Consider the following 60147-nt stretch of genomic DNA (forward strand, 5'->3'; position numbering starts at 1 on the left):
GTTTTATATAACCAAAAGATAATATAAAAAAACTTTTAAGCATGTTCATATTCAGAATTTCTGAAGAATATGCTTTTGAATTTTGGTAATGTAATTAATGTTAATTTTAACATAATATATACATAAAATTAATTTTTCCATCTGATTATAGCTATATATTTGAGTTTCCTGTAGATCCAACTAATGTTACAAACTTTTTGCAGGCTTTGTTTAGGTCCACACTAAACCAAACTTGTTGCTGTTGAGTCGATTCCAACTCATAGCGACCCTATAGGACAGAGTAGAACTGCCCCATAAGGTTTCCAAGGAGCGGCTGGTGGATTCGAACTGACAACTTTTGGTTAGCAACCGTACCACTTAACCACTGTGCCACCAGGGCTCTTTCTTTAGGTCAGGATGACCAGTTATTTAGAGTGCTGTGTAATCTTAAATTCTGAGTCACTAACAATTTTTTTTAAGGCAATTGCTATTGAGAAGAGTATAGTTAGAAAATTGGCTTACTGCATTTAAGTTTTTATTTTTAAACTTAATGTATATATGACTAGAATAATTTGAAAAGAAGAAAAATATTTGTCATTTAATAGAGTAAATAATGTATTTATATTTGGATACCAGTTTTAGTAGCTTCTAAGAAAGTATGTTATCTATTAACAATTTTATAGTTGTTGATGAAAGGACTATTTTTTACACAATTATATCTGTTGCTGTTTTTTCCCAATTACAGGAAGTTGGATCGACTTGAGAAGAAAAAGAAAAGAGATAGAAAAAAGAAAAAGCTTCAGAAGAGCAGAAGTAAACACAAAAAACATAAAAGCAAATCCTCCTCATCCTCCTCCTCCTCCTCCTCCTCGTCCTCCTCCTCTTCTTCCTCCATCGAGACTTCAGAAAGCAGCAGTGAGAGTGACGACAAACAAAAAAAAATACAAAAGCAGAAAAGAAAGAAAAACAAGTGTTCGGGGTATAACAGCAGTGATTTTGAAGAGAAAGACAAATCTAAGAAGAGAAAACTTTATGAAGAACTTTCTAGCAGTCATAGTAACAAGGAAAAAGACAGGGAAAAGCCTAGGTTTTTAAAACGAGAGAGTTCTGGGAAGAACAGCAAATGGAGCCATTCGAATTCTGACAGAAAGTCCAAAAGCCGTAACTATAGCCCAAAGAAGAGAGGATCTGAAAGAAATGAGAGAAGCAGCAGAAGCCAGAGCAGGGATGAGAAGGGTAGGAGAAGTCGAAGCAGAAGTCACAGTAGTTACAAGCAGAGGGAGATTAGAAAATGGACACAGTGCAGCCCCAGTGAAGAGCAGAACAGAAATGACACCAGAAGCCGTGGCACAGATACACACAGAGGAGAAAAAATGCACAGAGAGAACTCAGGAGATAAGCATACTAAAGTGACACAAAGAGAACGAAGCAGAAGTAGAGAGAAAATAAAGAGAGACTATATGTGATATTACCAGGAATAAAAATATCTCTACTTTCTTATTGAATACCTTCAGTAAGGGCTAAATTATATACTATTGTCTTTCTGATAAAAAAAAAACTCCAATTTTCCATCTCTGTAAACTGCCATTTAAGTACAAAACTACATGAATACCATAAGAATTAATTTTGCAAGTATTTGTGAGTAATCTGTTTTGAAGCTGTAGAAATATTTTCTGTTGGTAAATCTTTCTTGTGCCCTATACTAGATAAAAACCCCATATAAGTGTGTGATATTTTCTTTGTTCTGAAATATCATTAAAAGAATGACAGTACATTGAATGGCTATAATTGAATTTTTGTTTTTTTAATTCAAATTTGTTATTTTAAAATTTAAATTTGCTTGAAGCCAGGTGTAATCATTTGAAATTCACTAGTGTGAATTAAACAAAGAATTGATCAATATTCCCTTAAGACTTAAATTCCCTTCAGGTGTTTTGATCTACAGGGTAAAGTGTTAGTTTTCTATTGCTGCTGTAACAATCTTAGTAACTTAAAGCAGCGTAAGTTTATGAGCTTACAGTTCTGGAGATCAAAAGACTGAAATGTTTCTCACTGGGCTAAAATCAAAGTGTTGGCAGGGCTATGTTCTTTCAGGAGGTTCCAGGGGAAAATCTGTTTCCTTACCTATTCCACCTTCCAGAGGCTGCCCACATTTCTTGGTTCCTGACCCCCTTCCTCCATCTTCAAAGCTAACAAACAGTCAAGTCCTCTTCCCATCTCATCACTCTGACACTCTGACCTGCATTCCTCTTCCATTTGTAAGGACCTTGTGATTGATTATATTAGGTCCACCCAGAGAATACAAGGTAATCTCTCTGTTTTAAGATCAACTTAAATTCTATCTGCAACCTTAATTCCCCTTTGCCATGTAATGTAACATATTTACAAGTTCCAGGGATAAGGATGTGGACATCTCTGAGGGACCATTACTTTGCCTACCACAGATGGCCTTTCTAGTACTGGCATATAGCTATTAAGATTTTACTTCTGAAGGTTAAACATTTATATAATGTCATAAATGGAATCATGCACACTATTTAAATATATTTCATAAGTATAGGTACATCAGACCCCTAGTGGTGCACTGGTTAAGAGCTCCACTGCTAACTAAAAGGTCAGCAGTTCGAATCCACCAGCTGGTCTTTGGAAACCCTGTGGGGCAGTTTTCTAGTGTATAGGGTCACTATGAGTCAAAATCGATGGCAAGGGATTCGTTTTTTTTTTTTAAATATAGGTATATAAAGCATATTTAAATGTGGCTGCAAATTTTCCTTCGTGTTTCAAAGGCTATGGTAACGAAAAACTATAGAAAAAAATAATGCCAATCAAAAGTAACACGCAATTCCAAAAAAAAATATACACCTTCTCACCGTCTCCAACATTTTGCATTTATGACAGTAGTAAAAAAGCTGTTATCTATTTTGTGCATTAACGACATACATCTGGCATCTGGCAGTAACGAACACCAAGGTGCAAGGCAAGAGTAACGCTGGCTGTAATGGTTAAAGTCATCTGTCCACTTGGCTGGGCCATGATTCTCAGTGATTTGGCAGTTACATAATGATATAATTTGGCAGTTATGTAATGATGTAGTCATCCTCCATTTTGCGATCTGATGTAGTCATCCTTGATTTTCACATAATGCTGATTTTGCATAATGACCTGGTCTTTGAAGTGTAACCACATCCCACGTCAGTAAGTGAGGAGAGGGTGTACTTCACATCATGGACGTAACTATTTTTGTTATCAGGGTTCCACATTTTAAAAACATCTGTTATTTAATACAGTACAAATATTCGTTAGATGGTTTTTAGGGTTGGAAGTCATAATTTTGTAAGTTCTACAAGAACAATAAATATGAAAGAGGAGTTAAGTGAAATCACTCCATGTTGTCTATGCACACACACAAAACAAATGTCCCACAGTTTAGAATGAGCTAACTAAAGGCCTAAGCAACCCTTTTCATTTAGATTTTTTAATGGGGGGATGGAGGTGGCAGAGAAGGGAACTTGAATTCCTTCTATAGTGTTTTTTAATAACTTAGAGTGCTCCTCAAAGATCCCTTTCCTTTCCTTAAAAAAAATCATGCATTTGAAATTGATAAAGGCTGCTAATTTACACCTTGAGTTCATCAGTGTTGCAGTGATTATTTTCTACCTCATGCCTTTTTAGACTTTATAATTTTTCTAATGTCAAAACCTATGCAATACTTACTACCTTAAAAGGCTTCTGAACCAATACAGTGTTCATGAAGAGAAATGCTGAAATGCATCCTGTAATTTAAAATGAATTAGAGAAATAGATTACCATTTCTCACACATTTCTCATTTGACTGTCACAAAAGTGTAGTCCACCTTTAATTTTTTATGTTGCCTTTAAGAATTTTAGATGTCTGCTTTGATTTTCCTTCATTTTAAAACTGAGAAACTATAAAAGTGCTAACAGAAACCAATATGCTTACCCATCCAATTGTGAGAAAATCCTCATGTAGTTATGGAAGATGTTGATTTACTGTTTGGCTTTCAGCCTTGGTCACCCAAGGGAGCTAGACATCCTAAAGATCAGAGCAGGGCTGGGATCACTTCCATTCCTACTCTCCAAGGGAGGCATTTTCACAAACAATCATGACATGGTAAGAAAGTTTTAAAGAGGCTCACCTTGTTCCACATATCCTAATAATTTTTATTTATAAAAATGTTAGACTTTTAATTCTTTTGTTTGTGAAATCTAAAATGGAAGAGATGAAGCTCATAATAAAAAGGATGTCTAGCTATGTGTAGAGATTCTGTTAAATATTGAGAGCCAAAGAAGAATCCTCCAAGCTTAATGAATCTAAGATTCAAGAACCCAAAAAAGTCCTCAACAGTGACAATTTGTAGAAAACTACAGAAAAAAAGTCTGATGACATTTGTCATCCCTCTTTCCCTTAGTAGAGAAGGTCTTTTTAAAAATCTAGATATACCTAATGACGGTTCTTATTTGCTCGTGGGCCTAGAACTGCACTGGGAGGCATAGGAGACTTTTTTTTTTTTTTTTTAAACGCCTCCTTCCCTTCCCCCCGCCCCCCCATCCCGGGCCTAATGTTTGACATAATTTAACACTAGCAAATTAATTCCTGTAGGAGGTGCTGTCGATTTACAAATGTCAGAAAGATCAGGTTGCTAGGTTAGAACTTGTTTATTTATCTGAATGTCTATGGGATAAGTCAGCCCTAACTCCATTTAATAAATGTGCCAAAACAGGCAGAGGTTGATGCGGCCTGCCCGCAGGTCGTCTTACCTTACAAAAGGAAATGCCGATCTTATTTTGAATCATAGGGTTGTAATCCGAAGAAAGCTTTTTATCTGAAAGCGTTGAAGAGACATTTCTTGCTGTTCTTCCGTAAGACCGTTACCTGGCATTGAATCAAATCAGCCCACGCTGCTAGGAGCACGGCGTTTCCCAGTTTTAATCACCCAGTGCTTAGTATGCTTTAGCATTGAAGCTCAAAGGTTTCAAAATCCACCTGAGCCATTTCATTCTGCTCCTTACCTAATGACCACTGGGCCAAGACGCTGGCGAAGGCCGCTCAGTAAGCCGCATCCCAGATCTCCACATCCTATGCTTAAGACCATGGAGACAGCTGCATTTTAGCTTCAGTAACTGAAGGATATGAACAAGAAAGCTTTTTTTAGGTTTTCTGAAAAGAAAACCTTTGTTATAGTTACCATTTCTTGAAACGAGATAAAGAAATGCATGCAATAGCTGCAGGCCTTGGGAATGTTTTCAGATCGAAAAGGAGAAAAAAAATTTTTTTTTAAATAGCGAGGAATAAATAATACTGAGGGAACGCTAAGGTTGGAGAAATGCGATAGCAACTGACAGAGCTCCCCTAACTGACGGAGACCCCGAAAACCCGGTTCCTACTGACAGAAAAGGAAGGAAGCACATACTTTTCACCACCTTCCCCTTTCTCCTCCCCTTATGCCACACTTAACATCACCCCCAGAATGTAACTATAATAAGGAAGCGAGGTGGGGATGAAACGCGAGGAGCTGCTAATAACGGAAAGAAACGCACACTGGCCCAAATTGCCGGTGAGCCGCTTTTCGAAAACCCACTCGTAGACACAGAAATACCCAGTTCCTCCGGCTCCAAGAGTTTCCCGAGGAAGTGGGCAACAAGTGGAGGTTCGAGGGCTCCTGTGATGACCAGAGCGGGGCTTCCAAAACCAAATGGAAAGTCTGAGAATTAGGGGGCGCAAACCCCTCCTATAAGGTGCGCCTCCTGAGCGAGGAGGCCACTTGACTCTCCACCCCGAAGGTGTAATGGAGAAAGAGTCTGGGTTAGCTCGCTGCACGGGCTTTCTCCCCAGTTGCCCTAACCCACCCAGAAGAAATTCCGGGGCCCCTCCATGAGGCTGCCGGCCGCGGGAGCTGCGCCCTGGGGAGCCATGTGCCGGGGCCGCGGCGCGCCCTCGCCTGCCATTTCCCGTCTAAGCTCGCCAGGACTTCCCGCTCGTTCCTCCTGCGCAGGTCGCAGGGCGGACTTGTCTCCAGTAGTCACGAAAGCAAGCGAATTTCTTTTCTTGTCCCTCAGGCTCCACAGGTGAAGGGGGCATTTTATTAAGCCGTTGTTAATTTCACGTTCCTGGGACAAAAATGAAAATGTCAACTCTCGCCAGTAATCTGCAAGCAGAAAACGGACTGGGGAAGACAGCCTATGACTTTGTATTTCTTTTATATATTAATCACACAGAAATGGTTAGATGCTTGCAAAACAATGCAAAATCTCCAGTATGAGTGTTTCAAAGGAAGAGAGTGCAAGGGTGTTGGAAAACCTAAGTCTTAGGTGCTTTGCTTTCCCGGGTCCCTAAGAACAAGCCCTGGCAGCATATGTCCCCACGGACATTCTGAAACCTTCCCCTTAACTGGAGCTGCAAACACACTGTATGTATTTATATCAATAATATATGGGGGAGGCATCTCTGTATGTATTTACCTCATACATATTTCTATAAACTCCAACGTCTGCAAAGGGTGGGGGGTAAATAACACTGAACGTTTAAAATTATGGAGAAGGGATAATAACTGATTACTAATTTGAAAGTAAATAAACAGGTGACTTTTTCAGATCAAATTCCTCCTTGGATCGTTACAATAAATATCTCTGAAGGAAGCTCTCTATTTATGTTGTCATTGATTAATTCTTCACTACCTCATTTGATTTCGATTTAGAACGATTTGATTCTAATTTAATTAGCATGTAATTTGGATGTACATAATTACTGTAATTATGACATTCAGGTAAGGCAGCTTTAGGCTGAAAGGCAATTTCAAATTTTCTAGCAACCTACTTTGTACTGGGAAATGGACAAGGACTTTGCGCCCCGCTATCCAAGTAGTAATTAGCACATCTTTGAAATAGGCAGTGCGGCGGGGTTTGTATTAAAACAGCAAATACAAACCCAGCCGAGTTACCCGCTGCAAAGGTGTCTCAGAGTTCCCGGAAATGCGCGGCGTTTTCCCGGCGCAAGATCCGGGAGCCCGGCGCCCCAGCGCCTCAGTCGGGCTCCTTAGGTTGCAGCAGGAGACTGCACCTCCGCCGCCTCGGGCACGGCCTGTGGAGGTGTCACTTTTAAAATTAAACTATAATAAGCCCTGGGGGGTGGGGAGCAAGAGAGGAAGGGGAGGAAGTCACTGCACAACGACTGAGAACAGAGGGTGGAATGGGGTAGTGGACGAGGAAGTGGAAGGAAAGGGGAGACAGGGGGAGGGCGCGGCACGCAGAGAGAAAATTGGCCAACGTCCCCAACTGTTACCCAATTTTCGATATGAGCTTCAAAGGGGAAAAGTGGGGACAAACCGGGTGGGATTTGCGCCGGGAAGAAGTGCGGACTCTTTGGGAGGGCTGAGGCAAGGAGTTTGGGACTTCTCGCCACCCTCGGGGGCCCTGCCCTCCCCGGCCCTGCCTAGCCGTCCTTGGCGCCCGACTCAGGCTGGGAAGGCCGCCTGGAGGAGGGCGGTGAGGGCAGGAGGCTGCTTCGGCCGCCGCCGGCGCGGGGCTGGCGAAAGCCGCGGATCCCTCTCTCTCCTCCCCCTCCAAGAGGGTCTGGGATGTGAGACGGTCTGGTCGCCTTGTTTATTCAGCAGGGTCCCAGCCGGTCCTGGGTAGTCTACGCGGGCCTCATCGGCCAGGAGCCCTCGAATCCAGGGTCGTTGGGGGAAGAGCGCAGAGGGCTGCACCCGCTGCCGGGCACTAACCCCGGGGTCCACGTCGCCGTCGACAGCGCTCAGCTTTCTCAACTCTGAACTGGAAGACCCTGAAGTTGCCTTAAAAAAGATGTTAAATACGACAATCCTAAGACTAGGAATAAGCGGGGCGTTATTTTGTTTGGATTTTCAGATAGCCCGTTCCAGAAACAACTCGCTTCCCTGGGAGCAGTAATAGCGGCCATGGCCATTGCTAAGCAGTGGTCCCGGGTAGTGAGGCTTGTTTCTCGCTGGAACACAAAACCTCGATTTTCTTTGCTTACTCCCTGGGTTACTGCAGTCAGCGGCAAAAGCCGGTCTCCCGGCGCTTATAGTCAGGACTTGGGCAAACAGCGCGGCCTTACCGGCCAGGAGCTCTAGATGGCGCCAGCGAGCCGCGCTCGCCAACCTCCTCTTAAGTGAATCAAGAGCGACTGTCAAACATAAAAGCAAATCAGAGTTTTCAGTTTTTTTTAATGTGTTAAGAATGTTATTCCTTAAGAAAATTTGTAGCTAAATTATTCTCACTTAAAATAAACACTTAGTATACCAATTACACAAATGGGCGGGATTTATGTGAGATTTACTTCATCTGCATTTTTGTAGTGGGAGAGTGCGTTGGTGAATACAGATAATAGATGCAAATAAGATTAGAGTTAAAATAAATAAAGTTTCCATCTGAATAACAAGAAATTCAATTTTACACGATTTATAACGATTTGACAAAATGTCCAGATATGCCATTCAGGTGCACAATCTAATCTCGTCAGATTAATGTTTTCCCTCCTTCAGGAAAGAAAATCTTTCTCTTCTTTTTTTTTTTTTTTCCTGTTCAGGTAGGATCCAACTCATTCCAAGAGAAAAATACAGTAGTGTCAGAAAAGGAAACTGCCAGGGGAGGGTGTGGATTGAGGCTGGGTGGGCGCTGGGCAGAGGAAAACTTGGTCTTCTCTCTTTTACTGCTCAGGAAGCTACAGGACAGGAAACGCTGCGAGAAACCGGGTGACACGAAATCACATTTTCCCTCACCCGGGCCCGAGAGAGAGTCTCAGGGCCTCGCCTGCACCCCTGGCCTCCTGGCCGCAGTCTCCCACCCCACACGGGCCTCCAGGCCGCAGCCCTCGCCTGCTCTGGGGCCCCGGCCGCGGCCTCCCACTCCCTGGAGCCAAAGTAGACCAGGTTGCCGGGCTGCCGAGGTGGCCCTGGGGAGGCACAGCCCCACCTCAGTTGGGGACCGAGCTCGTCTCAGAGCTCGTGGGCTCTCCCCTCCCAAGCAGGCTCTCTCCAATTTGCTCTGCCTCAGCCAAGCGCCACCCGCTCGGGTCAAGGTTTCCCCGCGCCCCTGAAGACCCCTAGGGCTGAGGGGCAAGCAAGGGGGCTGGAGTCTTTTCGCCTGTTGGTATCGGCCGGGGGCCTCCGGGCTCAGTTTCCACGCGCTCTGGTCTCCCGGCTGGAACGCTCCGGCCGGGGCCGCCGCCTGCAGTTCCTGGGAGCCTCGGTGATGGACGTCCGCTGACCCGCGGGGGCAGAGGCAGCGCTCAGAGGCCTTGATCACTGGGCTGCGGAGGGAGCTGCGCGGCCAGCGGGACCTGCACCGCCAGACCCTTTGATCTGCCTTATTATCAAGGAAAAACAAAGCTGCCAGAGCCCGACGCCCGGGCGCCCTCATTCCTCAGGAAATCCCACCACACCTTCACCTCCACGCCGCCGGCCCCAGCCCCTAAACGCGTCGGCCACCTTCTCGGCCTCGGCCCAAAGCCCCCAGAGTACACGCACCCATGCCAGCTTTTCCAGAAGACCAGACCAGAACCAGAAGGCGCGGTGGGTGGGGGTGTTGGGGAGGTCTCGTTTATGAACAGTTTGAGAGGGAAGAGAAAATGGCCAAAGGAAAAGAAAAACTCTAGGAAAAGAGCAGGGCAGCCGAGGCTGCGGGGACTGCAAGAAGGCGGAGAGGAAAGACGCCACCGAACCTCACGCTGAAAACGCCCGGCTGGAGACCTTCGCCTCTGTTTTATCACTACTTGCTACTTGGCTTTTCAGAGCAGAGTTTTGCGGGAAAGCATTTTGTTGATTGTTAATAACAATGATTTATTCTTTCTTCCCTAAGAACCAAAATCTTCATTCAAGTTTCCAAGACTGGCAGTAATCAAAAAAGGGGGAAAAAATTCCGTTGGGGCGGATTTTGCTTGTATTTCCTATTGTATGGAAAGTCTTTTAGAAATATTTTTATTCGTAAATATGTATTTTATTTTCTAAATTAACATTTTTTTTTTTGAATTGCGAAATTATCTCATTTACCAATTTTCTTTTCGTCTCTCCCTCTCTTCTCTCTTTTAAACTGGGGCTGTTAAGTTGGTGGTCAGAAGACAAAGAGAGTGAAAATAATTTTCATTTCAATAATTGCCTTCTGGTCAATTTAACTGTGCCTTATTTTGAAAGAGACTGTCTAAATGAGATTCCTGTCCCAAATGTGTTCCCAGGCCTGATCCCAGCCTTTAATTATTCCTGAGTTTTTTTCTTCAGAATAAGACGCCGCACTGAGTAATCACAAAGAAGTCAGAGAGCATCCTTGAACCTTTTCAGAAGCAGCGCCACTGATATTCAAATAACCTGCGAGGGCCATTTGACGGCGCAGGGACCTAGGCATTTCCAATTTACTATTTGCATAGATCAGCCGTCTTTGAAAAGGAAAGGAGCAGTTGTCTTCCATAACATTAAAAAGCCTAGTTATCAAATCAAGTGCTTAGTTTGGGAGCTTTTAAAACGTTTACATTTTATCTCAGGTTGCCCTTTACCGTTTGACATGCAAATTTGGTGCAGTTAATTTAGACAATTAAAAAGATCTTCAAGGGAGCTTTGTCACGGAGACTATTTGGAGTTTTCCCCGTGGACCAGCTGAGATAAAGTTGGCCAGAACAAATGATGTCTAGGAGATTAATTAGATATTTGATAAGACATGAATCCCTAATAAGGGAATACAAGGCACAGGGGGCTGCTGTGTGCTCTAAGTCAAAATTAATAACATTTAACAAGATTTTCATTTGGGCATGAAATGTCTTTTCCGGCGTATTGACTCTAGCGATTTATTCCCCTGAGTTGCCTTCCAATGTAGACCGCCTTGGGACCTAAAAGACTTTTTTTTTTTTTTTTTTTTTTAAAGCTTTTTCTTTTCACCGATTGTTTTTAAATCGCTTTTCAAAAACCAACAAACTCACCGGCGTTTTTTCTGACCTGGGTTAGTTCCCTCACCGGTGTATAAGAGACTCCCCTGCTAAAGTTGCCAAGAGCCTTTCAGTTATTTTTTTTAGGCGCTCCAGAGTTTTAAAATGTCACCTTTTGAGAGCTTTCCCATTAGGTAATACAACTACACGTTCTTATAACCCAATTTAATTTACACCATGGATACACAAATAAATAATCTTGACTTCTCAAAAATGTATATGTATTATGGCTTTTATAACCCACATAAACCTTACATTACCTACAACTAACATTAAGGGAATTTTTTTTTTCCCCAACGAAAAAAAGAGTCGACCCACATAAGGCTTATTAAGGAGGGAACAGGATTAAAAAAAAAGGAAGTGTATTGTTCAGAGTCCTTTAATAATACCAAAATGAAAATATGATGTCCAGATTTTCTTCATACAGATAAACGCATTTAATTTCTTTAGATGACCTTAACTTACGTGTTTGTGAGTGAAATGATAACTCAACATTTTAAATATCTTTTACATATATACTGACTTTCACAAAGTGCATCAGAAAATTTAAAAAAAAAACTCCCTGAATTTCAGGAATTCACAAAAAAAACTCTATTCGAATGAACATTTACAAGAAAATAAAAGAGAACACAATCTTTTGAATCTTATTTATACAGATGTTATGAAATACAGAGAAACTCGCTGGACTTCCCGTTTAATTTCTCACCTTAAGCCTTTTTTGATGCTTCCTTTTTTTTTTTTTAAGGGAAAAAAGTCTCGTAAGTAGGTATCAAGCAGGACTTGGAGCATTTTGTATATTATATAATCCACACAAAGGGTCTGTTTTTTAAGGGTCCCGTTTGTTTTCAAATGTTCTGACAGTCCTTTGCTGGGTGGTGGCTGTTTCTGAGAAAGGGAAAGAGAAGCGGGTGTAGGGGTTGGGCGGTGGGGGAGGAGGGAGCATTTCTGTGTATCGCTCTTCGTTCGAGAAGTTTGTGTGAGTGGTTTGTATATGTGTATGCGCGCGCGCGCGCGCGGAAGTGTGCGTGCTTGTGTATGTAGGTCTCTGATGTGTGTTTGTGTGTCTGTGTGTGCAGTTTTAAAAAGTGTTTTCTGTGTCGGAGAATGGTTCGCTTTTGTTCCCAGACTACTGATTCGATTCTCGTCTGGCGCAGACAGCAAAGGGGAGCTCCTGGCGCGGTCGGTGGGCCGCGGCCGGGAAGCACCGCGCGGTTCCACTTAGCGCCCAGCCCGGGCCCGGGGGCGTCACCCGAGCCCCCGCCCGCCGGTTTCCGCTTGCTCGCTCTCCGAAACCTCTCGCTCGCCTTCGCTCTCCCTCGCCTTGGTGTCTCTACTCGCTCGCTCTCTCGCGCTCTTGCCCGGCCTCTAAGACTCGTTGGGGCCGGACGCCGCTTCCTTGCCTCCTGCCGCGGCGGCCGCCGCCGCCGCAGCAGCAGCCGCCGCTCGGGCAGCGCTGACGCCGGAGTCGTGCAGGATGAGGTCAGGGGACTCGGAGCGGGGCGTCTCCAGGTTGCTGGCGTCCGTGTCACTGTCGCTGCCCTTTTTGCCCCCGCCACCCCCGTTGTGCGTCTTAATGTGTTTGCTCAGGTGGTCGCTGCGCATGAAGCGCTTGTTGCACACTGGACAGGCGAAGCGCTTCTCGCCCGTGTGAGTCCGCAGGTGCCGCTGCAGCTCGTCCGAGCGCGTGAAGCGCTTGCCGCAGAAGAGCCAGTTGCACACGAAGGGTCGCTCGCCCGTGTGCCAGCGCAGGTGCGCCTTCAGGTGCGAGGTCTTGCCGTACACTTTGCCGCAGCCCGGGATGTGGCAGCTGTGCAGGCCCTTACGCCGCAGGCTCGCCCCGGCCGGGCCCAGCCGCTCCGCCTCCTGGCAGTTGGGGCAGTCGCAGGTGGCACGGCCGGAGTAACGGCGGGCGGAGCGTGCCGAGCTCCCCCCGGCGGCGGCGGCCGCGGCGCCCGAGATCATGGCGCTAGCGGCGGCGGCTGCCACCGCGGCGCTCGAGTCCGAGTAGGAGGGCAGCACCGGCTTGAAGCCGTCCTGGGCTAGCAGGTGCTGGCTGGTGGAGAGCAGGTGCGAGGCGGCGGCGGCCGAGGAGCCGAGGCCCGTGGAGCTGAAGGCCGAGTGCGTGAGCGAGCTGAAGTCGGGGTTGTAGGTGCCGAGCTGCGAGTGCAGCGAGGCCTGGGGGGCGCCCGAGTGCAGCGAGCTCTGGAGCCCCCCAGCGGGGTTCTGCACCTCCAGCCACGAGCCCGGGCTGCTGTGCACGTCCCACCATGACGACGCCGCACCGTTGGTCACCTCGCCCGCCGCCAGCGTCGAGTGGAAGCCTGACTTGTACCACGACTCATAGGGGTGCGCCATGCCCACGCGCGGGTACAGGCCGTCGGCTGCCGTCGTGTGCACCTTGGAGATGAAGGCCGACTGGCCGCCCGCTTCCTGCGGGGACACCCCGGCCGCCGCCGCAGCCGCCGCGGAGTTGGAGAAGAGGCCGCCGTAGTCGCTGCTGAAGGCGGAAGACGTGGGCGACGTGGAGGCCAAGCAAAAGGCGCTGTTGGCTGCGCCCGAGCCACCCGCCAGGCCGCCGGAGCCGCGACCGCCCGTGGTCACGGCGAAGCCGGAGAGGCTGGAGCCGAGGTTGCAACTAGACGAGGAGCGCTTCCAGGGGTGGAAGCCGCCCTTGGCGAAGGCGCTCGACTCCGGGAGGGTCGTCAGCGGGCTGGTGTTGCCGATCTTGTTGCAGGTCGCCGCCAGCATGGCCAACGGGGTCGTTCCGAAGCGTGGCTCTTCCTAGAGTGGGTAGGGTGGGGGAGGGAGCAAGGAGGAGGAGGGCAGGAGGAAGTTGGGGAGGGGAGACACAAAGTGCGCCCGTGAGCAGCCTCGTCCCCCCGCGGCTGGTCCCGGGGGGCCGTGGCTCCCCGGCTCGCGCTTCCTCCCAGCGCCGGGCAGAGGCGATCACAGGGCAAGGGTCCTGGCGCTGGAAAGTTGTTCTTCAGTGGAGCTACAAATCAAGATGCCTGCGTCTCCCCGCCTCCGTCGCTGCAACCCCTGCCTGGAACTGGATCGGGTTGCTCGCTTTCCGCTCTCAGTGAGCCAGCTTTCTCACCGAATCCGCCAAATCACCCTTCGGGGTGAAGCGCGAAGGTAAACGCATTGACAACAAACATCGGGTGAGGGCGGAGGCGGACGAAACAGCGGCCCAGGGGCGGGGAAAACTTGGGGTACTGAGCTATAAATCTCCTCCCAAGGGTGGCTACGACTTGCTCTTTTCTTTTTTAATAGAAAACGTTTTTAATGTTTACACAAAAGAACTCCGATTATGAAAACAATAATCCGAAGAGAAGCGACCCAGCGACTGATTTGAAAGTCAAGGGCAAGCTGCGGAGCCGCGGAAATGTAAATGTTTGTTAACGACTACACGGACTTCAAAACGATTAGGGCTGTTTTCTGGAAACATTACTGTCGCGTAATTGCAACAATCCCCGAAGCAAGGGGGGATGGGGTATAATCAAGAGGAGAAGAAAAAAAAACTTACAGGTTTTTTAAAAAACCAAATAAAAAGAGACTTGCTTAAGAAATCATTTTCTTGCAAAGGCATCGCCAGGGTTCCAATAACGTGGAAAGAATCTGTCCTGGAAATGTGGAAAGTGCTAAGGAAGCCGAAGCTGCAGTGCGGCAGCAACAGTTTCTTGGAGCCGCGCTCTCCGAGAAGCCATAACGAAAAACCATTCCAGTTAAAACGCGCAAATGCGTTGCCGCGGTACGGACTTACCCCGAGTATAGACGTGGCCATAGCAGGTCCCTGGGCGGCGTGGCGGGGCCGGGAGTGGGACTGAGCCTGACGGCTGCTCGGAAAACTACTCGGGTACCCGAGGCTCCCGCGTCCCCGCGCTCGCGCCGAGCGGACTCCGGGCTCTTGCCGGCTAAACTCAGCCTAAGAGAGGGGAGCACCCGCTTTGAAGTGCCGCTGGCTGCGCCTCTCGCCCAATGAAGGCGCAGGCAGAGCAGACGGGAGCTGCCCTGCAGCCAATCAGACGCGCAGAGGGGCCCGAGCCCGGGTTCCCGGCGCGTGCCCGTCAAGGCGGCTGGGGGTGGGGGGTGGGGGTGTCGGGCTGGGGACTGAAGAAATTACAGTGCAATTAAAAATTTACACACACTCACACACCAAGCCAGGTTAAGTAGCGTTGAGACAAAGCCACAAACCGCCGAAGCACCCCGAGATGTTGCCAGTAAGGGCTGACAGTTTTACTCCACTGCCCACGTGTGGGAAAGGAGACAGGAGGGGAGGGGGCGCTGAGGCAGAGGCCGTACCGCAGGGCCCAAGTGGAGACGGAAATGTCAACGCTCACTTTGTGTGTTCAGGCTCTCGCCTGCAGGAGCACAACTCCAGCTTGTACACATCTTTCTTGCGCGAAAATTTATCGTTGTCGTTTACCTTCTAGCCAGTTCCTCCCCCCCACCCCGCCCCAGGATTTAGTTTTACTCACTCTCAGAGTCACATTGAGGAGGGGTCAAGAGCTGAGAGTTCCAGGGAGGAGAGACAAATACACCTCTCGGTACAGGTTGACACCCACAGACTTGTTGGGAGGGCCTGGAGCCTGCTGCATCACACCATTTCCCCCCAGCGGTCTAAGTGACTTCCTAATTGTCGATCTGGCCTCTGACCTGGGGGTAATAGAAGTGCCACTCACACCAGAAGCTTCTGGTGGTAATTGAGGGCACCCTTTGTACCGTTTCACCAGCGCCTAGATACCAGGTTAACCCAGTTGTCAAATATGACTAAACAGTGGGATGTGCTGATTATCTGCCGGGTTTCGCCGGGGGCTGGCGTGGGGGTGGGAGGCATCAGCCCATACAACAAGCTGCACGAAGCCGCTTATTTTCACATTGTAACAACTTTGGAAACCGAGACCAGCGCAAGCCGTGTCCGCCCCCACCGCCACCCCCGCTGAAGCTGCAGCTTGTTCGGCTGTTTGTTTAACCCGGTAAAGATTTGCATGTCACGTTTCAGCCTGAAGTCGAGTTTTCTAGCCCCAGCTCCAAACCACCCCAACCCCAGACCGCCTGGGCCTAGAAACTCCTCTGTAGGGTGAGGGTGTCTTGTTAAAAGGTGGATTCCTCCCTAGCGCCCCTCTCTTCGCAGACTTGCCCGGGGAGCCTCTTGGAGACCTCCACCCTAGAGTGTGGAGGGCGAGGCCACACGTGGGCGCCTGCACATCTTGCAGGCTGGAAGCATCCTGAAGGACTGCCCAATCCTCCCTGGACATTGTTAGTGTGAAAAGAGATGTCTTCAGACGGGCAACTGGGCGTCCTTGAGTCCCTCTGCAAACGCTGAGCTGTTTGTGCTTTTCTTCTTTCCAGGTCCCGCTTTCTCTTTCTCCTCCAGGTCAGCCAGGGGCTGCTTTTGAACCAGAAATACCAGAGCTCTCGGGCAGACCTGGGTACTGGCTTTAAATGTACCACGTCCCCCTCCAAGCCCGCATCCCGCCTTCCTGCCCAAGTACGCTTTAATTTTTAAACCACCGTCCTCAAATGCTCTGTTGAAAACACGGGATGTTGTGGAGGGAGAGCAAGTGAGGAGGACATGGAGCTGTGCCCTCAGTGTTTTCGCTCCTCTTATGCAAGAACTCTTGGCCCAAAAGCGTGACCACCGTGGCGCTTCTCTCGGCCCTAAGCTGGAGCCTGCAAGCATCTTGGGTGCACTCTACGGATAGGGAGGACTTTGTGGTTCTTTCTTTTCGTTAAAATACTTTTGCTCAGATTTGTTTTTTTAAGGTGGCAAAGCACCAAGGAAATTATAACAGAGAAAGAGAAGGGAGCAAGAAGACCTGCGTGGCTCTAATGAAGCGCTGTGCCCTGGGGGACTGGTCGTGGAAATCGTGGAGAGGTTGTGAAAAGCCCCCGTGAGACGCGGGGTGCAGAGGGAAAACAAGCAGCCTGGAAAAACCGGAGAGCCCGGCAGGGGGACCCAGGAGCCGTTCCCAACAGGTGACTTCTGCCCTGGAAGGGGAGACCGGTGCTCGGCTTCCTATAGAGTCTCCGCGTCGATTTACTAATAGAGGGATTGTTAAGTGACAGCGAGGCGTTTCCGACTCACCCTGTGCAGCCCCGGGAGGAGTAGCGCTGAGGTATCCCCCACCCACCTCCTCCCCCACCCCCAAACACACTTTCTCCTTAAGGAAACCTGACAAAGTAATAAATAAGACAATCCGAAAAGCCACTTAGCACTGGTGACATTTTCAAGCCAACCATTTAAAACAGTGCACGCAGGCACCTCGGGCTCCGGGCGTCTCGTTGCCTTCTCCTCCTACTCCCCTCCCTCCCCCTCCCACCGTTTTCAATGTACTTCCAGCTGTCAGACTCTCTCCACTAGCGCTCGAATATTCCTTTAGATACAAGCGTTCGGATCACAATAAAAGTTAGGGAAATCTTCCAAACGAACGCAGGCAAACACCCGGGTCGCTTTAACTCTAAGGTGGGGCCCTAAGGAAATCTTTCGGAGGAAGTCCAGTGATTTTTTTTTTTTTTTTTTTTTGTCTGACAGATTTTTTTTCATCCTCTAAAAAATCTAGTTTTTAAACAAAGATCAATGTGTTATGCTAAAGTGTTGAGCTGACTGTTAAAACATTTGGGGAAATAATGACAATGTAACAAAGGCCTGGTTTGGAATGAATCATCACCCTTTTAAAAGTTAAAGCAATTTTCAGGAGAATAGCTTTCAGCAAACGCTTTACATTATTCAAAACGGCCAAATAATGCTCTATTATAGCGCCTGAATGCTGCCAGTCAGCCCCTAAGTGCAATTTGTGCAAAGGCCCCGGTGCCTTATCTCCACTTCTTTATAAAGAGGTGAATATAAAACAATTTCTTCCAGACCCAGACAGAGAGCACGAAAATTGCTTCCCTTTCTGCAATCAGGGCAATTTAACTGGAGTGCAATTAGCACTATTAAATGTCGATTCTGCATAAACAAATCTGACTGAGCAGCGAAAGTGGGGTGAGAACCTCATATACACTGAAACTGATTTTTTAAAATTATGTATCCGGGTCCTTTACAATTGATCTGTGACGTTTTCATCTTGGAATATATTTACATCGTAAATACACTAAAAAAATACAATAGAAATCCTAATAAAGAAGAATAATTAAAGGGAAGAGTTCACTTCCTTTGAACAAATATTGTTTCCCCCATCTTGCTTCTCCCGAGAGCTTTGATCTGAGCAACTGCTCAAGTTGCTGTGTTTAGGAGGCAAAGCCTGGGAAACAATTCCGTCATTAGCGCTGATCCGAAGGATTGGGGCTCCTGCGCCACAGCCAAATGCCTCTCCCTGGTGCACAGGAAGCAAAACGGGGATGGGAGAACCAGTTATTTTCTGCATAACTCGATACAATAGCTGGTCAAATATTAGGTAGCTGCCCAGCCTCTCGGGAGCTTTGGTCAGGCACATACTTTAGCAGCGAATATACAGTGCAGAGGGTGGGGGTGAAGTTGGGGAGACTCGAAGATGTGGGCGGGAAGAGAGAGGCATTGGGGGAGCAGGAACTCAAGGTTCTGGCTTTGGCTGGGCCGACTGCACCCAAAGCCTCGGCCAACAGAACCGGGATGCGCTGGGGCGAGTCCATAAAAAGCATTTATCTAACCTGTCCTTTATTTATTTATTTATTTTCTAAGCCAAAGCGCCCCCTTTCTGAATCATTTGCGCAATTAATTACGCCTTTCATTTGCATGATCTACACTAGAACAGTGATTATCAGGTCAGCACGGTGTGGGAGTTGGGGAGATACATCAATAATTTGAGTTAAAGAAAAAAGAAGAAAAACAGAGACCTGCCCTGTGTACCATCGTCGCCCGACATGAACGGAGGCGAAGGGAGCCGGTACAGACTGTAGCGCCTGTTGAGTCGGATGAATCCTATCTGCAGTGGAGTTTTTCAGTTGTGGATGAAGATGAAATGCTGCTTTTGATTAGAAGGGAATCCTCTATAGTTAATGTATATTTATATTTTTTAAAAGCACCAGCGTTGAGATCAAATAGATCAAGGAAATTAATTGAAAATGGAGGAAGTGTCCCACAATTTCCGTTGAGCTTTCATTTAATATTTGTTCTATAACGCCCTCATTCTAGCCCTACCCTTGCAAATAAGAGAGCCAGGAAGGACCAGTAGGTCAATAGGGCTTTCTGTCTTTTCTCTGTCTCAGAGGTGTCACTGCTATTTAGCAGGAAATGCAAGTTTTTCTTGAGCCTGTGAGGTCTGCTGGAGAAATTTGAAAACCCCTCCTCTATTAAGTACACTCCAAACGTTTGCCTACACAACTCATTTTCTGCTGCTAGATGTATGTGGGCCATATATTTTAAGCCTGCCTTGATATGTTTATCTGAGCCAAAATCGCACTAACAATTAAAGGAAAGACTCTGGTATGTCAAAGGAAGAAAGGTGACTGTAGACTGTGATGATTTTAATGACTGCAATTATTGGAAGATTATTCAACAAGCATCATAGATTTGTTTACTGCATTACTTGGAAACTATGGGGGGTCTATTCGGCTTGAGGTTTTCCCTTCCTCCCTCACTGGCCAATCACCACAGAGGGGGCTTGGCAAATGTGACATTCAGTGCTGGCTTTCTTTTTAAGGGCATCTCTACCAAAATGAAGCACATTGGTTGTCTAGCCAACTCTAATAGAACCATCTTTGGAGACATTAAAAGGGCCTTTTCACATAGACCCTGAACTAATGTCAAGAAAAGCTAGAGGCATGAGGAATGTGGTCATTGCCCGCTTCTCCCAGCCAAGACACCACTTTCCTCAGTTTACCCTTTCATAGGTAGCCTTTGAGGAGGCTTCCATATCTTTCCTCTTTCATCCAGGGCTTAGAGGAGGCACAAATGCAAGATGTTAAACAGGAGTTTAGGCAAGTCTCCAGGACTCCTTATTGAGAAAGTGTTACTTTTCCTTCTTTCCCTTTAACATAATCCTCCCCCATATTAATTCCTATCACAACTGCTGATATTGCCGTTAGAAATAAGTAAATAAAAGACAAGATATGACTAACAGCATATGAGTTTGTGAGGATAGAAGTTTTTACTGTACCAGGGCCTCAAAATACAGGCACAGGGAAATTAAGAAAGTTTCTTGTCTCATATTAACAAAACAATCCTCAGTCCACAATGACCAATAAATTGCAGCGTGGGCTTTGCTCATTAATAAATTACTGATTTGGAAGTGAGATTTGGAAAAAAAACCCACAAAGAATAGCAAATACTTCCAGTGCCCTCCCCTTTCCTCCCTTCCCTAGACTAAGCCCTGAGACCAGAATGGCGGGCCATCAGTGCTGCTGTTCCTGGATTCTGTAATCACTGAGTTTCAAACATAAGGTGAATTTAGTGCTGGAATTGAGAACTTTCCCTGTTCAAATGCGAGCCTGCAGGACTCTGCAAGAGGCAATTAGGAGCCTATTACAAGCCATTAGATTGATCAATGTACCTTAAACAATGCGAATGATTTATATGGCTGATTTATATGGCGAAGAAAAAGAAGGGGTGTGGGAGGGACGTCTCCAAATCCTTTCCAGCCGTCGCACCGTTCTGCAGAAGAACCGGGACCAGCCTCTGTCCATCATAGCCTAGAACCAAGAGAGCGATTTATTTAGAAAACTTCACGCAACGACCCAGGCTCTCCTGGCTCGACTTGTGGGTGGCGAGATGCACATTCTTTGCCCCTCTCTCCTCTTCCTAAGGAAGAGCTTTTAAAGACCAAGGCCTTGAGGAGCAGCCGAGGGTCACAGCGACACCATTCCCCTAACTGAGGGCACCCTGGCGAGGGCCGGACGGCTGAAGCGGTCTCAGCTGCCTCCCTTCGCCTGCTCCGTCGCCGGGGAGGGGGAGGGTGACTTACAAATTTGTTTAAGGGAGTGTTGGGGAGCAGTGTGGCCTCCTAATTGCGGCTGGAACACAAAACCATTAGCTCTTGAGTATCAGCGATGCTCTGGGAGGAGCGGCGACCCCGCTCCCGGCGAGCAGAAGACGCGGGGGAGTAGGGAGGGAGCGGACTCGGCGGACGCAACTCCTTGCTAGGGCTATTTTGGCTAATCTATCTGGCAAAGACACAATTACAACAGAGCTGAAGCGATCAAAGCTAGCCCCCGCCACTCCCTCCTCCTGCCCTCCTTCCTGGCCCAAAGTCTGTTCGTAGTTGTCTCTTCGGCTGCAGACACTCGTCGGTCTTCTCACAAGGAAATTCCTGCCAGTTTTTCCAGAGCCTGGAAGGAGAGCACAGACGCACTTGACACTTCCCAGAGGAGGAGAATTCCCTTTGTCTTACCTCTCCCATCCCCCATCCGCCTTCAGAGATGGGGGAGGGGGAGCAGGGAATAGAAAGACCCTGGGCTGGGGGTGAGAGGGCGGTTATAACGGAACCCTACGTCGAACTCGGCCCCTGCTCGTCCCTCCTCTTCCTCCTCCCTCTTCTGTTTCCCAACCTTCATTTATTCCCTTCCTTTCTCCCTCTCGTCTTCCTTCCGATCCTCAGGATGCTCTTACCACCCGTGTCCTCTCCCAGCCTCCCGCGCCCAGAGCCTGGGCATGCGCTGTTTATTTCCCGACTTTAGTGGTTTGGCGGGAAAGGGCTTCGTCTTGCCTTGTACATGGGTGTCTGGAACGAATCCTTTCGTTTGTGTCTGAATGTGGAAGGGGTAGCATTCCGGGTTGATAATGGGGCGCACAGGGAAGGAGCAGCGAATCAACACTAAGCATTTGGAGAGTTGCTACCAGTGTCTTCTGCAGCTAATGTGCGGTGGAAGTCCAGGATTTGGACAATCTTCCTGGTAGATCATGATCTCACATTCCCTCCAACTACTCTCATCTGTTCTTTATCCCCGCCCCCCCCCATTCCCACTCTTCTGAATTCTTCTCTGAGTTAGTTGCTTTCAAGCTCATGCTTCCTAAGACCTCTTATCAAGTCCGTTCATCTCAGTGAGAGGCTGAGAAAGAAGGTCTGTTATAAAATTTTCCCCAAGGGCCCAGGCACCCGTGTGACATCTCCGGGAACGGTCTGCGCTCCTTCGACACTTTCCTGCTTTCTCGATTGCAGGCACTCTAGACCCCAACCTTACGTGAGCTGGCCTCCGCTGTCATATCTATTAATGGCCGACCTTGAGTCTGGCTTTTCGAGAGGCCAAATGGACACCCTCTACTTTGACCCGCTTCTTGGAGTATCGAAAGGCGAGTATACAGAGGGGCAGAGAGAGGCTCCGCACAATTCAGACACGTGCGCCTCCGCTCCCCTCCCCCCCCCGTCGCCGCATGCAGTGTACACCGATGACACAGACACACCCAGGCACAAGTCAGCGGCGTCCATCCTCCTTCCCAGTCAGACAGAGCAGGAAAGACCGCCTTGAGGCCGGGAATAGCGCCGCCGGGAGGCAGGCTCCGCGCTCCAGATGCCTCCCCGGGGGCGGGCGTATTCGGGTTCGCCAAAGTCAGCTGCCGGCCTCTGCAGCGCAATGCAGGCGGCCTGGACGCCGCTGGACCTCCCTTTGCCTCCAGCTGCGTCTCGGCGCCGCCTTCTGCTCTGCGCCCAGCTCCGCAGCTCCGCAGCCTCAGTCCCCCAGTGCCCCTCTTCGAGAAACTCCCGCCCGTCCGCCCGCCTTCCATAGGCTCCTTTACATCTGGGATGCATTGCCCCTTAATTGTCAACCCCATTATTGTGATCAAGTGAACGTTGCTAATCTCTGCATTTATTGTTTAGGTAAATAGAGGCTGCGTTTAATCAATACGCAGGGCCCCAGTCCTCGCAGCGCCGAGTAACTTAAGTCAACGGTGAAGATTTCAGTGTGTGCGTAATTATAGAGCTCACGGAATATTCACTTCAGCCTAACTCTACATCTCTTCTCCGACCCGCGGAAGCGGGAGGAGGGACCGTGAGGAATCTCCAGCCTCCAAGAGGTCGAGGGCCGGCTCCCTTAGGGAAAGAAAAGGACTTGGTAGCGGTAACACCTCGCGACCCGCCCGCGCCCTCGCGGGAGCGCGCTGCTGACGCCGGGGCCTGGGGCCGGCCTGGGGACCGCCCAGGGCTTCCGAGCGGCTGAATCCCGCGCTCGGCGCCCCCTCCCTTCCGGTTCTGGACCACCCGGGCCCCCAAATCTGCCGCAGTGTAGGGGGTGTGGCGAGGGCGGCTCTGCACTCGGCGGGTCCCAGCTCAGCGGGAAGGCTGCGGGCGGGGCTAGGGAGGCGGGTTTGCCTCGCGCTCGGGACGCCTGGGTCCTTGCAAGCTGGCTCCTTTTCCTGTCCGGCTCCTCGGATCTGCTGGAGCCTTCCCGGAGGGAACTTCCGGGAATGCCACGTTTGGGGGCGCAAAGCGCGGGTTAATTGTGCCTCTTTTTTAAACAGCTGTTTTTTCCTAATTAAGAGTACCTTAAGTAAGAGCCCATCCCAAGGGAGAGGACCCGGGTTTCCCGGCAGAGGGTGGACAGATCTGAGGATGTAAGCGGTCAGCTCCGTGAAGGGGTACTATCCACTTCTTACAGCTTCTCGGCTGCTAGAGGGGCTTTAAAGCGAGGGCCTCTGGGCCTTGGTCCGGAAAGGGTTAGCTGGGAACCTTCCCGGTGACTGCGGAAAGAACCGGACCCCTCCTGACGCTCTGGAGTGGGCCCAGCAAGCAGCACCCTCCATCCGGAGGCACTAACACTTTCTCCTTGGGCAACTCTGTAACTGGGAGTTTCTGTTTCTCCTGGTGTCTCGCGGAGACCTCTACTCCATCCCCTGGCACGTTCCATATAAACAACTCCTGTTGTAACCAGGAACCCGCCATGCATGGAATTATCCCGCTTTAAATAAGCAGTATTCTAAAGTTAAAGTCAGCTCCTCATGGTGTCAGCCCAACCACCGAACTGAACTACAGCTGGAGCTTGAATTAGGGCCCACAGTGTTGGATGGCAGCTGGCTGTTTTTAATTTTTGGAATTGAACTCTTCTCCTATAAGGTATCTCTCCCTGCTTTCTCCTTCCCTTAGAAGTTGAATAGCTTGTGGAATAAGAGGGAAATTACACACAAATATCAGTGCAATCTCAAAAAACTTTTCCCCCCTATTGCCCATTCTTAAGCGTCCCCTCATCTAAGCTTCTACCCAAGCCTGTGATTCCCCTTAATGGATATTCTGATCTTTTACCACCTTTGGAAAACAGCACTCTCAGTCTACAAGACAGAGGAGTATGGTTTTAGGCTCTTTCTATTAGAGATGTTAACTTTTTCTGGGCTGTGGTTGTTTTTAAGCTAGGACGAGGAAAAAGAGGCAAGGGAGATGATAGCCATAGCTCCTGGACAGGCACAAGTCCTTCAGAGACCTCAGGAGCTTGGTTCCGGTTGTGCTTGGTTGCCATGGAGTCAGTTTCCAGTCAGCAGAGTAGAACTGCTCCATAGGGTTTTCAAGGCTGTGACCTTTGGCCTGTGTTCCCAGACACCTCCGGGTGGGGTTCAAACTGCCACCGTTTAGGCTAGTACTAGCAGTCAAGTGAGCGGCTAACCATTTGCACCACCCAGAGACTCCTGGGTTTGAGTTAAGGTCCACCAATTAATGATGCTGTGACCTTTGGCAGGCCACAAAACTTCTCAACTTCTTCATTTCTAAAATGGAGCTGATAATTTCTACTTCTCAGGATTGCTATGAAGGTAAATAAAATAATGTATGGGGGAGATTCTCCACAATGTGCCCAATACTTACTAATCGTTGGGTTTTTTAAAGCTGTCTTCTGTTTTCCACTGAAATTGCATTCTCTCTGTGGAACTAAAGGCAAAGCCAATGGCCACTATAAAAACAGAATTTTAGTGCGTATATGAGAAATAGGAAACCCTGGTGGCATAGTGGTTAAGAGGTACAGCTGCTAACCAAAAGGTCGGCAGTTCAAATCCACCAGGCGCTCCTTGGAAACCCTATGAGGCAGTTCTACTCTGTCCTTTAGGGTCGCTATGAGTCAGAATCGACTCGATGGCAACGGGTTTGAGGTTTCTTTTTTAATATAGGAAACACAGGGCCTAGTACAGAATCCGGCTGGATGAGCATGAATACAACAGCTAGCAGCTACCTGTTTTGGAAGTAGTAAAGTTAGCTGCTCCGATCAGCAACATGTTTCATGGTCTGGCCTTTACAGGTCTGTGCTTGAGAAGGAGTAGGTGTTGTCTCTAATAGTAATAGCTAACATTTATTGAGCACACATTACATGCTGGGCACTCTGCCAAATGCCTTATACGCGGCATCTCATTTAATCCACACAATAATCTTATTAAGTGAATGTTATTGATATCTCTCTTTTTAAACTTTTATTATGGAAATTTTCAAATATATATTTAAAAGTAGAGAGAATACTACAATGAGCCCCTCTGTGTCCATCATCCAGCATCAACAATTGTCAATTTATGGCCAAACTTGTTTCATCTATACCTATCCATTTCACCCTCCCTTATTTTGAAGCAAATCCCAGACATCATATCTTTTTTTTTTGGTAAATGTTCCAGAATGTATTCCTAAAAGATAACTCTTTGAAAACGCAAAATACCATGTTATAATCACACCACCTAACTGAATTTGAGATAACCCTTAATATTTTCAAATATCTTATCAGTTGTCTCATAAATGATTTTTTACAATTGGTTATTTCAAACCAGATGTAAGCAATACCCAAACATGACATTGGTAAGTCTCTTTCTCTTTCATTACAATTTATTTTTTGAAGTAACCAAGTCATTTGTCCTGTAGACTGATACCCTTTTTAGAAATAAGCTGAGGCTCAGAGAGTTAAAGGAATTTAGTAAGGGTTAGAAAAGGAATTCAGTCCTAGCTATGTTCGACTCCACAGTCCAAGCTCCTAATGGCTCTATTACATTCTCTTTAAATCAAGTTATGAAAAGCAAGACACAGGAAAAATACAATCACCCATAAAACATATCAGAACGCACGTGACTCCCCTAAGTAACCAGCTTCTTTACCAACGGTCTGCAGAAAACCATCCACTTAAAACGCAGGCAGGGTTTGAAATGCAGGAAGAAAAATTGGAAACAGGATAACTCAGTATCCCCCTTATGTTTTGAATCTGACTAAACAATTCCTGCATGCAAATGTATCTGTGACACGAATGGATTTTCATTTCTAACAAATATTTAGCAAAAGAATTTCTTAAAAGAATCTACCAGTTTCCTTTTTCTTCTCCTTCTGCTCTCCCCTTTCCTCTGTTCTCTAAGTATAGCTAGATAAGGAGAAAACATTTCTTTCAAGTAGTTATTTTAAAATACCAGTCAGATTAACAATTTGGTAGTTTGATATGTGATATCTGGCTTTTGTTACTGTAGTTTTGAAACCACAGTTACCTTAGCAACTGAATACATTTTTTTCTTTAAAAATTTTTTTAGCCGTCTGGAGGAGAAAGAAGAAAAAGAAAACTTCTTGCCAGAATTTTCCCATAATAGCTTCCATTAACTGCAGTGACTTCTATTGGTGAGGCCAGCACTGCTGTCTCCTGCTGTCACCAGTCATTCACTGATCTAGCAGATGTTTTGTTTGATAAGGCCAATTCGAGCTTTATAAAACATTTATTTTTTTTCACCTCCGAGGAGCAAATACCAGTAAGGAAGCGACCCAGCATTGGTCACTGGATACCATACAAGGGCCTCAGCCTACCAGTGGAGGTTCTAGGTGAGAAGAAACACTAAAATAAATCTAAAGGCTTGGTTTATTTAAAAAAAAAAAAAAGAAAGAAAGAAAGAAAGAAGGAGGATGATTAAAGGGCATTAGATCAATCCCTAGAGACTTAGCAAAAGGTAAAAAGGGAGTAGATGAACTGACAGTCTGCTATGAAATCATTCTGCTATGGTAAGTGTGCAGTTGTCACAGAGGGCAATGATGCTAGTTGGTGGGATAAAGGAATAAGAGAGGGGGTGATGTAAATTTGGTTGAGTTTTATAGATTTAATAAACCATGTGTTGGCATTCAAGGAGGTGAAGTAGACTCAGCAAGGAAAAATGGTGCACATTAGGTCTTCTTGGAGCAACTAGACTCTGAATGTTTGAAAGAATATTTACACTCTCCCCCACACACTCATGCCCCTAATGCACATAGCTCTAAGAAGTTCCTCTTCTTTAGACAAACCAACCAACCTAGTTTTTATAAAATTGCAAATATCCAACTCTTTTGTTTTTGAGACCTGGGGCTATGGTGTGGGTAAATCAAAAGATGCAAAAGAAGTGCTAGGTGGCTCAGCTCCTGTTAGAAACATGCCTTCTTTTATGGGTCTCCTGGGGATTGTTTATGTAGGCATTCTGCAGGGGGAAAAAACAATTCTGGAACAGGAGGTCTCCTTTGTAATATAATGGCTCAAGAAAGTTTGAAAGAATAGCTTCTGGTCCTTAGGATTTTATTTTAGAATTGTCCTACCTAGGGATAATATTTTGACTTGAGAAATTACATTTGTGCCGGGATAAGAGCTAGAGATAGAAAAAGCGAAAGAGAGAGAAAATCAGCTCGTATTTACAGAAAATGTAATTTTTGTACAATAAACTCACCCTAAATAATATTTTCATTGGCTATGTACACGTTTCTGTCTTAGGCAAAATAGAAAAACAAGAGCAGACTCTACGAACCACTGATATCCGTTATGGCTTTTTTTTTTTAAACCACTGGAACCATTAAGGAAACCCTGGTGGGTGTAGTGGTTAAGTGCCACGGCTGTTAATCAAAAGGTCGGCAGTTTGAATCCACCAGGCACTCCTTGGAAACTCTATGGGGCAGTTCTACTCTGTCCTATAGGGTCGCTATGAGTCGGAATCAACTCAACGGCAGCGAGTTTGGTTTTTTGAACCGTTAAAGGGATCTACTGCTTCTTAATTGACCATCTGTGAAACGCTATATGTGGGTTACATTTCTATCCCTGGACCCAGGGAATGGAGTGAATCCTACTCTTACAGAAGATCTGAAATTGGAGAAGAGTGATTCTCCTAAGGAAAATTCTGGCACTGTTTGTTAGCAGAAGGAGGAGGGAATGGACATTGGGAAGACAAAAAAAAAAAAAAAAAATAGACATTCATTACAGATGGCATAAAGTAAGACACAATAATAACTGATTTCAGTTTTTGTTTCCAGTCTTTCTCCCTTTTCTTTTTTTTAAGAAATTTTTTTGAAATAATTTCAAGCTTATAGAAAAGTTGCAAGAATCATACAAAGATACACTACTGTATATCCTTTACCAGATTTGCCAGATTTTAATATTTTGCATTATTTGTTTCATCATTCTCTCAGAAGATTCAGATTTGCAAAGAAGACAATAGGTTTGATTTGAGGCGTACTAAGTTTGAGATAATGGTGAGATATCCAAGTAGAAAAGCTCAGCAGGCATTTGTAGTCAAGGGCCTAGAACTTAGGAGAGTGATCGCCAATAAAGAGAAAAATTTGAAGAAAGAAATAACTGAGACTAATTTAGCTTAGGGTATGGATTTCGGGGAAAAGTCTAGTATTGGAAGACAGAAGATCTTAGTTCTTGCCAAGGAAAAGGCATGTGATGTTCTTTTCCATGTCCTAGTCTCCTCTGGTGGGCCAAATGCTCTTAATCCCTATTTCATATTTGAAGAATACTCTGAAAATACATGAAATTTATTATATGGGTTTGTTGGGGGAGATTTTATGTAAGTGGAAGTTTCATCATTATTAACATGGCTTATAGGTAACACACATGTTCCAGTTCCTGTTGTTGAGTAACAAACCACCCCAAAATGTAGCGGCATAAAACGACATTTTATTATGAGTACAGGTTTGGTGGTCAGGAGTTCAGTTAGGATACAGTGAAGACGAATAACTTGTGTCTCCTACATCATACCTGAAGTCTCCCTGGGAAGACTCAAAGGCTGGAGGTGATTCAGTTGAGGGCTGAAATCATCTAGGCACATCTTCACTCACATGTCTGGCGGTTGATGCTGTTCGTCAGCCAGAATACCTTCACGTGGTTTCTCTATGTGGTCTCTTAGCCGTGGGCCTGTTGGGCTTCTTCACAGCTTGACAGCTGGGTTTGCATAGTGAGCGTCTCAAGAGAGCAAGGTGAAACACAGGCATTTTTGTCATCTAGTCCTAGAATTCAAATACAGTCACTTCAGCAGTACTCTCTTGGTGGAGGCAGTCACAAGTGTCTGCCCAGTTTCAAAGAGAAAGGACATAAGCTCTACTTCTCAAGGGGAGGAGTGTTAAGGTCACATTGTAAAATAAACTCTTGGGATACGAGATACTGGTGCATACTATGTGCAATAATACATGTACATACACGTAAAGGGAGCCTCCTAACAGAGTGCGGGCAGTTGACATCTGAGAGCTATTTTTCTGATGTCTATGGTACTTGAAAATCGAAGTCTTTCCTCCAAGACTGAGATGTAAAGCAAGATTTCACATATTCCCTAAGGCTTCTTTATTAGGACATTTTCTTGAGAATATAAGATTTGTAGTTTTAACATTTTGCTCTCACAATTTAGTTTAGTAATTGCATTACAGTTCTTTAAACTTCTCATCCGCAGATAAACAGCAGCAAGTCCAGAATTACAATATCTACAGGAACTCCTCTTTTGACTCAAAACACTGCTGTGAGGGGATTGATGGAAATATTTGATCATTCACATCTGTTTAAAATAAAATCTGATGGACTGTTTCAACAGAGAATTATTGATAATAGTAAAAATAATGTCCAATATCTGTTGTGCGTTCCTTTTTATTAGCTCCTGTTGGATTGCATAATCCAAAAGTTTGTGATATTGGAAATCAGCCTGCATATTTGAAAGAAACTTTAATACTTTTCTTTCTCACTGCAGGTTCCCTCCCTTTCCCCTCACCCCCAATATGAAAAGAGACTGAGGAAATGTCCTAACGTTTGGTTAACAAATTAAAAACCCATGTTTAAATGCTTTGATATCCTGGTCCTATTTCACTGTGTCATCAGGGGTTTATTTACCAGCTATAAAATTACATAAGAAACCTTTTAAAATGGAGAACTGTTGACAGTATCTGAACTTCTGTACATATACTGTGATCTTCTGATAATCACTACATCAATTGCAACAGCCCACTGTAGCTTGCCCAGAGCATCTCTGAAATCAGTGATGCATTTTAAAAGTTCTGAGACAGGTCAGGAGCCTAGGCTTCGTTTCAGTATTCAATGCATGTTACTTTTTCCATAGTTCAGGCTTTTTCCACCCTTCTCGAAATCCTTTTTTGTAAAATTAAAAAAAAAAAAAAAGAAGTCTTTTAAGGACCAAACAACTGGTATATTTGGGTTGTTGTTGTTGTTAGGTGCTGTCAAGTCGGTTCCAACTCATAGAGACCCTGTGCACAACAGAACAAAACGCTGCCTGGTCCTGCGCGATCCTCGCAATCGTTGCTATGTTTGAGCCTATTGTTACAGCCACTGTGTCAATCCATCTCATTGAGGGTCTTCCCCTTTTTCGCTGACCCTGTACTTTACTAAGCATGATGTCCTTCTCCAGGGACTGGTCCCTCCTGATAACATGTCCAAAGAACGTAAGATGAAGTCTCACCATCCTTGCTTCTAAGGAGTATTCCGGCTATAGTTCTTCCAAGACAGACTTGTTCGTTCTTCTGACAGTCAATGGTATCCATGGTATAGCCAATATTCTTTGCCATCACCATAATTCAAAGGCATCCATTCTTCTTCAGTCTTCCTTATTCATTGTCCAACATTCACAGGCACATGAGACAGTTGAAAATACCATGGCTTGGGTCAGATGCTCCTTACTCCTCAAAGTGACATCTTTGCTTTTTAACACTTTAAAAAAGCCTTTTGCAGCAGATTTGCCCAGTGCAGTACATTATTTGATTTCTTTCTTTCTTTTTTTTTATTGTACTTCAGGTGAAGATTTAAAGAACAAACAGTCAGTACACATATTGTTTTACAACATTGGTTAACAACCCTACGTGATGTCAACCCTCTCCCTGCTTGACCTGTTTTTTTTTTTTTTGGTGAAAATATGCATAGCCAAAGATACACCATTTCAAAAATTTCTACATGCACAGTTCAGTGACATCAATTACGTTCTTTCAATGTGCTGCTATTCTCACTTTAGATGAAGGTTTACAGAACAAAATAGTTGCTCATTAAACAGTTAGTACATGTGTTGCCCTATGACAATGGTTAACAACCCCACTACATGTCAATACTGTCCTTACTCAACCCCTTGGGTTCCCTATCACCAGCTTTCCTGTCCCTTTCTGCCTTCTAGTCCTTGTCCCTTGACTGCTGTGCCTCATTAGTTCTGTTTTATTTTATGGGGCTGTCCAGTCCCCAGCTGAATGCTAAACCTCGGAACTGACTTCACCACTGAGCTAAAAGGGTGTCTGAGGGCCATACTCTCGGGGTTTCTCCAGTTATTTGATTTCTTGATTGCTGCTTCCATGGGTGTTGATTGTGAATCCAAGTAAAATGAAATCCTTGACAACTTCAATATTTTCTCCCTTTATCATGATGTTGTTTATTGGGCCAGTTGTGAGGATCTTTGTTTTCTTTATGCTGAGGTGTAATCCATACTAAAGGCTGTAGTCTTTGATCTTCATCAGTAAGTACTTTAAGTCCTCCTCACTTTCAGCAAGCAAGGTTGTGTCATCTGCATATCAAGAGTTGTTAATGAGTCTTCCTCCAATCCCGAGGCCACATTCTTCTTCATGTAGTCCAGCTTCTCAGGTTATTTGCTCAGCATAGAGATTGAATAAGTATGGCAAAAGGATACACCTCTAACGCACACCTTTCCTGATTTTAAACCACACAGTATCTCCTTGTTCTATTCGAACGACTGCCTCCTTCCTGGTCTATGTACAGGTTCTGCATGAGCACAATTAAGTGTTCTGGAATTCCCATTCTTCGCAATGTTATCTATAATTTGCTATGATCCACATAGTTGAATGCCTTTGCATAGTCAATAAAACACAGGTAAAAATCTTTCTGGGATTCTCTGCTTTCAGCCAAGATCAGGCAAGTTATCTAGTAAGAAAGGTACGCACAGGCTTAATTGTGTTTACTTACTAATCTGTAGTGCACAATTTAACATGGGTTTCACCACTTCAAAGATGTGATGAAAAATAGGTGAAATTGTGCACAGTTGTGCCCTACAGATTAGTAAATAAGCACAAGTAAGCCAGTGCGTACCTTGCTTATTGAGTAATTCGTCGTTGCCCAAGATCCATTTGACATCAGCAGTGATATCCCTTGTTCCATGTCCTCTTCTGAATCTGACTTGAATTTCTGGCAGTTTCCTGTAGATGTACTGCTGCAACCATTTTTGTATTATCTTCAGCAAAATTTTACTTGTGTATGACATTAATGATATTGTTCTATAATTTCCGAATTCAGTTGGTTCACCTTTCTTTGGAATGGGCACAGATCGGGATCTCTTCCAGTCAGTTGGCCAAGTAGCTGTCTTCCAAATTTCTTGGCATAGTGAGCACCTCCAGTGCTGCATCCATTTGTTGAAACAACTCAATTTATATTCTGTTAATTCCTGAAGCCTTGTTTTTCACCAGTGCCTTTAGTGCAGCTTGGATTTCTTCCTTCAGTAACACCAGTTCTTGGTAATATGCTACCTCCTAAAATGGTTGACCATTGACCAATTCTTTTTGGTACAGTGACTCTGTGAATTCCTTCCATCTTCATTTGATGCTTCCTGCATCGTTTAATATTTTGCCGATAGCTTATCAATTAAAATGGGAGAAAAGATGTTTATTATAGAGGAAGTACAGAACCAAGGGAAAAGTTTCGGAGATTGATAATTTGTCATTTTAAAACATTAAATTGAGTGCTTGTTTTGACAGCACATATACTAAAATTTGAATGATACAGAGAAGATTAGCATGACCCTTGTGCAAGGATGACACAAAAATTTGTGAAGCATTCCATATTTTTGAGATATTATAAAAAGAACAGGAGCCATAGTGTATGTTCTAGTTGGTGAAGAACTGCTGGGTCATGTAGTTGATGCCGTTGGTAATGCCGTTGATGGAAAGGGTCCAATTGGTTCCAAGACCTGTAGGGAAGTTGGGCTAAAAACCCCTGGAGTCATTCCTCGAATTTCTGTGCATGAACCAATATAAACTGGCATTAAAGCTGTGGTTAGTTTGGTGCCGACTGGTCGTGGTCGTCGTGAGCTGATTATTGGTGACTGAAAGCCCGGCAAAACATCAATTGCTATTGACACAATCATTAACCAGAAACACTTCAATGGTGGAACTAATGAGAAGAAGAAGCTATACTGTATCTACATTGCTGTTGGTCAAGAGATCCACTGTTGCCCAGTTGGTGAAGAGACTTACAGATGCAGATGCCATAAAGTACACCACTGTGGTTTCAGCTACTGCTGTTGATGCTGCTCCACTTCAGTACCTGGCTCCTTATTCTGGCTTTCTATGGGAGAATATTTTAGGGATAATGGCAAGCATGCTTTGATCATCTACTTTCCAAATAGGCTGTGGCTTGCTGCCAGATAACTCTGTTACTCTGCCAGCCCTCTGGTTGTGAGGCCTATTCTGGTGATGTGTTCTATCTATATTCCCCTCTGTGGGAGAGAGCAGCCAAAATGAACGATTCTTTTGGTGGTGGCACCTTTATTGCTTTACCAGTCATAGAAACGCAAGCTGGTGATGTGTCTGCTTATATTCCAGTGAATGTCATTTCCGTTACTGATGGACAGATCTTCTTGGAAACAGAATTGTTCTTCAAAGGTACCCTCCCACCAGCAGTATATGAGAGTTCTAGATCCTTCACGTCCTCACCAACACATGGAATTAGCAATCTTTTTAATTTTAGCCATCCCAGTGGGTGTGCAGTGGTATCTCATCGAGATGTTAATTTACATTTTGTAAGGACATTATTCTTAACATTACTGTGCAAACGAGCACCATGAAGCAGGTGGCAGGTACCATAAAGCTGGAGTTGGCCCAGTACCATGAGGTGGCTGCTTTTGCCCAGTTCGGTTCTGACCTTGATGCTACTTCTCAACAACTCTTGAGTCTTGGTATGTGTCTGATGTCTGACGGAGTTTTTGAAACAGGAACAGTATTCTCCCACGACTATTGAAGAACCAGTGGCGGTCATCTATGCTGGTGTAAGAGGCTATTTTAATAAACTAGAGCTCAGCAAGATCACAAAGTTTGGGAATGCTTTCTTGTCTTATGTTATCAGCCAACACCAGGCCTTGTTGGGCAATATCAGGGCTGATAGAAAGATTTCGGAACAGTCAGATGCAAACTGAAAGAGATTGTAACAAACTTCTTGACTAGATTTGAAGCTTGAACTCCTATGGATTCATATCAAATACCAATTTGGTTTTGTCATTGTTTCTTTTAGTAATCAGTTTTATTTGTAAAAGAATTACTCATGTTCCTGATGTACAGAAATCATGTTAGAAATAAAGGTTGCATAGGGCTTGGAAAAAAACAACAACATTAAATTGAATATAATACATCTCAATAATTAGATGAGGTGATATTAACTCAGAGATAACATATTTTTCTGTGTGCCTAGTTTGACTATAATTGAGGAATGGGGGAGGAAGTATACAGAAATTTGTATTAGTTAGGATTTGTCTGGGTACATGTGTCAAAACAAACAGAAACCAAGGTAAATAACAGTAGCTTAAAGTTCAGAAGATAGAAGTTTATTTCTCAACTGCTGTCATGGATTGAATTGTGTCTCCCAAAAATGTGTGTCAACTTGGCTAGTCCATGATTCCCAATATTGTGTGATTGTCCATCATTTTGTCATCTGATATGATTTTTCTATGTGTTGTATAGCCTACCTCTATGATGTTAAGGAGGTGGGATTAGAGGCAGTTACATTAATGGGGCGGGACTCAAACTACAAGATTAGGCTGTATCTTAAGCCAATCTCTTTTGAGATATAAAAGAGAGAAGTGAGCAGAGAGACATGGGACCTCATACCACCAAGGAAGTGGTGCCAGGAGAAGAGTGCATCCTTTGGACCTTGGGTCCCTGCACGAAGAAGCTCCTAGACCAGGGGAAGATTGATGGTAAGGACCTTCCTCCAGAGCCAATAGAGAGAGAAAGCCTTCCCTTGGAGCTGGCACCTTGAATTCAGACTTCTAGCCTCCTAGACTGTGAGAGAATAAATTTCTCTTGATTAAAGTCATCCACTTGTAGTATTTCTGTTATAGCAGCACTAGATGACTAAGACAACTGCTATGGTGTCTTCTTGATCATTAGGGATCTGACTCCTTCTCTCTTGCTGATTTGCCACCTTATACATAGCTTCATAGGTCAAGATGCTTGAGTTCCATTTACTGATTCTATAGCCTAGTCTAGAAGGAGAAAAAGCATGCTTTCTCCCCTTAAGGACTAAAGCTAAGCACGATATTTTAGTTAGTACTAGAATTTACTCACCTAGCCTCATCTAGCTGCAAGGAAGGCTGGGGAATATGGTCATGTCTCTAGCTAAAAATTCTGTAACTAAGGGGAAAAGAAAGGCGATCAGACATTGGAGGGCAAACAGTATTCCCTACCACAAAATAAGTATTTTTTGGAAGGAGAGATAATCTAGAACCAATAAACTGTTGTGCTGAGATAAATTTATACTATGTTCGTCTAGTCAGTATGTGACTGGATAGCAAAATTATTCCTAAGCTTCATTATATCCAAATAAACATCAAGAATTATATCTAAATGAGACCAATGTCCTTATCAATGTTATTAAATGTCAGAGTAGGACTGTGGTCATATTAAGAATTATGCCCTTACTTTTTAAAGATTCATATTGAGTATGAAGGAATGAAATGGCATAATATCTGGGATTTGCTCAAAATTCTTCTGCAAAGGAGGAAGAAAGGGGAGGAAATGAAGGCAATATGATCAAAATATTGATATCTTTTAAATTTGGGTTACGGGGTTTATTATGCTATTCTCTCTCTTTTTATTTTTTAGTACATTTGAAAAGTTTCATAATAAGAAAACATTTTTTAAATAATCAGGGTCAAAAATTCAAAAGCCTAAGCAGTAATAGAACTTTCATGATTAGCCTCAGTTTCTTCACACATAAAAGGCAGATGATAGTACTTATCCTAACAATTAACAGCACTGCAGTGAAGGTCAAATGTAAAATTCCCTGTGAAAGTGTTTTGGAGCCCATAATGTAGTATGGGTGTCAGCTGTCATTGTTGATGATGTGTTTGTCATTTTTGTTATCATTATTGAGGTGAGGGCAGAGGCCATATCTTTTTATTCTCTATCGTATCTCCAGTGTCTAGTAAAATGCCTGATGCATCACAGACATAAATACATGTTTGATGAGTGAAAACAAACATTTTTAAGAAAAAAATTTGTCGTTGAAATTGACAGGGACTCATCAGGTAAGAAGAGACTGAGAAATCATCCAATAACCTCATGTATGTATGAAGAAACTAAAGCTCAGAGAAATTAAAAGGTCAACCTAAAACAACACAGCTTGGTAGAGTTTCAGTACAGTAGAAGAGGGAAAGGCATGGAGATCCTCAAAATCACAAGTGAAACACCAGGAACCCAGACAGAATGTTACTCCCTTTTAAGCTACATGTGGGAAAATATGCCATAATGTAATCACATGTCACTTCTTGTTACAGCCCCAAGGAACAGTACATTCTTTAGCAATACTCACATTTCATTCTATTATCTATTGTTTCCAAACAGGAGGCTAACTAGCGGGGACTCAAAAATCTTTTTGTTGTGCCAACATTTTGGTTTTAACGGTCCCTGTTAGAAGAATTGGAGCCCTGGTGGCGCAGTGGTTAAGAGCTTGGCTGTTAACCAAAGTCAGCAGTTTGAATTCACCAGCCACTCCTTGGAAACTCTGTGGGGCAGTTCTACTCTGTCCCATAGGGTCACTATGACTCGATGGCAACTGATTTGGTTTTTGGTTATAGAAGTTAGTCCATATGCAGATGGAACAACAACTATTTCGAATCTTTCCTTTAAAAGTTTTCATAATACTATTAAATAATCTTTATTGTTGACAGCTGTGAATTCTGCCCAAATAGTTCATGGGAAATGTTCTACTTGAGTATGCATCTGGATCAATCATGTCAGCAATGTCACTGACACAACAGGGACTGAGGTACAACCAAATTTTCAGATGAACACTCTATTTTGATGTGTGGGATATGTATGCACAACACTCCCCCAAGTAAACAGTAGATAACAGACATTTCACTAGGCATTTATTTATTTATTTATTATCTATTTATTTATACTGGCATACAACAATAAATAACTTGTTTTTGCTCATGAGTCTAGAGATTGGCTAAGGAAGTTCTGCTGGTCTGGTCTAGGCCTGGCTGATCTCAGTTGGGTACACTGGTGGGTCACCAGGGAGCTGGTTGGACTAGAATGGCCATGACTGGATTGACTCATCTCTGTACTTTTGTCCTCCAGCAGGCTATCCCATGCTTGCTATCATGGTAGAGGTAGCGTTCCAAAAGAGCAAGCAGAAGCATGCAAGGCCTCTTGACCTGGCACATTCACCTCTGCTGCATTCTATTGGTTAACCAACTAACAAGTCCAGTAGAAGTTCAAGGGTAGGAGAAACGGAATCTCCTCTTGATAGGAGAAGCTGTGAAGTCACATCGTAACGGCCATGGAGACAAGAGGGAAAAAATTGTGGCTATTTTTGCAATCGGTCTACCTCAATAAGGATGAGGCTTTGCTAGGGATACTTATGTGAGGTTTCCCCTTGGAGTATTTCCAACCAACCAGACATATAGCCTGCAGAGTGCTTTACCTTTTGAGTTGGGGGAAGAAGAAAAACCTTATTGGAGAGTGGAGAGAAACTTAAAGTCAGGCAGGCTGGCAACAGATACTAGATTTTATCTAAAGTTTGCAAAATCAAGCATAGATGTTACTTTTCTGTGTTTTCCAAAGCTTGCCCTTGCCCGGTAGCGACACGGATTTCTATGTTCTAGGTATTAAGTGCTTTACATATAGTCGTTCATTTAATCCTCATAACCACTATATGAGATATCATTATCCCTATTTTATGGATGAGGTAACTGAAGCTTAGGAAGTTTTAAACATCCTGGTCAAGGTCTCCCAACTATAACTGTGAAAGCCTGGATTCAAACCTACCCCACTCTGACTTCAAAGCCAGTGGGAGATATTAAACACTGTACTATTCGGTTTCCCAAAATGCAGAAGCTCCCTCTATCTCTGCAAATGGCACTGTACATCCATTTAGAGGTTCAGAAAAACCAAACAATCTCAATTTTAATAATGAATAGAATTTGCATTTGCAGCTACTATGCTAAAGCAGGTTGGTGTCATCATAAAGCAAGGGTCAGGAAACTTTTTCTATAAAGGGCTAGATAGTAAACATTTTAGGCTTGTGACTAATACGGTCTGTATTGCAATTCGCAACTCTGCTTTGTAGCACAAAAGCAGCCAGAGACAATAAGTAAAAGAATGAGGTGGCCAGCAAGATTTGTTATAGAGGACTTTGATACCAAGCCAGGGCTTAGCAAAAATGCACTCTTTTCCAAAGGCTGGTATGAAATGTTCTCCAGATTCTCTCCAACATGCTGGCTAAATACACTTATGTACTCTTTGCACATTATAATAATTCATGTGTGTCTCATTTAGCTAGTGTTACTGTAACAGAAATACCACAAGTGGGTAGATTTAAAGAACAGAAATTCATTTCCTCACAGTTCTGGATGCTGAAAGTCCAAATCAGGGTCTGGGCTGTGTTGATTCCTACCTTGCAGGTAGTCCTGGGCTTCGCTTGGTTCCTTAGCTTGTAGAGGATTCTCACATGGCATCTGTCTTCCCTAGTTTGTCTGGTCTTTTTATAACTCAGGAGTGATTAGGTTTAGGACACACCCTATTCTGATATGGCCTAATTAACATAACAAGGAAAACCCTGTTTCAAAACAGGATTATATCCACAGGTATAGGGGTTAGGGTTCCAATACATAGTTTTGGAGGACACAGTTCAATCCATAACAAAAATAAGGCAAAATCATGACTGTCATAAAAATATAAAAATAAACATGTCAGAGATTAATTAATGAGGGAAGCAGTATGGTGTTAAAACCAGTTCGAAGGAAACTCCAAAAAACAAACACATACAGAGGCAGTGAGGAATGCTGAAATAATTTTGCTAATAGATGCAAAACTTCAATATTTACAAGGAGCAAAACTAATTTTTGGAACCATCTCTTCCACAGGGGGGTAGTTAATTTCATCATTTCTAGATATATATTATCATCTCTATGGATAGGAATTATTTGTATTACTATCCATTTTCTGCAATTTACAGAGTTGCATGTAATATCACTCACTCAAAGACAATGAAAACCACAGATCTCTGTATGGTCAGACAACCCCAAAGGATTACCTAGACAACATCCATTGAAAGGGTACCCAGTAATTTTCATCCATTCAGAATTTTCCCTGGCAATCTATCACAATATTTCCTAAAACTATGCTTTAATCCAAAGTTTTCCAAAGGGGGAATAGACGTACCACCATCTGTGATACTGGTGATAATTTTAGGTGGCAGAGACAAATATTTTTTATCTTAATACTTATATATTTAAAATTAAATTTAGTCTATCAAATTCATGATTTCACAATATTAACTTTTAAAAACCCTAGACAGAGCAGTGTGAAATCTCTGAGCACCATAGAAAAAGAGATGATTCTAAAAGCCTCTAGAAAGACAAAAAGGTTTTTTACAAAGGAACGACAATCACATACACATCGGACTTCCCGTCATCAACACTGGATGCTTGAAAATAAAGAAAAAATGCCTTCAAAGCTTGGAGTGGAAATTATTAAAGCATAGAATTCTATTTTCCTTCAAACTTTTCAATCAAGAGTGAGAGCAAGGTAAAGTTATTCTCAGAAATTCAATAACTCACCAAGTGTAACTCCCATATAAATTCCAGGTAAATTAAAAACGTAAGTGTTGCACAGACTTGTTTCTAGCCAAGATGGAGTAACAGAGACCAGATTTACCCTCCTGCCTGAAACAACTACAAAATCAGACAAAATATATGAAACATCGCTTTCAAGACATTGGAACATGAGGCAATGAAGGACACTGATCCCTCAGACATGGGAAATGAATCAAGAGAGCCCAACGACTGTGCCAGCTTAGTTCCTAGAGAAAGTTTCCAGGCTACAATGCAGGAGACGGAACCCAAATACAACCTAGTGATCTCCCTGAACCGATGAGATGGAGCTGGGGGTCTGGAGAGCCCGAGGCAGCTAGCATGTGCAGGGCAAAGTACCAAGAGGAGAAAGCTGCTCAGAGAACCAAAAAATATATTTAAAGGAGGAAACTACACCGGATCGTGGAAAGAACTACCCAAACAGAGCCCACACAGGGCCAGGAATAGTGCCAATTCCCCCCAGCCAGACTGGAAAACTTTATAATTCATGGGGCATTGGATGGAGTACCCAGATGGGACTTGCTTCGGTAGGAAAACAAAAACAAAAACAAAAACTCATTGCCGTCAAGTCAATTCCAACTCATAGCGACCCTATGGGACAGAGTAGAACTGCCCCATAGAGTTTCCAAGGAGCAGCTGTTGGATTCAAACTGCCGACCTTTTGGTTAGCAGCCAAGCTCTTAACCACTGTGCCAGCAGGGGCAAAATTAGCTCTAGATTAAATGCTATTCTGGTTCCACCTAATGAATCTTAGCGGCAAGTCCTGCCAGGATCAAACTTTTCCCAGGTAACTTAATTGCGTCCCAGAACAAAGCTCAAGAATATTATAGGAATATAAAAATATCCAGCACCCAACAAAATAAAATTCACAATTTTCTAGGCATTGTTTGCTTCTGTTTAAAAATATGGAAAGTATGATAAAGGAACTGATATAACTCTAATGAAATAGGATATTAACAATAAACAGGAAACTCCGAATCTTCTGATTTCTAGGTTCATGTTCAAGCTACATTGATTTTCACCTAAGGGGAACCACTAAATCCCTTTTACTGAACTTTGTAATCATTTGAACATCATAAATTCGTAAACCTCTCTGAAATATCAGCTGTCTCTTACAGGGCATTTTCAGAGAGCTAACTGCTTGAGCTGACTCTGAATTTTTCAGTTGATAATTGGCATTCTGAACATGAAGCAAGCATAGTTTTTAACCAATAGTGAACAGTATATTTTATATGTCTTATTTTAGCATTACTTTCTCTCCATATTTTTATAGCAAGGATTGGATAGCCAATATTTTCAGCTTTACACTCTTATTTCATGGCTCTTATTGACTTGGCTTTAGTCAACTGTAGCTGTTAGATTTGAATACTCTTCTTTTATCACCCATAATGCTCCCTTGTCTGTTTGTAACTAGATGTGTGGAGTTATTTTATTCAGAAGGGGTCAGTGAAATTACTCATCCCAACAGACAAAATATCTCAAATTAGGAAAGTCTGGCTTCATCTACCTCATTTGTGAAAGTAGTGCAGTTTCCAGCTTACTATTCCTGGTCCAGGAGATATTGGTCACCTTTGAACCTGTTAAAAGGAAAACAACAACCACCAGACACAACATTGCACCTTTGTTGTTCAAAGACGTTCAGACTTAAGGCTGTTCTCCAACCCGGCTGCCGTGGAACCGGTATTCTGACAGGCAAATGCTGGAAGAAAGAATGTGAATTATTAATGCATGATACCATTGTCACCAACAGACCACAAAATCTACTTTAAAAATTCTTGTACGTACATGGCACAGATTCTGCTGTGGCACTGCGTGCTCCAAAGGCTGCAGATACGTTTTAGAAAATACTGATGAAGCCATTACTGCTCCATCCATTTGTTCATAGTATATACCATTATTCAAGAAAGTTTAAGAACCGTAATGATGAAAAATCACACAGAAAGAAAAGAAAAGGAACATGGACTCTGTCAGAAACAAGGGATACATTTTTATTCAAGAGGTCCTTAATGATGGAAAATCACAGTGAAAGGCAGAGACGAAACCAGGATTTCAAAAAGGACCTGACACACCAGTAGTACAAGCAGGAGAACAGTCATAGCAGACACATAAAAATAAAGAAAAACAAAATTAACAAGAGACAAACTGTACTAGGGCTAAAGCACAAAGCAGCAATAAATCATAGCAAATTCTGAAGATTAATTTCAAAGCATCTTCTGAAATAAGCAAGGAAGCAGACAACATCAATATTAACGAAGCTGAAATGGAACTCCAAAAGAGCAAAAGCATAAAATGACATGTGAAATGTTTTGTTTTTAAATGGATTGTAGATTGGATCACAGGACCATCAGGGAAATGAAGGGACATTCACAAGAACATCGTAACAGGGCCAGCTGTGTGAGAAGCAATTACAACATCAGCGCTAAAATCTCCAATGTAAAAGAAAAACACCAGTGTTAAAAGAAAATGTCAACAGTCTGCAGATGAGTTAGAAGCAAGTGAATAGATTTTATTAAAACGCAATAGCCTGCACTGTGTCAATATCGAATGTTTTTGATAAAACGCAATAGGTATGCGAAGAAAAGATCGGTATTTGATTCCCTCTTGTATCACACTCAATTTCCCTTCAGACTGTCAGCAAAGGAAGTCTTGGAATTAGCCCAGTGCTTCCACTGCTTAAACTACTTGTTGTTGTTGTTAGGTGCCATCAAGTCGGTTCTGACTCCTAGCGACTCTATGTACAACAGAACAAAACACTGTTCGGTCCTGCGCCATCCTCACAATTGTTCCTATGTTTGAGCCCATTGTTACAGCAATTGCGTCAACCCATCTCATTGAGGGTCTTCCTCTTTTTCGCTGACCCTCTACCTTACCAAGCATGATGTCCTTCTCCAGGGACTGGTCCCTCCTGATAACATGTCCAAAGAACGTAAGATGAAGTTTCACCATCCTCGCTTCCAAGGAGCATTCTGGCTGTACTTCCTCCAAGACAGACTTTTCGTTCTTCTGGCAGTCCATGGTAATTCCAATATTCTTTGCCATCACCGTTATTCAAAGGCATCAGTTCTTTGGTCCTGCTTATTCACTGTCCAGCTTTTGCATGCACATTAGGAGATTGAAAATATGGCTTGGGTCAGGCGCACCTTAGTCTTTAAAGTGACATCTTTGCTTTTCAACACTTTAAAGAGGTCTTGCAGTAAATTTGCCAAATGCAATACATCGTTTGATTTCTTGACTGCTGCTACCATGGGTGTTGATTGTGGATCCAAGTAAAATGAAATCTTTGACAACTTCAGTAATTTGTTTATCATAATGTTGCTTATTGATCATTTGTGAAGATCTTTGTTTTCTTTATGTTGAGGTGTAATCTATACTGAAGGCTGTAGTCTTTGATCTTCATCAGTAAAAGCTTCAAGTCCTCTTCGCTTTCAGCAAGCAAGGTCATCTGCATATTGCAAGTTGTAAATGAGTCTTCCTCCAATCCTCATACAGAGTTCTCTTCATCCTCTAATCCTGATACTGCGTTCTTCTTCACATAGTCCAGCTTCTGGGATTATTTGCTCAGCGTACAGATCGAATAAATGTGGTGACAGTATACAACCCTGATGCACACCTTTCCGGATTTTAAACCACAGGGTATTCCCTTGTTCCGTTTGAACGACTACGTCCTTCCTGGTCTATGTACAGGTTCCACATAAGTACAATTAATTATTCTGGAAATCCCATTCTTCCAATGTTATCTGTAATTTGTTACGATCCACACAATTGAATGCATTTGTATAGTCAATAAAACACAGGTAAACATCTTTCTGGCATTCTCTGCTTTCAGCCAAGATCCATCTTACATCAGTAATAATATCCCTGATTCCACATCCTCTTCTGAATCTAGCTTGACCTCCTGGCAGTTTCCTGTCAATGCACTGCTGAAATCATTTTTTAATTATCTTTAACAAAATTTTTCTTGCGTGTGGTATTAATGATATTATTCTATAATTTCTGTGTTCTGTTAGATCACCTTTCTTTGGAATGGACACAGGTATGAATCTCTTCCATTTGGTTGGCCAAGTAGCTGTCTTCCAAATTTCTTGGCATAGTGAGCACCTCTAGTTTTGCATCCATTTGTTGAAACAACTCAATTTGTATTCCATTAATTCCCTGGAACCTTGTTTTTCACCAATGCTTTCAGTGCAACTTGGACTTCTTCCTTCAGTACTATCAGTTTTTGGTCATATGCTACCTCCTGAAATGGTTGAACATCAACCAATTGTTTTTGGTACAGTGACTCTGTTCATTCCTTCCATCTTCTTTTGATGTTTCCTACGTCATTCAATATTTTGCCCATAAAAAACCAAAAACCTGTTACTGTTGAGTCCATTTCGACTCATAGCGACCCTATAGGATGGAGTACAACTGATCCATAGGGTTTCCAAGAGGCAGCTGGTTGATTCAAACTGCCGAGCTTTTGGTTAGCCCTGAGCTCCTAACCACTGAGCCACCAAGGCTCCATTTTGCCCATAAATAGAGTCCTTCAAAATTGCAACTCAAGGCTTGGTTTTTTTCTTCAGTTCTTTCAGCTTGAGAAATGCTGAGTGTGTTCTTCCCTTTTGGTTTTCTAACTCCAAGTCTTTGCACGTGTCAGTATAATACTTTACTTTGTCTTCTCATGCTTTAGCTACTCTACATTCAAGAGCAAGTTTCAGAGTCTCTTCTGACATCCATTTGTTCTTTTCTTTCTTTCTTGTCTTTAATGACCTTTTGCTTTCTCATGTATAATATCCTTGATTTCATCCCACACCTAGTCTAGTCTTCGATCATTAGTTTACTCGCTGGTTGTAAACTAGTTACTTTTGGAAGCTGTATAGCTTTGACAGGCTTCTGGAGTTTGGCAGATGTATTTCCCGTGCATCTTTGTAACCAAATTTAAAAATGAATAGCTGAAATGTGCTAGTAGCGCTGGCTGCTTGGAGAGGTGTTATAGGCAAAATTTTTATAAAATGAAGGTTTTGTTATTAAAAGGCAAATTATCATATCCCCATTGGTTTTATGGAGTATTGACCCCAGCGGACAGGTCCAGGGCCTGTGCAGCAATGTAATTGCGGCAAGTCCATTGGACATTTCCATTGCTACGTGGTACCACAGAGGGAGAAAATAACACCCACTTCAAGCCTTTTCTGTCTTGCTATAGCTCTACAACATTTATGATTGCAGGTTGTCGAGCTAGTTTAACTACTAACTGAGCCAAAGCCTATATGGAGAGAGGTTCACTTCCCATCCACAATTAGAGAGCAAGTCATGTTTGGCACAAAACAGTCCTTATAGGGCCAGGTTCTTCACCAGTCCTCCCAAAAAACATTGATGGGAAGTTAGGGGTGTTTCTGGAGCACTTAAACTTTACAAAGCTTTGCTCTCTGCACTACCATCCAATAATCCAAATCCTTTGCCATTGTGTCACTTCTGACTCATAGCAACCCTATAGGACACCGTAGAACTGCCCCATAGAGTTTCCAAGGAGCGGCTGATGGATTCAGACTGCCGACCTTTCGGTTAGTAGCCATAGCTCTTAACCACTGCACTACCATAAGGAGATAATTGCGCTGTGGTAATTTTAAAACATGTCCACAAATCTTTGGCACTCCTCTCTTCAAGAGATGGTGCTTAATTTCCCTCTCCTTGATGGTGGGATGGACTTACTGAATTGCTTCTAACAAATAGAATGTGATGAAAGTGATGAGATGTGACTTTGGAGACAAGGTCATAAAAGGAATTGAGGCTTCCTCCTTGTTCTCTCTCTCTCTTCTTAAAAAAATATTTTATTGTGTTTAAGCGGAGAGTTTTACCCGGTAAATTAAGTTCCCATTTAAGTTTCTAAACAAATTACTTAGTGATATTGTTTACATTTTTCACAATGTGTCATTTTTCTCATTCATTCTGTTCTGGGTGTACCATTTTCAGTACTCTAGTTTCCCTGCCTTCTTACCTTCTCATGTTTGCTTAGAGTAATTTTTGACCATTTGGTCTCCTACAGTCGATATTTTTTGTTTTAAAGAAACTCATTACTCATATGTGATATTCTTCATTTTATGATACAATCTGTTATTTAGCTAACAGGGGACCTCAAGGGATAATTTTGGTTTAGGGTTTAAAGTGTTTCTCAGGGTGATAGTCTCAGGGAGTCCTTTAGTCTCAACTGGTCCAGTAAGCCTGGACTTTTTAAGAATTTGAGTTCTGTTCCACATTTTCCTTCTGTTCTATAATGATCCATCTAATGTAGCCCTGATCAAAATGGTCAGTATTTGTAGCTGGGCACCATCTAGTTCTGGTCCAGGGTAGGCGAGGCCATGGTTTGTAGAGACTATTAGCTCTGTAGGTTAGTTTCTTGTCTGAGTCTTTAGTTTCCTTCTTTCTCTTTTGCTTCAGATGAGTACAGACCAATATCCATATTTTTTTTTAAATTTTGCTTTAGATGAAGGTTTACAGAGCAAATTGGTTTCTCATTAAACAATTAATACACATATTGTTTTGTGACATTGGTTGCCAACCCCACAACGTGTCAACACGCTCCCCTTCTCGACCTGGGGTTCCCCATTACCAGCTTTCCTGTCCTCTCCTGCCTTCTAGATCCAGAATGTTTTGCAGCAATGGAAATGAGATTATATATGTTGTTTCTCATGCATTATTATCTGGGGCAACTCTTCCTCCATAATTTTCTGGGCTGTCTTTTTGTTTGCTTATTTGTTTTTGAAGACTAGATTTTTGGAGGTGTTATCTTCTACCTACAAAATACTATTTCTGCCTTTACATTCCGCAACTGAAACATGTACTAAATTCTCATTTCTTTTAAAATTTTAGAGTTCTTTAAAATTTTAGTCACAAGAAAGCTGGATAGCCATACAATCCCCCTGCAAGTGCTTGAAGTAAAGCCTTAGCAAGATGACTCCAACCTCAAACTACATGGCAAGCACGCTGTTCTCCCAATGCCTTCATCATGATAGAGGTGATCTTCCTGTAGTCTCTTTTGTTGTCTGCCTGCCTAAGATGCTCTTTCTGGCTCTAATGAGTGAGGCTACAGACATATGTCATCACTCTTTTCTCTCTACTCCTCTGACCTTGGATAGCACACACCCAGATTCTGTCTCCATTGTCACTGCAGAAAGTGCTATCTTTAAAGTAGGTTGCCTTTTGCAATCTTGTAAGAACTCAGCTGGTCTGGCAAAGGTTGCAACCTATTTCACATCTTAAAGGACTGTTCTTTTTTTGGGGTATCTTTAAAAAAGCAACATCCTTTTCAACTACCTGTTTCCTTATACAAAATGTCCCCATGTCTTAACCGCAATATTCAAAGTACATATAGGATGCATAAATACTACAAGTAAGATCTGAAAAATTCAATATTAAGAATTATAAAAATGTTACTGGTTATACATGCAAGAGTTTTAAAAATCAATAGAACCTTCTTGAATTAACATCTGTATGACACAATATATTTTCAGACCATGTTAAGCTGTTGGTCTTACTAGAAGATACTGAGAAAATTTCATATGAATGTGAAATTGTGATAGTTTATAATGCTACTAGCACCTCTATCAGGAAACGAAATATCTGCTCCTAGATATTTGGTGTCAGGAGAAAGACTCTAATCACAACAGTAATGCATAGGCTACTTTTGCTTCTTCTGAGTTAAAGAAGCAACTGGAGTATACAGAACAATGATGACCATGACAACGAAATGGTGCCTGTGAGTAGTGGAGGGGCCCCCAGACAATGCAGCTCAAAGTAGAGGGGGCTATGTGTTAGTAAAGAAAAGGTATTATAAAGGAGATGGGATTCAGAAAGTTTGAAGGAGGCAGTCAGTGGCATAAATAGTAGGTATTTAGAGGAAGATTCTGGAGGATGGCATGAGAAACATTCTAGGAAGGGGCATGAAGACATGAACTCACTTGATGAGTACTGAGTGTTTGCTTTAGCAAAAGTGTAACATTCTCCTTGGAGAGATTGGACTGGAGAGGTAGATGGGGCTCACAGGATTAAGGGTCTTTTCAACCAAGCTACGGAGTTTGAATTTTATCTTGGAGACTATGAGGAGCCAAGAGAAAATTTGAATTACACAAATGGTACAATCAAATTTGTGTTTTAGAGTGCTCTGTCTGCATTGTGGGGGGTGGATTATAGACAGCAAAAGTTAATAAAGGCAAAGAAACTAATTAGAAAGTTAAGACTAAGTCCAGAAAGACTGCGCAAGCTAGAGGAAGAGTGTTTTTAGTATGTGATGTGAAGACTGTAAGACAGGAGACAATATGGGAGAACCTGAAGCTATAAATGGGGAATTCAACAGAAGAAGATTACAGAGAAAGCCAGAGACACAAAAGACGCACAGAGAGGGAGATTAATGCAGAAAGGAGGAAAGAGGTGAGGATGAGGAAAGATAAGTTCGTAGATGGAGGGGAATTAAAGGATTCCCTGCCTGAATGCCTCTACTTTTTTGGTTTTGCTGACAGAGTGATGGGTAAATCTGAGACTTGAAGAGAATAGCAAAGGTTTGGAGTAGCCACTGTGACTAGGAAGGGAATAAAAAAAATGAGCCATGTTGAATGAAACCCCAGCAGAGATGGGCTCTCATAAGAGTGTAAAGAGGCCAGAGGACAGGGTTATGCTGTTTTCTTCAGGGGTTTTCAGGAGTCCTCAAACAGAGATACTGAATTGTGTTGATTTCTGTTTGGATGACTAACAAGGTTGATGTGGCCAAAGTCCCAGGGTATTGAGGGGGCTGGTGAGTGTGGCTGACATTTTGGAATTCAAGTATGAAGGGAAGGAAAGGAGCCAGGAGGAAGCTGGCAGTCTGAAAAAAAAAAAAAAAGACACTAGAGTAGAGTTAAAGCTGAAGAACAGGTTTAATGACAGGGAGGATATGTGAAATGAAGGAACACAGGAGGTTGTGGTTAAGAAAACAGGATTTCAGATTAAAAATGTCAGAAGAAGAGCAATTCCGCAGTGACAAGGTCTTGAAGTCAAGTGTTAATGAGTGGAGATATGTGCTGAGATTATATAGGAGAGATTTGTACTAAACCTAAAGGAAAATTCCCTAGAAGTTCTGTCAGCATGGCTCTATTGTTTGGCCCTTTCTAATTTGGGGCTTGGCGAGATATTGGAAACCTCTGTTCCCAAGGAAGATGAAAGTGAGAAGATAGAGTTCTGAAAAGCAAGTACATCTGGGGACCATTAATTATATGTAAAACCAAAAACACCCTGAAAACCAGAAACAGGGCAGGGAAGGTAAGGGCTCTGCCTCTTGCCATGTTAACTGACTAGCTAGAAGAGAGTTCTTTGCCCAAATCTTCATAATAAGGCAATTTTATTTGGTTTATGCTTCCTGTAAATCTTGAAACAAGAGAACTTTTATTTAAGTTTTGTTATATAAATTCCCCCTTGCCCCTTGAAAAACAGCTTGAATTCTCTTTTATGTTCTTGTCATCCTCCCAGGGTTATGAGTTTGATTAGTAAAGTGGACCTGTAATTTTCTAACTTTACGCTCTACATTTTATCTAACTGTTCATTATTGCCCTAACTTCTCCCCCCAGAAATCAGTTTTCTTTCAGAAAGTCTTTTTTCCAAAGCACTGTCTACAATATTGAAGTAAAAATTAAAAATAAATAAGCATTAACCTTATTTAGGATAGTCTGTAAGAATCTTTAGTTTAAAGTGAATAAAGCTGTACCCAAATGTTCATAACAACATTATTCATCATAGCCAAAGAGTGAAAACAACCCAAATGTCTTATCAAATGATGATGGGATAAACAAAATGTGGCATATCCATGCACTGGAATATTATTCAGCAATAAGAAGAAATAAGTCCTGATCCATGCTACAACATGGATGGACCTTGAAAACATTATGCTGGGTGAAAGAAGTCAGACACAAGAAGTCACGTATTGTATGAAATGTCCAGAATAGGTGAATCTATAGAAATAGAAAATAGATTAGCGGTTGCCAGGGGCTGGGGAAATGGGGAAAAGTGGAATGACTGCTAAGCGGTAGAGTTTTTTCGGAGGTGATGAAAATGTTCTGGAATTAGATCGTGGAGATGGCTGCACAATATTGTGGATACACTAAAAACCGCTAAACTGTAACCTTTAAAAAGTGAATTTTATGGCATGTGAATTATATCTCAATAAAAAAATAAATTGAATAAAGTTACTAGAGACTAAATTAAGGTTTATATGCCACATAGAAAATGCTACGTAAAAATAAACCATTTGCTCCAATTTAATGCTCTGTTTTAGTTTCCTAGGGTTGCTGTAACAAAAGACAAAAACAAACCATAAAGTGGGTGGCTTTAAAGAACAGAATTTTTGTTTTTTGCTACAGGCATCCATTTTTATTGCACAAAGACATTTTTCTACAGCGGTTGAGAGGCTCAAACCTTTTATATTTAGTACTTCGAAAAGAATTCTTTCCCCAATCAGAAGGCTAAAAATTTTTTTAAATTGTGCTTTAGGTGAAAGTTTACAGAGCAAATTAGTTTCCTATTCAATAGTTTATACACAAATTGTTCCATGACATAGGTTGCACTCCCTGCAATGTGTCAGTGCTCTCCCCATTGCCACCCTGAGTTCCCCGTTTCTGTTCCTCCAGTTTTCCTGCCCCTTCCTGCCTTCTCATCTTTGCTTTTGGGTATATGTTGTCCTTTTGGTCTCATATAGATGGTTGTTCTAAGGAGCACTTCTCTCACATGTGTTATTGTTTATTTATAGGCCTGTCTACTTTTTGGCTGGAAGGTGATCTCTGGGAACAGCTTCAGTTCCTAGTTAGAAGGGTATCTAAGGGCCATAGTCTCAGGGGTTCCCCAGGCTCTCTCAGACCAGTAAATCTGGTCATTTTTATGAATCTGAATTTTGTTCTACTTTTTTTTCCCCCACTCTAACTTGGAACTTCCATTGTGATCCTGGTCAGAGCAGTCGGTATTGGTAGCCAGGCACCATCTAGTTCTTCTGATCTCAGGCTGGTGGAGGCTGTAGGTTCATGCGGTCCATTAGTCCTTTGGACTAATTGTTTCCTTGAGTCTTTGGTTTTCTTCCTCTCCTTTGCTCTAGACAGAAAGAGATCAGTAATCGTATCTTAGATGGCTGAGGGCTCTGAGAGAGCATTTGTTCCATGCCTTTCTCCTAGCTTCTGGTGATTGCCATGACCCTTGGCATCCTGTGGCTTGTAGATGTGTCTTCACATGGCTACAGTCTTTTTGTCTGTGTTTCTGTGTCTCTGATCCTCTTTTATAAGGATGGGATTAGAATCCACTCTACTCCGGTAGGACCTTATGTTAACTGATAACATCTTCAAAGACCCTACTTCCAAACAAGGTCACATTCATAGATATTCGGGGTTAGGACTTTAACATATCTTTTTTGAGGGCACAGTTTAATCCATAACATGACCCCATGGCTAGTTTACTTGGCCTTGTTGTGCTTGTCTGTCACCCATAAGCTATTAAGTTATCTGATTTAAGATTTTTAAAGAGTGAGGCCAAACTTGTCTTTTAATCTGTTGATTGTATTTCCTTTTTACCCTGGAATTTAAGATTTCTACATACATTAAGCATATTTTAGTTGTGACCATGGCTTGAAAAGTGTCACTATACAGACCAAGTCCTGTGAATCAACAGGTGAATCTGGGCCCCTATAGTCTGTAAGCCAGAATGGGATCAACAGTTAGTAAGTACTGTATCACTTGACACATACTCTCTCTTATACTGCCTTGGGGGAAGCAGCCAAATGGCTATTGGTTGAGATACCATTTTATAATTCAAGCAAGGTAGGTGGTCAGGTCAAAGGAGATGTTAAATTGGCTTAGAAGCAAGATTTGTTTCCTTACCAAAACCAGCTAAATGCATTCACAGTCTCTTTTCTTAAAAAAAAAGAGGAAATAAAGAAAAAAGAAAATGGAAAAGAAGGAAATTAGCAATCCTACAATGATTGGCTTACCGTTCTCTGTTGACCAGAAACAGAGTTTGAGGATGAGACTGGAAGTCCTTGGTTAGTCAGAGGCCTGTTCCCACCATCAAAGTAAAGCATCAACACAAGAACAGAATCAGTTTTCCTGCAGTTTGCCCTGAACAAGCCAGCTCTAAACTTTTGTGGTAGCTAGTCTCTAAAGTTGGCCCCTGTCTTAGGCTGGGTTCTGTACAGAAGCAAAACTAGTGAGATATGTATATGTAGAGAGAGAGAGAGAGAGAGAGATTTACCTCAAGGAAATGTCTCATGTGGTTGTAGAGGCTGGCAAGTCCCAAGTCTGTGGGTCAGGTGTCTGGAGGCTTCTCCTGACTCAGGTAGCTGCAGGGGCTGATGAACACAAGATTGGCTGGTCAGATGGCAGGCTACTGGCTCATGGGCTGCAGAGACTGATGAATCCAACGTCAGCAGGTAAGCTAGCAGACTGCTGGCTCAAGGCTGTGGAGGCTGACAAATCCCAAGATCAGCAGGCAATACGGCAGGCAGCTTGCTCAAGTCCCAAGAATTGAAGGTAAGATGATGACGAGCTGGATGCAGGATCCAGAGCACGCAAGCGGGCTTTGCTAGAACATCCATATATATATAGGATGCAGGCCACACCACTAGGGAAACGTCCCTTACAACTGATTGGCTAATCACATCAGATCACATCATAGAGGATGACTATATCATTACGTAACTGCCAAACTACATCATTACATAACTGCCGAACCACTAAGAATCATGGACCAGCCAAGCTGACACACAACCTCAACCATCACAGTCACCCCTTCTCAACTTGGCACTTGTACACATCTCCTTAAACCATACACTATCTCTAAATAAAGACAATTACAAAGTCATACTTGCACTTAACATGATACAACTAACATGCATACAATTGAAAATGCACTAGCCACATTTACATCTTATATTTCATAAGTGAAGAAAACAAAAATAGTTGATGCACACATCCAAGGAGGAAATTCTCATAGCAATTACAGTCCTAGTTTCTGCAACTGGTCACGTAGTCATAACTGGTATTCTGTACTCCCTTTATCCTCAGAAAGCACCTCAGCTTCTTTGCCTAGTGGGGTGACCCAAACCTTCACTCCTGAAGGGTCTGGGCCATTAGTAGCCATGTCAGAATTGGGTTGCCGTAGTTTTCCATTGGCTTTAATAACAGGGTATGGTTGTACTAAGAGATGCGCTAAGGGATCTCTTGTATTCCAGACACACTCTTTTTCACTTCCATTGTGCAACATCAGTCCGATTTTCCGTTGGTAGTCAGGGTCAGTCACAGCAGCCAATATGGTAACTCCCTTCTTTGTCTGTTGATCCAGAGACATAAGGAGCCCAAAATGACTGGGTGGCATTCTTAACTTCCAGTTCAATGGAATCCGTGTTGTGTCTCCAGGCAGGAGCATTACTCCTTTTGGACCTAAGACCTCTAGACCTGCAGAGCATAGGGTCATGGGGACAGAAAGCAAAAATTTCGCGAGTGAGTCACTAGGGGTAATAATGAGTGGTGCCACTCCCATCTCCACCCCTGGATTCCTGGAACTGTGAATCCTGGCTACGGGAGAAACAGCACCATATATTGAACGCTGGTTTAGAGCATACACAGCCTCCTGGAGAACATTGCTCCAACCCTGCCAAGTGTTACCACCTAGCTGGCACTGTATTGTATCTTTAGAAGGCCATTCCATCATTCTATCAAGCCAGTGCTTCAGGGTGATGGGGAGCATGGTAAGATCAGTGAATTCCATCAGCATGGACCCATTACTGTACTTAATTTGCTGTAAATTGAGTCCTTTGATCTGAGGTGATGTTGTGTAGGGTACCATGATGGTGGATAAGACATTCTGTGAGTCCACAGATGGTAGTTGGGCAGAGGCATTGCATGCAGGGAAGGCAAATTTGTATCCAGAGTGTCTATCCCAGTAAGAATGAAATGCTGCCCTTTCCATGATGGAAGTGGTCCAATGTATTCAACCTGCCACCAGGTTGCTGCCTTGAGGAATGGTGCCATATTGGGAATCAATGTTGATCTCTGCTGCTGGCTGATTGGGCATTCAGCAGTGGCTGTAACCAAGTCAGCCTTGGTGATTAGAAGTCTGTGTTGCTGAGTCCATGCATAACCTCCATCCCTGCCACCATGACCAGTTTGTTCATGAGCCCATTGGGCAATGACAGGAGTGGCTGGGGAAAGAGGATGACTGGTTTCCACAGAACGTGTCATCCTATCCACTTGATTGTTAAAATCCTCCTCTGCCGAGGTCACCCTTTGGTGAGCATTCACATGAGACATAAATATTTTCACTTCTTTGGCCCATTCAGAGAGGTCTATCCACATACCTCTTCCCCATACCTCCTAGTCATCACTTTTCCAATCATATTCCTTCCAAGCCCCTGACCATCCAGCCAAAGCACTGGCCATAGTCCATAAATCATTATACAATCACACATATGGCCATTTCTCCTTCCAAGCAAGGTGAACAACCAAGTACAAGGCTTAAAGTTCTGCCCCTTGGGAGGGTTTCCCTTCATCACTGTCCTTCAGGGAGGTCTCAGAAAGGGGTTGTAGTATTGCTGCTGTCCACTTTCGAGTGGTGCCTGCATATCGTGCAGAACCGTCTGTAAACCAGGCACGAGTTTTCTCTTCTTCAGTCAACTGATCATAAGAAGCTCCTCATGAGGCTATAGGTGCAGACTGGGAGAGGGCAAGTAATGTGACAGGAGTAGAGACAAGGGCATTTGGGGTCACTACCTCATGCAACTTACTTGTGCTTTCATGTCCTGCTCAGGCCTGATCTCATATGTACCACTTCTATTCAATAATGGAGTGCTGCTGTGTTATCTAATGCTGCTGTAACAGAAATACCACAATTGGATGGCTTTAACAAAAATTTATTCTGTCACTTGTGGTATTTCTGTTACAGCAGCACTAGATAACTAAGACAGCCCCTGACAGTTCTTCCCATCCCTAAAGGCACACGTTGATCCCCACATTAAGAAGTGGATCTTATTTCCTCTTCCCTTGAATCTGAGCTGCCCTTGTGGTTTGCATTGCCCAATAAAACACAGTAGAAGTGACTTTCTAAGACTTTAAGTTCAGGCCTTAAAATGTCTGGCACTTCCGCTGCCTGCCACTTGAAGCCCTGAGCCATCATGTAAAAAGTCCAGGCTACCCTGCTGGAGAGAGGCCACATGGAGTGACCCTGGAGGATGAGACATCAGTGTAGCACTGAGACACCAGACATGTGAGCAAAGAAGCAATCACTATGACTGTAGTCACATGGGAGATCTCAAGGAAGATTAGAACCACCCAACTAAACCCTTGACAATCCACAAACTCATGAGTAGTAACAAAACTGTTGTTTCTTTAGGTCACTAAGTTTGGGGATTTTTTTACATAGTAACAGACAACTAAAACAGAAATTGGAATCTGGGAGTGGGATGCTAACAAAAACCTAAAACCTGTTGCAATAGCTTTGGGACCAGGCAGTGGCCAGAGGCCAGAAGGACCTTGAGGAGACTATTAATGAAGGGAAGACAGTGATAAAATTGTTATTGAATTCTGCAGAAAAGGCAACGTCTGTTATGTAGTGGTGGAAAGTTAGGCAATACTGTCAACTGTGGTAACACAGAAGATTGAAAACATACCTAATGAACTTTTGGAAGTGGCTAAAGAGATTTCCATGCAGAATGCTGCACGTACCAATTGGTTTCTTTTAGCTGCATTTGATAAAATATGAATAGAGAAAGTCCAACCCAGGATTTGTTGGGTTGGAAAATATAACTGGTTTTCATTCTCAATCTCTCCAGCCTGCAAAAAAAGTCTCAAAGTAAATTGAAGTCTAAGGACAAAGATCAAATCCAAGTTGCTGTCCGCTAAACAACAGGGTTTCTAAGAATTTTAATGATATGCCTCTTAGATTCTCTCTGCTGAAAAAAGAGTTTCTGAGAGTCTTAAAGGGATTGTCCCACAGCAACTGACTCTGAATCCAAGGTAATGGGGGTCTGTCTCAAAGAGATTTATAGGTGACTTTTATCTGAAGAAGTAGATTATAATTTGATACACAGGAAACTCCCAAAGTTTTTCAAGGGAATTATGCAACCATGGACTAAAGGGACAGTTGTTGTGGGTTGTCGAGTCAATTCCAACTCATAGTGACCCTGCTGGCACAGTGGTTAAGTGCACAGCTCCTAACAAAAAGGTCTGTGGTACGAGCCCACCAGCTGCTCTGTGGGAGAAAGATGTGGTAATCTGCTTCCTTAAAGATTACAGCCTTTGAAACCCTATTGGGCAGTACTACTCTGTCCAATAGGGCCGCTATGAGTCAGAAAGGGACAGATGTAGTTCAAAATGAAAAGAGGCCTCCGAGTCCTCAATGTCCTCTGGTCAAGATGCAGGCTGAGAAAGCTTCTCAGCTGCAAAGTGGGCCATTTCTTTTGGAACAGGAATGATGACTCAGAGGGCAGAGCCAAGAGCCCAGAGAATCTGGGATCACCACTCCCAGTAAGCAGAGCTGGGCCTTAATCAGGGAACATTCTCTGATCTCAGAGTTGGAGGAAATAATAGTATGTGTCTGGCTGAATTCCAGAATTGTTATGGGCCGGTGACTACAATGGACCTCCCATTTCCCCTTTTTTGAATGGAGGTGTCTATTGTTGTTATCTTGTGCCTTTCTCCCCATTGTAGGCTCAATGCATGTAGGGCAGATAATTTATGTTTTTAGTTCACAGGTCTTTGCAATCAAGGAGCTACACTTGAGGGACCACACCTGAAAAGCCTCATCTGCTCTTGACCTGATTTAGATGATAAAATCCTGCAATTTGAGCTGATGCCATAATCGTATGAGACTTCTAGGGGTTTTGGGAAGGGGTGAGTATATTTTGCATGTGGGAGGGATGTGAATTGTTGTGGCCAGAAGGTGGATTATAGTAACTAGTATCAAAAGATCACCCCCCTCAAATGCTCTCATACTTGTATATAGCGTCCCTATGTACAATAGAAAGAAACACTGCCTGGTCCTGTGCCATCCTCACAGTCCTTGTTACTCTTGAGCCCATTGTTGCAGCCACTCTGTCAGTCCATCTTGTTTAGGGTCTTCCTCTTTTTCGCTGACCCTCTACTTTGCCAAGCACGATGTCCTCCAGGGATTGATCTCTCCTGACAACATGTCCAAAGTGTGTAAGATGTAGTCTCACCATCTTGCTTCTCAGGAGCATTCTGGTTGTACGTCTTCCAAGACAGATTTGATTTGTTCTTTCTTTTGGCAGTCCATGGTATAGTCAGGATTCTTCTCCAACATCACAATTCAAAGGCATCAATTATTCAGTCTTCCTTATAGATCATCCAGCTTTCACATGCATATGAAGCTATTGGAAACACCAGGGCTTGGGTCAGACGCACCTTAGTCTTCCAGGTGACATCTTTGCTTTGTAACACTTTAAAGAGGTCTTTTGCAGCAGATTTGCCCAATGCAATGAATATTTTGGTTTCTTGACTGCTGCTTCGATGGGTGTTGACTGTGGATCCAAGTAAAATGAAATCCTTCACAACTTCGGTCTTTTCTCCGTGTATCATGATGTTGCTTATTGGTCCAGTTGTGAGGATTTTTGTTTTCTTTATGTTGAGGTGTGATCCATACTGAAGGCTGTGGTCTTTGATCTTCTTCAGTAAGTGCTTCAAGTCCTGTTCACTTACAGCAAGCAAGTTTGTGTCATCTGCAAAACACAGTCGTTAATGAGACTTCCTCCAATTCTGATGCCCAGTTCTTCTTCATATAGTCCAGCTTCTCGTATTATTTGCTCAGCCCACCGATTGAATAGGTATGGTGAAAGGATGCAACCCTGACGCACCCTTTTCCTGACTTTAAACCACGCAGTATCCCCTTGTTCTGTTTGAACGACTGCCTCTTGAACTATGTACAGGTTCCTCATGAGCAAAATTAAGTGTTCTGGAATTCTCATTCTTTGCAATATTATCCATAATTTGTTATGATCCACACAGTCAAATGCCTTTGCATAGTCAATAAAACACAAGTAAACATTTTTCTGGCATTCTCTGTTTTCAGCCAAGATCCATCTGACATCAGCAATGATATCCCTGATTCCATGTCCTCTTCTGAATCCAGCTCGAATTTCTGGAAGTCCCATGTCAACATACTGCTACAGCCACTTTTGAATTATCTTCAGCAAAATTTACTTGCATGTAATATTAATAATATTGTTTGGTACTTTCTGCATTTAGTTGGATCACCGTTCTTGGGAATAGGCATAAATATGGATCTCTTCCAGTCAGTTGATCAGATAGCTGTCTTCCAAATTTGTTGGCATAGATGAGTGAGCACTTCCAGCATTGCATCCGTTTGCTGAAACATCTCAATTGTTATTCCGTCAATTCCTGGAGCCTTGTTTTTCCACCAATGCCTTCAGTGCAGCTTGGACTTATTCCTTCAATACCACTGGTTTCTGATCATATGCTACCTCCTGAGATAGTTGAACATTGACCAGTTCTTTCTGGTGTAGTGATTCTATGTATTCCTTCCATCTTCTTTTGATGCTTCTCGCGTCATTTAATATTTTCCCTGTAGAATCCTTCAATATTGCAACTCGAGGCTTGCATTTTTTCTTCAGTTCTTTCAGCTTGAGAAATGCTGAGTATGTTCTTCCCTTTTGGTTTTCTATCTCCAGGTCTTTGCACGTGTTATTATAATACTTTATTTTGTCTTCTCTAGCCGCCCTTTGAAATCTTTTATTCAACTCTTTTACTTCGTTTCTTCCTTTCGCTTTAGCTACTTGATGTTCAAGAACAAGTTTCAGAGTCTCTTCTGATATCCATTTTGGTCTTTTCTTTCTTTCCTGTCTTTTTAATTACCTCTTGCTTTCTTCATGTATGATGTCCTTGATTTCGTTCCACAACTCTTCTAGTCTTCAGTCATTAGTGTTCAATGCGTCAAATCTATTCTTCCTTTCTTTCTTTATTTTTATTGTTGTAGTTTAAGTGAAAGTTTACAATTCAGGTTAGTCTCTCATACAAACATTTATACATACATTGTTATTTGACCCTAATTGCTCTCCCTATACTGTGACAGCACACCCCTCCTTTCCACCCCTGCTTTCCTGTGTCCATTCAGCCAGCTCTTAACCCTCTCTGTCTTCTCATATCACCTCCGGACAGAAGCTGCCCATTTAGTCTCATGTATCTACTTGAGCTCAGAAGGACTCTCTTTATGAGTATCATGTTATGTCCCACAGTCCAGTCTAATCTTTGTCTGAATTGTTTTAGTTCTGGGTTGACAGAGAGTCCAGAGGCCATGCTTTCTGGGGTTCCTCCAGTCTCAGTCAGACCATTAAGTCTGGTCTTTTTACTAGAATTTGAGTTATGCACCTCACCCTTCCCCTGCTCCACCAGGGACTCTCTGTTGTGTGTTCCCTGTCAGGGCGGTCACTGGTGGTAGCCGAGCACCATCCAGTTCTTCTGGTCTCAGGCTGATGGAGTCTCCAGTTTATGTGGCTTTATTGTCCCTTGGCCTAATATTGTCCTTGTGACTTTGGTGTTCTTCATTCTACTTTACTCCAGGTGAGTTGGGACCAATTGATGCATCTTAGATGGCCGCTTGCTAGCTTTTAAGACCCCAGATGCCACTCCCCAAAGTAGGATGCAGAACATTTTCTTAATAAACTTTGTTCTGCCAATTAACCTAGATGTCCCCTGAAAGCATGGTCCCCAGACCTCCACCCCGGCTACTCTGTCCCTCGAAGTGTTTGGTTGTATTCAGGAAACTCGTTAGCTTTGGTTTAGTCCAGTTGTCCTCACTTCCCCTGTAGTGTGTGTTGTCTTTCCCTTCACCTAAGATAAATCTCCCTCTCTCCCCACCCTAGTAACCATCAAAGAATGTTTTCTTCTGTGTTTAAACCTTTTCTTGAGTGCTTATAATAGTGGTGTTATACAATGTTTGTCCTTCTGTGACTGACTAAATTCACTCAGCATAATGCCCTCCAGATTCCTCCATGTTATAAGATGTATCACAGATTCATCGTAGTTCTTTATCGTTGCGTAGTATTCCATTGTGTGAATATACCATAATAGGTTTATCCATTTGTCCATCAATGAGCACCTAGGTTGTTTCCATCTTTTTGCTATCGTGAACAGTGCTGCAGTGAACATGGGTGTGCATGTATCTATTTGTGTGACGGCTCTTATTTCTCTAGGATATATTCCAAAGAGTGGGATAGCTGGATCGTATGGTACTTCTATTTCTAGCTTTAAGGAAGCACCAAATC

General features: G+C 43.3%; 2 protein-coding genes, 1 non-coding gene and 1 pseudogene across 3 annotated transcripts in view; 3 read left to right on the plus strand and 1 right to left on the minus strand.

Annotated features, from left to right (window-relative positions):
• The window catches only part of CIR1 (corepressor interacting with RBPJ, CIR1), a 33432-nt gene extending 31609 nt beyond the window's left edge, over nucleotides 1-1823 (plus strand). The window contains exon 10 of the mRNA XM_004375590.2: nucleotides 725-1823. Coding sequence (XP_004375647.1) covers nucleotides 725-1445 — 721 coding nt within the window. The 3' untranslated portion in view covers nucleotides 1446-1823. The remainder of the gene's footprint in view (nucleotides 1-724) is intronic.
• Nucleotides 1824-12295: 10472 nt separating this feature from the next.
• SP9 (Sp9 transcription factor) lies at nucleotides 12296-14714 on the minus strand. The gene is made up of 2 exons (XM_004375494.1): nucleotides 14694-14714; nucleotides 12296-13711 (listed from the first exon to the last, which is right to left on the minus strand). The coding sequence occupies exons 1-2, from the start codon at nucleotides 14712-14714 to the stop codon at nucleotides 12296-12298; spliced, it is 1437 nt and encodes a 478-aa protein (XP_004375551.1).
• A 9830-nt stretch (nucleotides 14715-24544) lies between these two features.
• On the plus strand, nucleotides 24545-34234 carry LOC101341224 (ATP synthase subunit alpha, mitochondrial pseudogene; annotated as a pseudogene).
• Nucleotides 32742-32848, plus strand: LOC111820434 (U6 spliceosomal RNA). Its single transcript, XR_002823976.1, has one exon. It is a non-coding gene; the product is annotated as a U6 spliceosomal RNA (small nuclear RNA).
• Nucleotides 34235-60147: the final 25913 nt, after the last annotated feature.

Source organism: Trichechus manatus, unplaced genomic scaffold (assembly GCF_000243295.1).
Source record: "Trichechus manatus latirostris isolate Lorelei unplaced genomic scaffold, TriManLat1.0 scaffold00037, whole genome shotgun sequence".
NCBI lineage: Eukaryota > Metazoa > Chordata > Mammalia > Sirenia > Trichechidae > Trichechus > Trichechus manatus.

Bases quoted from the DNA above. Each gene is read 5' to 3' on its own strand.
- SP9 (XM_004375494.1), bottom strand. From the start codon at position 14,714: ATGGCCACGTCTATACTCGGG. The intron at 13,712-14,693 runs GTAAGTCCGTAC...TACCCACTCTAG, and splicing joins TGGCCACGTCTATACTCGGG to GAAGAGCCACGCTTCGGAAC.